Genomic DNA, 72,089 nt, shown 5'->3' with positions numbered 1-72,089 from the left:
TCTACATATGTCCCAAGACTGGGGGCAATTGAGAGAATTTATTTGTATTGTTCTAAGGATGCACATTCTGTATGGAAAATGAGTCACACATGGACCTTTCCATTCATCTTAGCTGATTAGTTTGCCATTTAGAAGAGTCCTTTGCTGTCACTGGTGCCTGGATGCTGTTATTCCTGGTCCTCAGAGCTACTGAGAGGGAAGCTTGGACCTAAGTGAGCACAGGATACTGCTTCCCAGGAAAAGTTCTTAGAGAAAGAAGAAGGAATGCTTTTACTACTCTGCACACAGTTGAATATTTTCTATAGTCTCTTGGAGCAAAAATTATTTCAATTTGAGAGCAACTTCAGTTTTCACAATGAGAGGGCCAGAAAAAGGATGCCCTTTATGGCAGAAGGGAGAATATCCACAAAAGGAGGGGGAAATGGAACAACCCAATTCTCATTGGCCTGGAATCATGGAGAATAGAGTTCTCCTTCCAGTTTCTGCAGAAAGTGGACACGCGTAGAGAAGGGGCAGGAAATGGTAGCTGAGATGTTTGACTGAAGGAGTGGCCCCTGTTCTTCTCTCCTCCATGCACCTACCCCTTTGCCACTGTTCAATTCTCATATTTTGTCTTTGAGCTCTACTTTCTTTGGCCAATATCCCTCAGGGAACATCAGTATGGCACATCTGCTTTTCCTCTTGTGCCTCTGCTCCTGCCACAAGAGGCACAAGTCTGACTGGACCGCTGGTCCAAGAAGGATGAGAGACATGTGGAGAAGAGTCACCCAGACCTGAGAATACCCTGATCCACTCCAGGGGTGGCAGCCCACTGCAGAGCTGCTCAGCCCAGCCCAGCCTAGACTAACTGTGCCCCAGCTGACATAAGTCTTACCTATAAGAAGGAATGATTTTTGTTCTAAGACAATGGATTTGGTTGTGAGTGTGTATGTGTGTGTTTGTGTAGCATTATTCTGGTGATAATTAACTTATACAGCTTTAAGTCATAATTCCCTTCATTCATGTTTCCACTTGGGGTCAAGGGAGACATATATTTACACTCTATGGAGCCTAAGGGAGGAATTAGAGATAATTTTCTTTTGTCAAGGCAATAAAATAACATACAAAACTCTGAAAAGCAGTAACAATGACATATTATCTGAAAATCATGATTCTCTTCCCTCACGCTAGAGTGATTTGAGTTGTTTTCTTTGCTTTAGAAATGGATTGGAATGAATCCCAACCGCCTCAAATACCTCTCTGGGAATCGTTGGCTATCTGTGGGAGTGAAGGCCAGGCCAAAATGAGTGGCTGCGATTAACCAAAAGCTCCTGGACAGACAGAGAGCTTCAGTTTCTGTTTTTCTTGTAAAATTCCCGACATTGGATCATGAGATCTCCAAGGGCAGGACGGTGCCATCTTTGTATACGGGGCATCCAGCATAGGCTTAGGCATACACCAGAACCCATCTCCTCCTTGCTCTCATCTTTGGGTTCTCTTTCTCTTTAAAGATTTTATTTAATTAATTATTAATTAAATAATTGAAAGCACAAGTTGGGGGGGCAGAGGGAGAGGAAGAAAGAGAATCTCAAGTAGAAGAGCCCGAGGCGGGGCTTGATCCCATGACCCCGAGTTCATGACCTGGGCCAAAATCAAGAGTTGAACCCCTAACTGACTGAGCCACCCAGGCACCGCAGCTTCTGTTTCTTTTTAAAGATATTCCTTTCCCTACATTGAGATGCCACCTTACCCAGTTAGCATGGCTACTGTAACAACACAAAACAACCCCCAGAAAATCAATAATGTTGGTGAGGATGTGGGGAAACTGGAACACAGGTGCACTGTTGGCAGGAATGTAAAATGGTGCATCCGAGGTGGAGAACAGTCTGGATTTGAACATGAGGTCTTGAGGAGATATTTGCACACTGATGCTCATATTAGCATTATGCACAGTAGATAAAATGTGAACACAACCCTAATGTCCACTGATTGCCGAATGGATAAACAAACGTGGTCTCTCCCTACAGTGGAATATTTTCTAGCCTTAAAAAGGAAGGACAATCTGACATGGAAGAAACTTGAGGACATTATGTTCAGTGAAATGAGCGAGTCACAAAAAAGACAAATACTGTAGATTCCACCTCTGTGAGGTGTCTAGAGAAGTCATGTTTATAAAAACAAAAAGGAAAATGGCAGTTGCCAGGGGCTGGAGGGGGAGGGGGAGATGAGTTTCCATTTAATGGGGGTAGAGCTTCAGTTTTTCAAGATGAAAAGAGTTCTGGGGATGGGTTGCACCATAATGTCCATGTACTTACCAGCAATGAATTGTGCACCTAAAATGGTTACGATGGTATATTTTCTGTTAGATATATTTTGCCACAATTAAAAAAGAGTGTTTCTTTCCAATGTGTAGGATCTTATCTTCACAACTGTGGGTGAATGAAAGCCTGGTCTGAAGGTATCGCCTGGCCAATTTTTCCTGACCATTTTTAAAACTATTGACAGAAGTGCAAGGGCCCTTGTTCCATCTATGCTCCAAATTAATTGTAGATGCATTGACATATGCCTGCATGGGGAACGACTGCATTCTGATGACTTGAAGATTCCTCAACTGTTTCATTTTTGGCAGCTGAATAAAGAATGACATAGCGTGAATGAATATTTTATAAAGGAGATGTGGCAGCGGCAGAACATGGATAGCTGCTTGACTTTTACTGTAGCAAACAGTGTAATGTCAGGCTCTGTCACCTTGTTTTAGCTGACAAGTTCAGGGCTGATGAGGTGAATGGGTCTGATTGTCTAACAGAGAAAGAAGAGTTTTTATTACAGTCTGAAGGTATTTGATCCAGTAAGGTTCCAGTAAGGTGAGCTAGGAATTATAAGATTTGATTAAAGAGCAATTAAGAAATGGCTGTCCTAACTCATCCTTTAAAAGGGAAGTGAATCAGATTTCACTGCATTAGCTCAAATTGTAGGTTACAGATTCTGACTGGGGGAAATCACTCTCGTTCAATAAAAGGGAAATAATTGTTTGGAGCTGATGTCAATTCTATTGTTTGGAGGACTTGTGTTTTAAAAAAGTGGTTTAAAAATTTTCCTGATTCAGCACTGATGGGAAAATATAATGAGTCCCAGAAGTTTCTTCAGATACATCATGGATGAATCGTTTGCATTATCAAATGAGTTAGCATTATAGGTAATGATGTTACATCAGAGTGCAAATAACCAGGTCCAACTCTAGTCTCCCCTAATTATCTTCACCTGTTGAATCGACTTGGGTAAGTAGCTGACAGGCTCTTAGATCCTGAGAGGATCTAAGTTCTAAGTTGAGTCCATAGACTGGCAACACTCATTAAAAATACAGAATCTCAGCTCATGCCAGACCTACTGGATCAGAATTTGTATTTTAACAAGCTCTTTGGGTGAATGCATATTAAATTTGGGGGATTGTTATTCTAGACCCATGATCACCAAACTTCAATCTTATGCCTACCACTTTCATGACCTCTTGTATAACCAGGTACTATTATTAGATTGACATTCTTTTTAATCAACTGATCTTTTAAACCTCAATATAATTATTAAAAACTAAATAAGAATATCATTTGCTATATGTAGAAGGTGATGGCACATAAATTTACAATGAAATAAAACAATAGCATTGCATTTCTACAGGTCATCTGACACAATTGTGAAGATTAAATGTGTTAATAAATGTCAAGCACTGGGAATAATGCCTGGCATATAATAACGTGCTATGTAAATTTTAACTATATTATTACTATTCAAAATTAAATAATTATTAATAATAAGCCTTTTTTTAATAAAAAGGGAGATTATTTGGCATTAGAAAAGAGTTAAAATTAGCATTACAGAAATTGAAAGCGAAATTAAAAGGGACCAAATTTCTCATTATTTGATTTAATTTTAAATAATACTGTGTCTATGTATCATCTAAAACATGTCAGGGTCACCAGTGCTATATTTACCTTGCATTCTGAGAAACACTCGTTTAAATCCTAATAGACATGGCTGTAAGATGGGATAATACTCCAGGGACTCTCTATTTTAGTTGTGTCAAGATGACATTATGTTGCTTGAATAGTCCATAATTAATATAATCAATTTCCTATAGTCAAACATTTAGTGAAACAGAGTTTCACTGTTGTAAGTAATGTTTGGATGAACCATTTTCCATTTTCCTTTGGCAGAGATGAGTGGGTGTTGATGTGATTATGGGGATATTGTATTTAATATTACAGAGAATGACCTATTAATGTGTTTCTAAAATAAAACTTTGTATAATTTGATCCAGACATTTCATTTCTAAGAATTTATCTTCAAAGATAGCATTGTCTATCCTGGCAAAATTTTTACATATAAGTGTTCATCTTAGATTACTTAGGGCAGTAAATGTTTAAAAAAATTTCAAATGTCACAAAAAACTCTAGTATATGGTTTGTTCTGTTTTGTGAGGCAATGGACACTATGAATAGCATCAGACCATTTCTTTTATTAAATATGTTCTTTTCTCACAATTAACAGATTAAAAGAAATCAATCAAATATATGATTGAGACGTCTCTATAAATATCTAAGGTAGCAGTCTGAGGAAAATTGATTAAAACAATTTCTTGGTAGAAATAAAGAAACATCAGTTGTAAGAGGTAAATTACCTTATAAAATGTGTTTTATATTCTTGATATAATTAGAGAAGAGTATCTGGGCTTCAACATATAATAAATAAAATATAAGAATTAAAAAAAATTTCAAATGTCTAGCAATAGAGGAATTAATAAATAGTAGTATATGGAGACCAGGCAGCCACTCATAATCAGATTAATCAGAATAATGCTAAACTCATGGAAAATTTATCATGGAATATGGTTAAATTAAAATCTTGCTTATTCAACAGTGTTTAGAGTATATTCTATAATATGTAAAGGTAGTAAAACTATAGCACAAGAACTCACCAAAATGCCAACAATGATTATCTAAGAGTAACCGGATTATGAGTTATTTCATTTTAATTTTTGTGCATTTTTTTGAGTACTGATAATACACAAAGCTTGAATTTTAAATCAGGAAAGCAATATTATCTATTTACCTACTAAAAGATAATAGAAAGTTGGGAAGTCTATGTTTGAAACTGAATCTTATTTATTTAGTAGGGAGAGACAAAAAAATATATGTATATACAGATCTTCCTCGACTTGATGGGGTTATGGTGCAATGCATCCATCATAAATGGAAAATACGGTAAATTGGAAAATACCTTTAATACACCTAACCTACTGAACATCACAGCTTAGCCTCACCTCCCTTAAACATACTGAGAACACTTCCATTAGTCTACAGTTGGACAAAATCATCTAATACAAGCTGACTCTATAATTCAGTGCTGAATATCTCATGTAATATATCAAATACTGTACTGGAAGTGAGAGACAGAATGGTTGTCAGTGTACTGGTTATCTGACCCTTGTGATCACATGGCTGCCTGGGATCACGAGAGAGGATCAGACCACATATTCACAATTCAAAACTGAGCCTTGGTGGCTCAGTCGGTTAAGCATCTGTCTTCGGCTCAGGTCATGATCCCAGGGTCCTGGGATTGAGTCCCGCATCCGGCTCCCTGCTCAGTGGGGAGTCTGCTTCTCCCTCTCCCTCTGTACTCTCTCTCTCTCTCACTCTCTCTCATATTAATAAATAAAAATTTAAAAAAAGCCCAAAAAACCAAAATTCAAGGTATGGTTTCTACTGAATGCATATGGCTTTTACACCATGGTAAAGGAGAAAAACCCTAAGTCAAACCAGTGCCCTTAGTTCCCTAAATCGGGAACTGTCTATAATATGATTTGGGGCCTGTCATTGGTTTTGTGTGAAATTCCTACCAACAATACTAGCGACAATAACTCTGCTGAGGAATGCTGAGGTTTGAATGCATAGTATATGTGAATGTATGTTTCCAACGGTAAAAAAATTACCCCATAGTCACGATGATACTAATATGACCACTTCTTACAACTTCAACTACTGCTAGCCTCCCCAGACCACCAGCCACTCTTCCCTCTACTCTTGGCAGTGACCTCCTAAAAGGTCTTCCTGATTCTACCCTTGGTCTTTCTAAATGTAGGACCATTAGTCATCCTTCTAAATATAAGTCCTGACTCGACCCTGGGTCCTCATTAGTAATCTTTCTAAATGTAAGTCATAACAAGTCACGACTTCATTCAAACCCTCCCTGGCTTCCCATTCACACACGAGGCAATGCTGACTCTTCAAGGCTCTTATAACTTGGCCTCCAACATTCATTCTGACCTAGTCCCTGACCATTTTTCCCTTCTGCCCACTGTACTGTAGTCACCCCAGCCTCTTTGCCTTCCCTGGGAGGTACAAGACACATGCCTGCCTCAGGATGTTCACCCTTGCTTCCCTTCCGCCTAAAACACTCTAGCCCCAGATATCAACTTGACTTGCTCCTTGATTTCACCAAGGTCTCTGACCCAAACAACCCTATGCAAAATAGTATCCCTCCTCACCTCTGGCAATCTCTACCCCTCTGCTTTTTATTTTTCTTTCCAGCATTAGCCATTGATATTTATGTTCTGTACTCTCACTCTCTGTATGTTTATTTATTTTTATCTATACCCACTATAATACAATCTCCATGAGAAAGATTTGTCTTTTTCACAGCGAAATACCCAGCATCTAGAACAGTCCTGACACTAATTAGGCACTTGATAAATAATTGTTAAATGGATGATAAAAAATGCTAGTTTAATTGTTTTAGTTAGCTACTGCTGTATAACAAACCATCCCAAAACTTAGTGGCTTAAATCAAAGACAACTTTCTTTGCTCAAGCCTCTGCCACTGGGCAGGCCTCAGAAGGGAGCACTTGTCGGTGTCACTTGGTTCCAGCTGGGTCAGCTCAAAGGCTAGGGCAGAACTAACAAATTATTTAATCCCAGCCTAATCAAGTAGCTTCTACCCAGCCTTTAGTCAAAGAGTAAACAGTTTCAAGAGTCAGGCTTCTGCTCAGTGTGAGAAAAATCAAAAGCTAAAGCAGTCTGAGGATAAATAGAAGTCTAGGTAGGAAGGAAATGAAGGGAATTCCACTGATTCTTTTTAAACATGTGCTGAGCTTTAAACATGGCACAAATACTATGGGAAATCCCAACACTGGAAAATATGTCCATTACCTTCCCCTCCGTTGTCAAGCTTGAGCTCCTATGAACATCAGCACATCTTACTCCTTCCCCAGACTTTGCAGCTAACCATGTGGATGATTTTTGTGTTTGAAGTCCTAATATTCTCATCACATACAAGTGTGGTTGAGAACCTAATTAGTCGGCAAGAAAGACACACACCCAAGTTCAATTAAATTACACAGCCCTGCAAAAAACAATTACTTATTTTTTAATAGGTACAGTAATATGTCTGGAAATGGTATTAATTGAAGTAGAAAGTTGAAGTGAGAGACAAAGGTAGAATAGTCTGTGTGTTGTTTCATGATCAATGACCAAGTTACTGAATGTGCTTGTATGAATCGAGGATCTCATCAACCATTTGTAACGCCGCATGCTGCATTAATAATTGAGAAGCACAAATAAATGTGAGCAGAGACGATTTATTATTGTGGCTCTCAGTCTTTATAAAGTTAAAACTTTGCACAGAGTCTTATTTTTTCAATACCTTGAGAGAGGTCATAGTGACAGAAAGAGCATTCTATGTTCAGCAATGCTTTTCAAATTTGTATATTTAATAATTACACAAGCATCTTTGTATAGCAGATTGGTGAAGAACTCGGGGCTGAGAAAGGTGCAGTTTTGCTTGATAGTATCTATGTGACCAGGTGTAAGGTATTAACCTCTCCGAGCCTTTCCATGCTCCTTGTTTTCAAGTTGGGGAGAGAAGTGTGTAAGCCGGAGGCACCTGGGTGGCTCAGTCGGTTAAGTGTCTGCCTTGGGCTTGGGTCACGATCCTGGGGTCCTGGGATCGAGCCGCATGTCATCCGGCTCCCTGCTCAAGGGGGAGCCTGCCTCCCCCTCTTCTCCCCACTTGTGCTATTTGTAGCTATCTCTGTCTCTCTCCCTTAAATAAATAAATGAAATCTCTCTTAAAACAAAACACAACAAAAAAAGAAAATTGTCAGCCTCCCAGGAATGTTATGAGGGTTCCATAATTTGATGTATTTAAAGCTCTTAGGACATAATTGTTGTTTGGCAAGTGTTAGCGATGACCCATTTGTTATGACTATTAAGTGGTTGTCTATGATGTACATATATCAAAGACCTCTTTCAAATACTCTGCAGACCTTAGGACTTCTTAGCCTATATGTCAGGTAACACTGATCTGTCCATTTATTCCTCCTGTCACTTAAATTGTTCCTATTATTATTTTTTAAAGATTTTATTTATTTGAGAGAGAGAGAGAGAGAGCACAAGCTGGGGAGGGGGAGGGACAGAGGGAGAAGCAGACTCCCCACTGAGCAGGGAGCCCAAGGGGATGATGCAGGGACTCAGTTCAGGACTCTGAGATCATGACCTGAGCCAAAGGCAGACCCTTAACCAACAGAGCCACCCAGGCATCACCTTCCTATTATTTAAGAAAATTTGAAGAACTTCATCTTCTAATATCTGCTCTGGACAAACTGGTCACTTCCTAAAATTAGCATAAGAGCAAGGCATTAATAAGATAAATAAAACACAATATATTATATATAATCTTAAAGCATAAGTAGTAGGTGATCATCCTAAAATGATATGCAAGTGCTTGGACAAATTAAATAAAACTGGGAGATTTGCAATGTTAAAGCAGTAAATAAATTAACCATTTTCTTTCCTTTTTTTTTTTTAATTTTTTTATTGTTATGTTAATCACCATATATTACATCATTAGTTTTTGGTGCAGTGTTCCATGATTCATTGTTTGTTCATAACACCCAGTGCTCCATGCAGAACGTGCCCTCCTCAATACCCATCACCAGGCTAACCCATCCCCCCACCCCCCTCCCCTCTAGAACCCTCAGTTTGTTTTTCAGAGTCCATCATCTCTCATGGTTCGTCTCCCCCTCTGACATACTCCCCTTTTCTTCCTCTCCTGTTATCTTCTTTTTCTTTTTTCTTAAAATATGTTGCGTTATTTGTTTCAGAAGTACAGATCTGTGATTCAACAGTCTTGCACAATTCACAGCGCTCACCGTAGCACATACCCTCCCCAATGTCTATCACCCAGCCACCCCCATCCCTCCCACCCCCAACCACTCCAGTAACACTCAGTTTCTTTCCTGAGATTAAGAATTCCTCATATCAGTGAGGTCATATGATACATGTCTTTCTCTGATTGACTTATTTCACTCAGCATAACACCCTCCAGTTCCATCCACGTCGTTGCAAATGGCAAGATCTCATTCCTTTTGATGGCTGCATAATATTCCATTGTGTATATATACCACCTCTTCTTTATCCATTCATCTGTCGATGGGCATCTTGGTTCTTTCCACAGTTTGGCTATGGTGGACATTGCTGCTATAAACATTGGGGTACACGTACCCCTTCGGGTCCCTACATTTGTATCTTTGTGGTAAATACCCAGTAGTGCAATTGCTGGATCGAACGGTAGCTCTAATTTCAACTGTTTGAGGAACCTCCATACTGTTTTCCAGAGGGGTTGCACCAGCTTGCATTCCCACCAACAGTGTAGGAGGGTTCCCCTTTCTCCACATCCCCGCCAACATCTGTCGTTCCCTGACTTGTTAATTTTAGCCATTCTGACGGGTGTGAGGTGGTATCTCATGGAGGTTTTGATTTGGATTTCCCTGATGCCAAGCGATGTTGAGCACTTTTTCATGTGCCTGTTGGCCATTTGGATGTCTTCTTTGGAGAAATGTCTGTTCATGTCTTCTGCCCATTTCTTGATTGGATTATTTGTTCTTTGGGTGTTGAGTTTGATAAGTTCTTTATAGATTTTGGATATTAGCCCTTTATCTGATATGTCATTTGCAAATATTTTCTCCCATTCTGTCGGTTGTCTTTTGGTTTTGTGGACTGTTTCTTTTGCTGTGCAGAAGCTTTTTATCTTGATGAAATCCCAATAGTTCATTTTTGCCCTGGCTTCCCGTGCCTTTGGCGATGTTTCTAGGAAGAAGTTGCTGCGGCTAAGGTCGAAAAGGTTGCTACCTGTGTTCTCCTTTAGGATTTGGATGGACTCCTGTCTCACGTTTAGGTCTTTCAACCATTTGGAGTCGATTTTTGTGTGTGGTGTAAGGAAATGGTCCAGTTTCATTCTTCTGCATGTGGCTGTCCAATTTTCCCAACACCATTTGTTGAAGAGACTGTCTTTTTGCCATTGGACATTCTTTCCTGCTTTGTCAAAAATAAGTTGACCATAGAGTTGAGGGTCCATTTCTGGGCTCTCGATTCTGTTCCATTGATCTATGTGTCTGTTTTTGTGCCAGTACCATACTGTCTTGATGATGACAGCTTTGTAATAGAGCTGGAAGTCCGGAATTGTGATGCCGCCAGCTTTGCTTTTCTTTTTCAGTATTCCTCTGGCTATTCTGGGTCTCTTCTGGTTCCATACAAATTTTAGGATTATTTGTTCCATTTCTGTGAAAAAAGTGGATGGTATTTTGATGGGGATTGCATTGAATGTGTAGATTGCTCTAGGTAGCATTGACATCTTCACAATGTTGATTCTCCCAATCCATGAGCATGGAACGTTTTTCCATTTCTTTGTGTCTTCTTCAATTTCTTTCCTGAGTATTTTATAGTTTTCTGAGTACAGATCCTTTGCCTCTTTGGTTAGATTTATTCCTAGGTATCTAATGGTTTTGGGTGCAATTGTAAATGGGATCGACTCCTTGATTTGTCTCTCTTCTGTCTTGTTGTTGGTGTATAGGAATGCCACTGATTTCTGTGCATTGATTTTATAGCCTGCTACTTTACTGAATTCCTGTATGAGTTCTAGCAGTTTTGGGGTGGAGTCTTTTGGGTTTTCCACATACAGTATCATATCATCTGCAAAGAGTGAGAGTTTAACTTCCTCTTTGCCGATTTGGATGCCTTTGATTTCTTTTTGTTGTCTGATTGCTGTGGCTAGGACTTCTAATACTATATTGAATAGCAGTGGTGAGAGTGGACATCCCTGCCGCGTTCCTGACCTTAGGGGAAAAGCTCTCAGCCTTTCCCCATTGAGAATGATATTCGCTGTAGGTTTTTCATAGATGGCTTTTTTTGATATTGAGGTATGTACCCTCTATCCCTATACTCTGAAGAGTTTTGATCAAGAAAGGATGTTGTACTTTGTCAAATGCTTTTTCTGCATCTATTGAGAGGATCATATGATTCTTGTTCTTTCTTTTGTTAATGTATTGTATCACGTTGATTGATTTGCGGATGTTGAACCAGCCTTGCAGCCCAGGAATAAATCCCACTTGGTCGTGGTGAATAATCCTTTTAATGTACTGTTGGATCCTATTGGCTAGTATTTTGGTGAGAATTTTTGCATCCATGTTCATCAAGGATATTGGTCTGTAATTCTCTTTTTTGATGGGGTCTTTGTCTGGTTTTGGGATCAAGGTAATGCTGGCCTCATAAAATGAGTTTGGAAGTTTCCCTTCCATTTCTATTTTTTGGAACAGTCTCAGGAGAATAGGTATTAATTCTTCTTGAAATGTCTGATAGAATTCCCCTGGGAAGCCATCTGGCCCTGGGCTTTTGTTTCTTGGGAGATTTTTGATGACTGTTTCAATTTCCTTAGTGGTTATAGGTCTGTTCAGGTTTTCTATTTCTTCCTGGTTCAATTTTGGTAGTTGATACATCTCTAGGAATGCACCCATTTCTTCCAGGTTATCTAATTTGCTGGCATAGAGTTGCTCATAATATGTTCTTATAATTGTTTGTATGTCTTTGGTGTTGCTTGTGATCTCTCCTCTTTCATTCATGATTTTGTTGATTTGGGTCATTTCTCTTTTCTTTTTGATCAGTCTGGCCAGGGGTTTATCAATCTTGTTAATTCTTTCAAAGAACCAGCTCCTAGTTTCGTTGATCTGTTCTACTGTTCTTTTGGTTTCTAGTTCATTGATTTCTGCTCTGATCTTTATGATTTCTCTTCTCCTGCTAGGTTTAGGCTTTCTTTGCTGTTCTTTCTCCAGCTCCTTTAGGTGTAGGGTTAGGTTGTGTATTTGAGACCTTTCTTGTTTCTTGAGAAAGGCTTGTATTGCTATATACTTTCCTCTCAGGACTGCCTTTGCTGTATCCCAAAGATTTTGAACAGTTGTGTTTTCATTTTCATTGGTTTCCATGAATTTTTTTAATTCTTCTTTAATTTCTTGGTTGACCCATTCATTCTTTAGTAGGATGCTCTTTAGCCTCCATGTATTTGAGTTCTTTCCGACTTTCCTCTTGTGATTGAGTTCTAGTTTCAAAGCATTGTGGTCTGAAAATATGCAGGGAATGATCCCAATCTTTTGGTACCGATTGAGACCTGATTTGTGACCTAGGATGTGATCAATTCTGGAGAATGTTCCATGGGCACTAGAGAAGAATGTGTATTCCGTTGCTTTGGGATGGAATGTTCTGAATATGTCTGTGAAGTCCATTTGGTCCAGTGTGTCATTTAAAGTCTTTATTTCCTTGTTGATCTTTTGCTTAGATGATCTGTCCATTTCAGTCAGGGGGGTGTTAAAGTCCCCCACTATTATTGTATTGTTGTCAATGTGTTTCTTTGCTTTTGTTATTAATTGCCTTATATAATTGGCTGCTCCCATGTTCGGGGCATAGATATTTACAATTGTTAGATCTTCTTGTTGGATAGACCCTTTCAGTAGGATATAGTGTCCTTCCTCATCTCTTATTACAGTCTTTGTTTTAAAATCTAGTTTGTCTGATATAAGGATTGCCACCCCAGCTTTCTTTTGGTGTCCATTAGCATGGTAAATGGTCTTCCACCCCCTCACTTTCAATCTGGAGGTGTCTTTGGGTGTAAAATGAGTCTCTTGCAGACAGCATATCGATGGGTCTTGTTTTTTAATCCAATCTGATAGCCTGTGTCTTTTGATTGGGGCATTTAGCCCATTTACATTCAGGGTAACTATTGAAAGGTATGAATTTAGTGCCATTGTATTACCTGTAAGGTGACTGTTAACTGTCTGTTGTCTGTGTTCGTTTCTGCTCTTTGCTGCTTTTAGGTTCTCTCTTTGCTTAGAGGACCCCTCTCAATATTTCTTGGAGGGCTGGTTTCGTGTTTGCAAATTCCTTTAGTTTTTGTTTGTTCTGGAAGTTTTTTTATCTCTCCTTCTATTTTCAATGATAGCCTAGCTGGATATAGTATTCTTGGCTGCATATTTTTCTCGTTTAGTGTTCTGAAGATATCTTGCCAGTCCTTTCTGGCCTGCCAGGTCTCTGTGGATAGGTCTGTTGCCAATCTAATGTTTCTACCATTTAGGTTACATATCTCTTCTCCCGAGCTGCTTTCAGGATTTTCTCTTTGTCTCTGAGACTCGTAAGTTTTACTATTAGATGTCGGGGTGTTGACCTATTTTTATTGATTTTGAGAGGGGTTCTCTGTGCCTCCTGGATTTTAATGCCTGTTTCCTTCCTCACATTAGGGAAGTTCTCTGCTATAATTTGCTCCAATATACCTTCTGCCCCTCTCTCTCTCTCTTCTTCTTCTGGGATCCCAATTATTCTAATGTTGTTTCGTCTTATCGTATCACTTATCTCTCGAATTCTGCCCTCGTGATCCTGTAGTTGTTTCTCCCTCTTTTTCTCAGCCTCTTTATTTTCCATCATTTGGTCTTCTATATCGCTGATTCTCTCTTCTGCCTCATTTATCCTAGCATTTAGTGCCCCCATTTTTGATTGCACCTCATCAATAGCCTTTTTGATTTCGATTTGGTTAGATTTTAGTTCTTTTATTTCTCCAGAAAGGGTTTCTCTAATAACTTCCACGCTTTTTTCAAGCCCAGCTAGTATCTTTAAAGTCATGATTCTGAACTCTAGGTCCGACATCGTACTAATGTCCGTATTGAGTAGGTCCCTGGCTGACGGTACTACCTCTTGTTCTTTTTGCTGAGGTGATTTCTTTCGTCTTGTCATTTTGTCCAGAGGAGAATAGATGAATGAGAGAACAAAAGGCTAACAGGTTTACAACGTCCCCAGCAAATATACTGTATACAAATCAGAAAAGACCTGAAACCAGGGGAAAAGAAAGGGAAAGAAAGAAAAAAGAAAGAGAAAAAGAAAAAAAAAAGAAAAAAAAGATAAAAACAAAAACAAAACAATTCAAAAAAGGCAGAATATGATCAAATATGATCAGGCTAGTGCATAGATCAGTGCCACACACTAGATTTTGGGCGTATTTTGGTCTGTTAGAAAAAGTGCCTCCTAAAATTTTAAAGGAAGAAAGACGTATATGTACAAAATAAGGGTTGATACAATGAAGGGATGGAAGATGACTGTAAAGATGAAAATTATAAAAGATTTTATAAAAGGACTTGGTAAGATAAGTTGTTTGAAAAAAGAAAGAAGATTTAAGGGAAAAAAAAAAAGGAAAAAGGGAGAGAATGTGATCAGGCAGGAGACTAGAACAAAGCCATACACTAGTGGTTTAGGGTATATTTTGATCTGTTAGAAGAAACTGTACCTCAAAATTTTAAAGAGAGAACAACTTATATATATATGCCAAAAACAAGGATAACTACTATGAAGGGATAAAATATGACTCTAAAAATGGAAAAAAAATAAAAAATGTTTTTTTTTTTTTAAAAAGGGATTTATAAGATGTTGGTTGAAAAAGGGAAAAAGAAAAATAAAAAAAGTCAACAAAAATTAACTTTGATGAAATAATGAATCATGGTAAAAAAAAAAAAAAAAAAAGAAGCCATGAATCTATGTGCAGTATTCCCCTAGCGCTGGAGTTCTCCTATTCTCCTTGATCGATCAACTTGGTCTTGGCTTGCTGGCTGTTTGTGCTGATCATCTGGGGGAGGGGCCTGTTGCTGTGGTTTCCAAATGTCTTTGCCAGAGGCGGAATTGCCCCACCCTTGTCGGTCCGGGCTAAGGAAGCTGCTCCAGTTTGCTCTCAGGAGCTTTTGTTCCCTGCAAGCTCTCGGTACAGCTTTGGAGGACCAGGGCGAAAATGGCGGCCTCCCAGTCTCCGCCCGGAGGAGCCGAGAACTCGGGGCCCCACTCCTCAGTGCGCCCCCAGAGAAAAGCAGTCACTCCCGTGTCCCCGGTCTCCGGCCGCACTCCGTGCTCACCCGGCCTGTGATCGAGCGTTGCTATCTCTGGCACCCGACCCCGCTCGGAGTCTCCAAACCCAGCGGATCCCTGCAGTGTGTTCCCGCACCGCTCCTCCCCGGGAAAGAAGGGGAGTCTCCCCGGATCTGCTGCTTGCTGGGTCCCTGCTGGAGGAGCAGTGGCCCGACTGGGCCGCAGATCACAGTTTGTGGCAACCCCGAGCTGAGAGCCCGCGACTCTGCTCCGTCTCTGCAGCCGGCTTCCCTGCTCTGATACCTGGGAGCTCTGCCGTACTCAGGCACCCCCGGTCTCTCTGTGACCCCAAGGGTCCTGAGACCACACTGTCCCGGGAGGATTCCACCCCCCGCTTAGCCACTGCAGCGACGTCCCTCCGCCGAGCCAACTTTTAAAAGGTCCGATTTTGTGCTCCGCGGCTCTAGCACTTGCCAGAAGCGGCCGGCGGAGGCCCCTCCCCCGCCGTCTATCCTCCCGAATATCGCCTCGGATTCACTTCTCCGCACGCCCTACCTTCCAGTAAGTGGTCGCTTCTCTGTTCAGAGAGTTGTTGCTACTCTCCTGTTCGATCTCCTGTTGAGTTCGTAGGTGTTCAGAATGGTTTGATCCCTATTCAGCTGAATTCCTGAGACCAGATGAAATCCAGGTCTCCTACTCCTCCGCCATCTTGCTCCGCCCCCCTAAATTAACCATTTTCAATTCCATTTGTTAAACTAACAAAACTCTTTGCCAGTCAATCAGCCAATCGTTTCTTTATGAAGAAACCAAGGTTAAATACATACCTCATCAGCAAGTTCCCACCCCACCCTGTATGTGCCATGTAAGACTATTTTGAATGGTTGAAGTTGAGTCTCATAATCAGTTTATAAAGTATGTCTAGGGAAGTCAACTTTGAACATTCACTGGCATTTTGATAAATCAGTCTTACTAGATTATTCATATTCCCCAAGAGTTAGATAATATAAATTAGCCATTTTGCAGCTATATAAAAAAGCATCTTTAATAACTTATTCAAAATTTGCAAAATATATGTATAAATACATACAAAAATTTTAAAATTCTTCTTAAGGATACAGCTTAAGGTGACCAGGGGCAAAATCAGTAAGCCCCATGTTTGAACTTGGGTTTTCAATCTTGGCACTACTGACATTTGGGCTGGATTATTCTCTGCTACAGGGGCTGTATTGTAGGATGTTTAGCAGCATTCCTGGCCTCGTCCTTCTAGGTGCCAGTAGAACCTATTCCTCCGTTGTGAGAATTAAAAGTGTCTCCAGACATTGTCAAGAGTCCCCTGGTGAGGAGGGAAAAAAATCATCCCGGTTGAAAAACACTGTTTTAAACTAACCATCCCAATAATTTTTGAAAGAAAATGACAGCCCTACTGATTCATATGATTTGATACATTACTGAAGAACAGCAAACTCTTGTCGAACTCATGACTCTTTCTACTTTATTCCTGAATCTCACCACCCCATTCTCTTTCTCCTCATTCCTGACTTACACTAGGAATTTTTTAATTTAAAATTTTCCCTGAATTGAAAAGTTAACGGTAATAGCATAGTTTATTTCGCAAGCTATGTCCCCTGCTGAATAATGGGTGAATAAAATTTATTGATTTTCAATAAAATTCATAAATGTATAAAGTGCCCAGCATTTGAGAAAATGTTATAAAAATCTAGATCCCAACTGCAATACAATGAACAAGTAATAAGGTTTGAGTTGTAGGATAAAAGGGGAAGTAAAATATGTTGCTAGAATTTGTATTAACTATGTGGTCTGCAAAGCTTGTTGAAGCTGAATAGAAAAATGTAATAAGGATGGTGAAAATTCCACTAGCTGAGTAATAAAAATAATTGTAGGGAGCAATGGCTCCTGCCTCTTCCTGTCTAAGCCTCTTTTCTCTCGGGACCTACATACGTTGGCTCACATGCTTAATATGGTCTGTGTCTTTGACATTGACATACTTCAAGGAATATATGATAGAGCACTAGTACTTTCGGCTTGGAGTCGGAAACCCAGAAAAACAATAAATGTTTATGGAAGGTGGTAAAATTTTAGGGCTCCATTCACAACAAATGTTAAACACATGAAGTCTGCCTGAAAGCACAGGCATTGTTGGAATTCTGCATTGTCAGAATCGCTCAGCACAGAATAGACTCCAGTCTTGGCTCTTGCTTGAAGGACAGACTTAGGTTGAAAGGAGGATTCTTTTGTTTTTTTCTCACTTGACAACAAACAGCCCCATTGCCTGGTGGTTGTTGCTGTTGGGAAGAACCTGGTGAGTTTAAATTTTTAAATGCACTTCCTAATTTTTTCTTCTTTGAGAAATTCTATTCGGGGGCCTCCAAGATTTTCTGGCTCTTGGGACAGCTTTTACAGTTCTGTCTCAAGTCCTGAGTCCTCCCTCCAGAGCCCAGACTTTCACATTCAACTGCATTTTATGGCACATCCATGAAGATACTTAGGAGGCATCTTTTGCGAGCTTAGCATGTTCAAGGTTGGACCAAACCTGTTGTCTTTTTAGCATCTCCACTTCTCAGTGAATGCCCACTTCGTTGGTCAAGTCAGACTCCCTGGACTCATCCTTGATTCTGCTCTGTTCCCTAATCCTCCTCCTCAAACTGTTAGCACTACCATCTCTTCTTCCAAAATATGGCTTGTATCCGCCTGCTTCTCTGCATCTTTACTGCCATCTCCCTTGTTCAGGCAACCCTCATGTCCCCAGTGATGATGGCTGGCCTACATGTTTCCAGCCCTGTCCATTGTATCTCCAGCATCCAGCAATCAGAAACATAAAAAACATTAAAAAAGAGAATCCAAAAAGAAATCAAAGTCAGATCACATCATTCCCCTGTTCAAAAGGAAAAACCAAACTCATAGGAAAAAAGATCAGATTTGTAGTCACCAGAGGCAGGGGAAGGAAGAGGAGGAAGTGGATGAAGGTCCAAAAGGTATAGACTTAGTTGTAAGGTAAGTCACTACTAGGGATGTAATGTACAACGTGATGAGGCTACAGGTAACACGTTGTTGCATGTTGGAAAGTGGTCAGAGTAGGTCCCAAAAGTTCCCATCCCAAGGAAAAACATTTTTTTCCATTTTCTTCTTTTTTGTTTTTTGTATTTATATGGGATAATGGATGTTAACTAAATTATGGTAGTAATTATTTCACAACACAGATGGTCTCAACTTAGAGACGATGTTTCGACTTAATTTTTTGACTTTGCAATGATGTGAAAGCCAAACACATTCAGTAGAAGTTATACTTGGGCTTTGAATTTGGATCTCTTCCCAGCTAGCAGTATGGAGTCCAATCTTCTCCTATGGTGCTGGGCAGCAGAATCTTCCAGTCAGCCATACGATCATGAGATGAAACAACCTGGATGCTGACCACCATTCTGTCCCCATACAACCATTCTTTCACTTTTAGTGTAGTATTTGATAAATTACATGAGACAGGCAACACTTGGTTATAAAGTAGGCTTTATGTTGGATGATTTTGCCCAACTGTAGGCTAACAGAAGTGTTCTCAGCACATTTAAGACAGACTAGGCTGAGCTGTGATGTTTGGTTGGTTAAGTGTATTAAATGTGTTTTCGAATTAAGAAATTTTCAGCTTACGATGGATTTATTTGGACCTAACCCCACTGTTAAATAGGTAAGTCGAATAATTATGCTGTGTACCTTAAACTTACATAGTGCTGTATGTCAGTTATACCTCAATAAAGCTGGAGAAGAAAGCTAATTAATTTTAGGCTATTGTAATGGAATCCTGATGGGTAAGGGCTGGGGATAGATTCTTTCAATATATTTCACAATTGTCAGGCCCTTGTTAAAGTTTAAGTATTCTATTTTGTCCTCCAAACAATGAAGAAAGGAGAAAAATAAAATTGGTTGAAGTGATAGAAAATAGGTCATTTGGAAAGGAGTTGTAAAAACAAAACAAAACAAAAAAAACCCCAAGTTTTTCTAGCCTGAAAAAGAAAAAGTTAAAGGAAGGAAGGAAACAATAAGAAACACAAAACTCCTAAAACCCCTGCTCTGATCTAATTGGACATAATAATCATGCCCTTGCTTGTCCCTCAAAACTCAGCTCCTAACGGTCTCCACATTCAATCTATCCTTACTTCAGAGTTATTCTTTTTGCTTCTCAAATATTTGGGGATTTGCTGCCACCCCAGGGATTTGGCTGTTGCCATTCCTCTTGCCTGGAATAATCTTCCCCAAGATGAGGGCATTACCAGCTCTGTCCCACTGTTCAAGTTCCATCTTAAATGGTCTCTTCTGAGAGGCCTTCCCTTCCCTCCCTCTATAAGGCAGTGCTCTGTGTCCCTCAAACACTGTCTATCATTCTATACTACTTATTAATTGTATTTGGAAAAATTTCACTGAAATAATCTAATGCATCCATTGGTTTGCCTGGTTAGAGTCTTTGCTCCCAGCAAGAATGTGAGCTTGTGAGCATGAGAACATTGGCTTCTTCACTCTGTGTCCCCAGCATGTCACATGGTTGACATGTGAGTAGTCTTCTTTGATTCTTGCCCCAATACGCTATTTGGTATTAGTTACTTCTTCCTAACATTTGCACAGAAACATGTGTTAAGGGAGAAGTGATGTTAATAATAGTAACTGTCAGTTATTAAGTGTGTGGTCCTAGGATAGATGATCTGAGGTACCCAACTGAAAAAAAGCAATAAGTGATATGAACCTGAAGGAGAACATTGCTAAGGAAAATATAATGTTGAAAACAGTTGCTGGAATGAATAGTCTGATAATTTGTAAATTACTGAAGACTGAAGACCAAAGGTCATTAGAACCATGTCACCTGACAAATTCCGTCAGTGACTGAGAAAGCACCCACATTGTAGGAGTAGCCCACAGGAGAATATTTTTCTGGGAGTTTATGGTCACATAAGAGGGTAGTAGGAGCAATCCCTAAACATAGACTTGGTGAGAGCGACAAGGCCAGCCATCCTCAAGGGATGGTTGGAGTCCTCGAAACAGAACTCTTTTGAAGAATCCAAGCCACTCTGGAATTCGATATGATGATGTAGAAAAATGCCCAGTGGTAACCAGGAGGCTTGGCTTCCCATTCTGGCAATTGCCATTGAAAAGACTTATGTGGAATATATCTACATATAGAATAGAAAATATTTAAAAATCTCAGCGGGAGCCTTGACTTGTAAGATAAGACCTTGCATGTAGTAAGCTTTGTGAAGGTAGAGACTATCTGTCCTCTGAATTCCTGAAACTTCTCATAGTGCCTATGGCATGGTACATGCTCCATAAATATTCACTAAAGGGACGGAAGCAAACAAGCTAGTATGGGATTCCATTATACTTTGATATAGTTTATTTTTCTCAGAAATCAGATGCCATCTCATACGGAAGGCTCCTTCCCTCAAGGGGTTTTATTAATTCTTGCTCTGTAATTCTATAACACCCTGTGCCTCTCTCTAACATTGTATTAATCCTGGGTCCTCACCCATCTGTTCCTACCACCAGCCTGTGACATCAACAAAGGCAAAAATTCTGCTTGGTTGACTGATGTGTATATTGTCTGACACAGACTGGGGTTCAAGGGATGTCTGATTAACAAATAAATAATTGGTCTGTATTTTGTAGTATTATTAATCTCTGTAAATTCCAGGATCTAGCTCAGTGCTTGGTACGTAATAGGTACTTAGAATTATTATTATTAATTATCATTATTATTATTTTAATGAAAGGATGGGTCAGAATTCTCCAGTCTTTATAATTAATATGAATGCTGAAATAGTTGAAGATAGAACTCTGGAGTCTGGAAATCTGGAATCTTTCACAACCAAGACTACACTAAGACCTTTAGAAATCCTAAACACTGAAAATATTGTGCCTTTTAAAACTAAAGTAAAACTTACATGAATAGTGAAATCTAAACAGCTTATTTTTAGGATGCCAGATTGTGTAGTCCATCAAAGATGAGCTTCTCCTTCTTCCTCTTTTGGGTGCCTTTGTATACTTCCAGTTGTCTATTTTGCGATTCACCTTACATTGGCAGTGACCTGCCCAAGGTCACACAGCTAGTTAGTAGGAGAAGTCAGCACAAGTCAATGATCTTCTTGCCTCGTCATGATGCTCTGCTCCTACTTCTCACCAACAGGTGTTTCTGGACATGCGTTTGGAATAACAGTTAATGCTATTAATCCCAGTGCCACCTTCTCAGAAGGTTGGATTCAATCAAACGAAGCCAGACTTGAAGAGACTGGTCGACTAGTCTGGACAGGACACCCTGAATTCTTATGGTACAGCAAAAAGTCCTTCCTGTTCCCCCCTGTGGAGTCAGCCAGGTGTTGCTGCTGTCTGAAGGTTAGTTCAGTGGCTGGAAAGAACAACCTCAGGGGAAAAAATAAACTCAAAAAGGGGAAGTGTGCTCACTTGTGCATCTAAAAAAAGCTGAGAAGGCTTCATCTCCAAAGGATACATAGACTTAGAGCTGAGTGAGCTTTCAAAGGAAGCCTGGAGTTATGTAACAGGGAGGTAAGAGAGTAATTAAAGCCCTCTGTGAAAGGTAACAGGGCAGGGGTAGGAAGGTAACAGAACATTCTATCTGCCTTATAACAATGTATTTCCTCCAGGAAACTTGGTGCCAAGTCAGGCCTTAATCTGGCAGTTTTGGAATAAAGACAGCAGCTGAAGTGTATAATTTTGGCTTCTGAATCTTTAAATCAGAATTTCTCAACCTCAGCATTCTTGACATCTGAGGCAGGATGATTCTCTGTTAGGGGGTGCTATCCTACACATTGCAGGATGTTTAGTAGCATCCCTGGTTTTTACCCACTGGATTCCAGTAGCATCCTCCTCACCCCAGTCATGAAAACCAAAAATGTGTCCAGATATTGCCAAATGTTTCCAGGGGATGGGGAGGAAGAAATTCCCAACCCCCCAGCCCCCCAGTTGAGAATCGCTGCTGTACATTAACTGATTTTATTCACAGTAAGTGAAATACTTGGAAAACTCCAACAATTGCCTATCATTACTTAATAAATACGTCAAGGTTGGCTCTGGAAGAGATTGTCTCCCTTTTCCTATATGTGCAAGGACACGGGGAGAATGGGAGGAAACTGGCTTCAGTGGGATTTTGAATCTTACAAAGGAAACAATTCCATTTAGTATGCAAAAAAAAAAAGGAAAAAATTTGAATACTGACAACCTCCATCAATTACACTGTTATAGTGTAACTGACCTATTAACTTCCAAGGGAGATAATAACCAGGAGGTAAATTTAGTTTGTTGTGGAAAACTCTCAAAGACATGGTTAACCACTGTCGTCTATCCAAATGACCATATCTTTCTTTGCCTATAAAGTGCAAAGTAGACATTTTCTTACTACCTTTTAATGTTTATGCTGTATCTGAGCCAAATTTTCTCCATTTGGAAAATGACACTAGTATTTGTGGAAACAACCTAGCTGTCCCTTGATTGGAAAGTGGAGAAATAAGTTGTAGTCTGTTCATAGAATACTTTTCTGTAGATAAAACGAATGAACAAGATCTACATGTATCAACCTGAGTAACTCTCAAAAGCATAATGTTGTGCAACAGAAGGCAAACTGCAAAAAGATACTTTACAGGGATACTATTATGTAAATTTTACAAACACACAAAACAAAATTGGATATTGTTTGTGGATATATACATATGTAGTAAAAGTAAAAAAAAGTGCATGGGAATGGTAAACACAAAAGAGAAGATTTTCTTGTTTTTAGAGAGAGAGGTGAAGGGGAAGTTATGAAGAAATGGATCTATTAGTGTATGTATATATATATATATATGCTTATTGAGAGACAGAGAGAGAGGCTGCCCTTAGAGCACATGTTTACATATATAAAATCTAGATGGTATTTACATGGATATGTGTTAATTATTTTCCATTTATTATTTTTTTGTTAACTTCCATGTAAAAATAGTAATACTGGGAACAACCAGACATCCACATGCAAAAAAAAATTAATCTAGACACAAACCTTACGTGCATCACAAAAATGAACTCAAAGCAAATCACAGACCTAAATATAAAACACAAAACTTTATAGTTTTATAACTCCTACAAGATAATGTAGGAAAAAATTTAGATGACCTTGGGTTTTGGTAATGACTTTTTAGATACAACACAAAAGTCACCATCCATGAAAGAATTGATGAGCTGGATTTCATTAAAATTAAAACTTTTGCTCTGAGAAAGACACTGTCAAGAGAATAAAAAGTTGAGGCACAGACTGGGAGAAAATATTTGCAAAAGATATATCTGATAAAAGAACCAAATCTCAACAATAAGAAAAACAACCTGGTTAAAAAAGGAGCCAAAGACCTTGATGGACACCTCACCAAAGAAGATATACAGATGGTAAGTAAACATATGAAAAGATGCTCCCTATCATATGTCAATCAGAGATGTGCAAATTAAAACAAGGAGGCACTACCACACACCTATTAGAATGGCCAAAATCCAGAACATTGAATACACCAAATGTTGATGAGAATGTGGAGCCACAGGAACTCTCATTCATTGCTGGTGGGAATGCAGAATGGTGCAACTACTTTGGAAGACAGTTTGCTATCAGAAGATACAAGAATCCTGGAGCAGAGATGAAACCTGTTTATTACTAACAAGAACAGCTGTACAATGTATCAGGAAGTCTCACTTTTCTATTCTGTCTTACTGCCTTGGCTGGAATTTCCAGAACAGTTTTGTATAATAGTGGTTCCTTGGCTTGCTTCTAATTTTAGTGATAATGCCCAAATGTTTTGGCATTGAGTCTGATGTTGGTTTTTTTTTTCTTTTCTATTTTTTTAAAGATTTTATTTATTTATTTGAGAGAGAGAGAGAATGAGAGATAGCACGAGAGGGAAAAGGGTCAGAGGGAGAAGCAGACTCCCTGCTGAGCAGGGAGCCCAATGTTGGACTCGATCCCGGGACTCCAGGATCATGACCTGAGCTGAAGGCTGTTGCTTAACCAACTAAGCTACCCAGGCGCCCTCTTTTTTTTTTTTTTTTAAGATTTTATTTATTTGACAGAGAGATAGAGAGCACAAGTAGGCAGAGCAGCAGGCAGAGGGAGAGGGAGAAGCAGGCTTTCCATGGAGCAGGGAGCCTGATGCCAGGCTCGATCCCAGAACCCTGGGATCATGACCTGAGCTGAAGGCAGACGCCCAACCAACTGAGCCACCCAGGAGCCCCTAATGTTGTTTTTCTTGTTAAGAAAGTATTTATTCCTACTTAAAGATCATAATGATGTTAAATTTTACCAAATATCTTTTACTTATCAGATTTAATTTTATGTTTCTCCCCCACACCACTTCCTTCCTAAGAATGTGCTGAAATGGTCAAAACAGTACCTCTAGTTTTTCCTAGTTAGTGGGTATCCCTTCTTGAATTCTGGTTCTCTCCATAATTTTCCTGACAGAAAATCCTTATAGTTTCTCACCCATTGACAGCATCTTTGAAATCTCCAGCTATAAAAATGGTTTCCCCACATCTTAATGTGCCTTTTTAGGCATTTCAATCAATTACTTTAAATGATATAAAATAGAAGCTTCTTAACATTCTTGAAATCAATCTTTCATGGCATAAAATGCTTCTTATGTAGTGATGGACTGAATTGACTAATATTTTATTTTTGTCAATATTAACATATGAGATTGATATCTTGTGTCATCTCATGTAAAACTTTGTTAAGCTTTGATTTCAAAGTTATGCTTCATAAAATTAATTAGAAATATTTTTGTTCTTTTGCTCTGCTCTAGAGCAGATTGTACAACATTGGGAATTTGAGTAAATTAGTCACAAAGCCCCCTAGAGATGGATTCATTTAATGACTGTTTTATCACCCATTGTTTTCCTTTTTTTTTACTATATATATATATTAAAGATTTTATTTATTTATTTGACAGAGAGAGAGAGACAGTGAGAGAGGGAACACAAGCAGGGGGAGTGGGAGAGGGAGAAGCATACCGAGAAGGGAGCCCAATGCAGGGCTGAGCCGAAGGCAGACTGAGCCACCCAGGCACCCCTGTTTTTTTTTTTTTTTTTTTACTGTATTTTTACCCCCTTGGATAAATTTCAGAAATTTGTATTTTCTGAGAATATCATCATTTAACTAAGAGTTTCCAATTCAGTAATATACAGGGAAGGTCAACAAAATTTTGTATAACAGGCCAGATTCTGTATATGTTTTCCTATTTCTTATTTTTACACTTTTAGAAATAAATGACAATTTCAGTTTTTATTTTTATGTATTTAGTAATTAAATTATTTAGATACTCTTCTATGCTTGAATGGTCCTAATGCCAGTCCTAATTTTTTCCATGTATTCCTTATTCTTCGTTGACTGCAATAGATGTTTCAGTATTTTTTTTTTTAAGAAAGAAAACATGAGTGGTATAACCTTTCTTTTGCTGAACTGAGAATCCTTTATTGCCTTCACAAATGTGTAATGTATAGTTTCTCTAGACAATTCTTGCATGATATTAATTGCTATCCTAATTGTCTGAAATTTACTCCATTGTCCTCTGCTTATGGTGACTGGCAAAAAACCCCTCACACACAATGCATGCTTTTTGAAGTTGATGGTCATGAGTCTTTTCTGAAGGCTAGGCCCATTTCTGCTTAAGGCTCAGCATTTTCTCGATATCCAGGAGGTGCATTCAAACATATTTGTTGAAGTCATGTCAAACAAATGAGTCCAGAGAAAATAAACACATAAATACCATTGATATTAATCTACATTAATTGGTGGGTCAGCCTTTCATCCATCCAGAGCAATGGGAAGGAAATCCGTTCTGAACTCCCTTCCTCATTGCCGGGCCCAATTTCTCTGGTTTTGATGAATTTACCTGCTGGGACTCCTTGTCCTCAAATTCTTCAGCCATGTATTTTGCATAATCACCTAACAAGTCTAGGCCACTGAGGTCTCTGGTTCTGCTTCCTGCTGGCTTACAGGTAAACCCCCTGTGTATTGTATCAGTCACTTATTGCTGTGTAACAAACACCCATAAAATATCAACAGCATACAACAAACAGTATTTATTTAGCTTTTGAACATACGCATTGGTTGATCTAGGCTGCAGTCTGGCTAAGGAGAGTTGGCTTTGCTCCACATGCCAGGACTAGAAGGTTACTCTAGGTGTGTTCTGTCCCTGGTGAAGGCAGAGATATGAGAAGCAAAAGGAATCACAGGAGTCCAGTAAGGTCTAATTTGAGAATTGCACATTAGCACTACTGCCTCGTCCTGTTGGCCAAACATAGTTGCATGGCCACACTCCAAGCCAGGAAGCAAGGTGATTTATTCTGTCCACGAAGGGATGGGCATGGGAGGGAGGCAGCAATGTTCCATGGCACAGGTGTGGGTATGGAGAGAGGTGAGGAATTGGAACGCCCAAAGGTATCAGTTACCTTTTTTCCCCATTACAGTGGTGGCACCAGGTATCACCCTGACATTGACACCCCATCTACTTTCTACAGTTGTAGTTTCAAGGAGGCATTCATAGAACATGCCCTGATTTTGGGTCCAGCCCTTCTTTCTCCAAGTTAGGTGATATTAACAGGCTTGCGCCCTATTCTCTACGCTTTCACCCTGAAGATATTTCTTAGAGTTGGTGGAGTAATGTAGGTGGAGTTTGCCTGCTGTGTCTAGTTCTTTCTATAATTTTACTGGGAAAAACTCAAAATTCCTTACCTGCTGGTGGTCTCCCTCTGAAGCCCCCAGTTGCAAAAGTGGTTTCCCCACATTTTAATGTGCCTTTACGCATTTCAGTGGAGGGATGGGGGAGATCTGAGTAATTGTTTTCATCAGTCTTATTCAGAAATCCCTAAATTGCCTCCTCTTTTGCAGCTGTTAGTTTTCTAGCACAATTGTGAGCTGATCTCCTCATTTCTTGGTTTCTTCCTTCCTGTCCCTTATCCTCAAAGCCTCTGCCCTTCACTTGGTTTGGGTAGAACAAGCTTTGGTCTATATCACTTCCCCTATTCTTTTCCTGGGGACCCTGATTTGCCTTTGAACTCCTTTGATCACACAAAATTTTCTAACTGGGCATTTGCAGATATTCTCTTTCTCAATCTATCTGTGGGGTGCCTGTGGACATTAAAATAGGACTTCTAAAGACACATATCTGAAAGGAAAAATGTTCTTTTGCCAAGGAATAATAAATCACTAACTCTATCATCCATCACGTTCAATTTCAGGGCAAATTTTAGAGGAGGAATTTTCGAAAGTAAGGGGGAAAAATCTTCAAGGGGAGGAAAAGAATAAAATAAAGTCCAACCATTATAACCTTTCTTTTTGTCTCTATTTATGTTTTGGCCTGTCTCTGCAATTTGACCTTATAAGAGAAAGGAAGGAAAGAGTAGAAGGAAAATGTGGACATTGATTCTGTGAAAAGAAAAAGTACCTTCTGGCTTCCTGTGAGCAGTGACATACAATCCACAGCACATTCTTCCTGCTATGGTCTGCCTTTTCCTCCTGAAGTGTAGGCTGAGGAAGTGGGCCCCTGGTTAGCCTGCCTTAAATGCTGACTTGATGCTAAGAGTGTCAGCAATAATTGTCAAAGTGCAGCTTTGTAAGGGAACTTCATGTCTTCAGAAACAGTATCTGCTGAGAAACAAAATAGGGCCTTTGGAGAGACAAAGAGAATGATGTTCAAGTCTGTGTTCATAAAAAGTCAGGAGAAGGTAGCAGTGAATAAAAGGAGAAGTGACAAAGTTCAGTGGGGATCCACTGCATAGGGAAATTGCCTCTTAATGCTGTTTGGGAAAAACATAATTGTTTTACACTCGGTAGAGAGCTTTGGAAAATAGCATGATCAAGAAAACATAGATTTTTATTTGAAGTCAGAGCATCTCCACCTTCAAAGGAAAGAGGTGCCAAAATGGAGTTCTAGTGTCTAACTTGAAAGCTATTTCGTTTTATGTTTTTAGTTAAAATGATCCCTAATTGTAACTAGTTCTCAATCCGAATGTCTGATCAATTTTCCAGTCTCAATGTATTCACAACCTCTGTTGACAATGTTACACCGTCACTTGGATGACCAGACTCCATCCTGGTAGGTATCCTAAAGCACCTGTCCCTGCAACTCCTTCTCATCTTTCTTCCCAATGTCTGTATCTGATTTGCTGCAGTCCCCCTCCCCCCACTCCCCCAGGGCTCTCACCACTCTGTGTGTGTAGCTATCGCTGCCATGTGGATCACACCACACTTCACCCTCACCTACCTTGCAACCACACAGCTCTTTGCATCACACTGGCACATAATATGATTTTCTTACATAATTATTTTATGTAACCCCCTCTTCTCTCATTTTTCTTATACAAGTTCTTCCATGCATCCCCTCCTGAAGGGAAGGCTGACTTTTTGAAATTGAATTGCTCAAAATGGAAGCCATCTTTGCCGATAAAACATTTTATTCAATATACAGTTGACTTTCGAACAACACAGGGGTTAGGGATGCTGAAACCCCACATAATCGAAAATCCACACAAAACCTTTGATTCCTCCCAAACTTAACTATTAATCGCCTATTGTTGACCAGAAGCCTTATTTACTGATAACATAAGCAATTGATTAAACCATATTTTGCATGTTCATGTCTTATATACTGTACTCCTACAACAAAGCAAGCTAGAGAAAGGCAAATGTTATTAAGAAAATCATAAGGAAGAGAAAATGCATTTACAGTACTGTATTTATAAAAAAAATCCACATTAAGTGGACCGCACAATTCAAATGTATGTTGTTCAAGGGTCAACTGCAGTGTAATTACCACCTCCACTGTCACTAAGCCTTATAGTTGGACTTTTTTTTTTCTTCCAAATCTGAGATACAATTAGAGTTGGCTTCTCATTTGGAGTCAGCCTTTGGGATCTTCGTGTTGCCCCTGTGACTATTGCCTTAACATGTACCCTTGTCAGGTTCTCATCTACTGATAAATCTTATCAAAACTTACTATTCAGTGCCCCACTTTCTAAGGCTATAGCAGAGTACTTACTTTTAAATTCCCTTACAAGCCATGACGATTTATAATGGGAAAAGCTGAGGACCTGGGTTAACATCTGAGCTTTATCACATCCTATCTGCATGTCCTTGAGAAAATCTCTTTACCTTTCTGCAAATGGAGATGATAAAAACCCACTTGAGGTTGTATAAATTAGGATTCTTGGCATATAGACATCACTCCAAAGGATTGGTTTTAAAATAGGAACATGGTCTTTAAAGAATTGTGTCTTGCCTTTCATGGGAAATTTTTGCATTGTGAAGAGAGATTTAAAAAAGAGAAGGAGTCTTAACCCACTGGTGAAATTTCACCCAAGTTGACAAACCAACCAGTCATGTTGATGGGCATTTAGAATGGGGACTTGTAACTAAAACTTTCAAATCATATTATTTCAATAGCAAGCTTTCCTAGTACAATGAGAGACTAGCGGTGGTGTTTGCAGATATTAAAACTCACCCAAGAGGTTTGCGTGACAGCACTTCACTCTGTTTTATTCAGATGATTGGATCTGGTTCCAATCCAGATTCATGGCCATTCCCATTAGGCCGCGTTTACCAGAATATTCATGTTCTCTTTGTGCCAAAGTCTCACACTCATGTGATGGTTCTAAGTCTTGTCCATCTCATCTTCTTGGACTTATACACAGAGTCACAATGAGTATCTGATTAATGTACTCAGGTTTTTGAGCCCGGCAGATCTGCACTGAGACCCTTGTTCTGCCAAGGGTTTACCTGGCACAGGTTTACCTGTTATGTTGAGCTTAACTGTTCCAAACTTTCCTGTCCTGTCTTCAGTGCAGAGGACAAATGACTCCCCTCCTTGGGTTGCTATGAGGGGTAAATAGGTTAATGTATCAATCACTTAGCACCTAAGATGTCCTCACTGAAAGGAAGCAAAAACTCCCTTAGCTGTTATTTTATTTTATTTTGTATTTTATATTATGTATTTTATTTTTTACTTTATTTGATTTTTTTTTATTTTTTTTTATTTATTTTTTTTAAACTTTTTTATTTATTTATTCATGAGAGACAGAGAGAGAGAGAGAGAGGCAGAGGGAGAAGCAGGCTCCCAAGGAGCAGGGAGCCCGATGCGGGACTCGATCCCAGGACCCTGGGATCATGACCTGAGCCGAAGGCAGATGCTTAACCATCTGAGCCACCCAGGCGCCCCACTTTATTTGATTTTATTGTATTATTTGATTTGATTTGATTTTGGTGTTGAATTTCTTTAAGGCAACTTTCACTTAAAAGTGAGCATTTCTGAAGTAAAAGGATATTTAAATCAGCAATTCTTTTCTTTCCACTATGACCACAGGTCATCACGCTTACTGTTTAGTCAGTACTTTGTCATCAAGTTTTAACAGTAATATTAGCCTCATCTTTCCAATGCTCAAGAAATTAGAGGTAATTCATACTGACAGCGTATCTGCCATATGACTGAAAATGAAGATCTGCAAAAATATTGATCAACCCGAGGCTCAGGATGGGGAAGTTGAGGGCAGAAGACATACGGAGGCAATGGAGAGGAACAAGGTATCCTCTGGAGCTTAATTCCTTCTAATGAATATTTCTTCTACAGATCTGATGTGGTTTCCTAGTCTCAGAAACATGAGACTCCCATGACTATGCTGATGCTCATTTTTACTGTCTGCATTAATCATATTAACTGGCTAATTGCTGAGTACTGAGTCCATAGACCTAGAAGCCTCGGTCATCTGATCCATGAAATAAGCTGCACCCATAATTCAGCTAATAAAATCACAGAAGTGAAAAGAAAATTGTTTTATTAATTTGTCTCTGTGAATTCCAAATCTTGGCTTCAGTTTACATCCTATTGAGCAGTGCTTTTCAAGTGCAAGTACGCATCCTCTGGGGGTTGTGCTCTGGGAAAATGGGAAGCCAAAGGATAAACATGGCATATTTAATTACTTAATTCTTTCATTCACTCAACAAACATTTATCAAGTATTTACTCTGTGCCAGGTACTGCCTCAGCCCAAGGGATTCAGCAATGGAGAAATGAGTCATTGTTCCAGTTCTCTTGGTACTTATGGAATAGTTATATGAAACAGACATTAAAGTGATAGTCACACCAATCTAGGTGCAGCATGAATTTTTACTTAAAGATTTGGTAGAAAAGTCGGTTGAGTGGGAATAAACTCAAGTAAATATTTTCACATGACATTAAGGAAAGCCTGTTTTTTCTATTATACAAAAGCCAACATGCAAATTACATTTTCCCAGCTTTATTGAAGTACAGTTGACAAACAAAAATGTATATATTTAAGGTGTACATGTAGTTACTTTTTTAAAAAAGATTTTATTTATTTGAGAGAGAGAGAGCACACAGGGAGAGGGAGAAGCAAACTCCCCACTGAGCAGAGAGCCCGATGTGGGACTCAATCCCAGGACCCAGGGATATGACCTGAGCTGAAGGCAGACGCCTAACTGGCTGAGCCACCCAGGCACCCCCATGTAGTCACTTTTTAATATAAAACATAAAGCTTAAAGGATATGTCATTGCTTTAGGCTAATTTCCACACACTTGAAGATACGAGTTTGTTCTTTTCCATTGTTAGAGGCTTATTAGTAGGAATGTTTAAAAGTATGGAAATAGACGAAGCTTGACAATGAGAAGATTACTTAAGTTAACATTGATCACACCTTCAGGGGGCTTTTTCTTGTGACACTGACCTGGGCCACCTCTATGTGTAAGGACAGGAAAAGGGCCACGATGATGCCTTGGCTCATTGCCTCCTGTTTGAATATCTCACTCGGCAGGTGTTGTTTCTTCCAGGATGCAGGCATTTTAACTTTTCCCAGAATACCCTGGGGCTCTTTTTCCCCCCCTTCTATTCTTGGTTCTTCCAAAACATGCATAGGGATCAAATTTGGTGCTGCCCAGACTGTTTCTGCAATAAAATTGAAAAAATTTAACACCTGCCAGAATTATTTTTGATGGAGGAGCACACGAAAGTACTGTGGTAGGGCTTATTTTTTTCACCAGCTCATAAGCTGAATGGCGTTCTGCAATCTCATTTTTACTGATGTATAAAAACAAATGCTGTACATGATGAAATTTATTGTTAAGTCAGCTATGAAGGATTAGTTTGTTTCTAGGCCTATTCTATCTCTTCAAATAAGAACAAAAATATCGTCAACGGGTAGCTTCCTTAGGTCAGCATGCCAATCCCTTTTACCTTCCTGGGGGTGTTGTAATAGCAAAACATATCAGAGTTGACACCTCTGGAGAAATATAGAGAGACATGAAGGAGAAGAAAAAGGAAGGAATAGATTTAATATTTATTCTTTCTGGATATTATGTATACCAATGATAGCACTACCACAATATTACCTCTAAATTCTCTGGAGTCAGGGGTAAATAGAAATGGAATTGTTCTGGGGCACATGGATGGCTCAGTCAGTTAAGCATCTGACTCTTGATTTTGGCTCAGGTCCTGATCTCAGAGTACTGGGATCAAACCCTGCATCAGGCTCCCTGCTCAGCTGGGAGTCTGCTTGAGATCCTCTCCCTCTCCCTCTGCCTCTCCCCCAACTTGCACACGGGCTCTCTCTCTAATAAATAAATCTTTAAAAAGAAATGGAATTGTTCTTTTTCTCTCTCCTTTAAATATTTATACCAAGTGACAAAATTATCAACCTATCCCTAACATTAAAGAGTTACATATATGCATAAAAAATAGATCAAGTATGGAATTTCCTTGAATAACACTTTTCAATTTCATTTTATAAAAAAATTCATTTTATTGAATTAAACATTATTTTATATATTTGAACCCAAGTCAGTGGATATTATATTATTATATGAATGATCAACTATGTTTTCATGGTAAAATATTAAACTTCAAAAAATTAAATTTAAATGATGATTTTAATGTCGATAGGATAATATTTGTTGTTTCTTGTCTTGTCAATTTTTGCCATTCTAACTGGTGTAAGGTGGTATCCCAGTGTGGTTTTGATTTGAATTTCCCTGATGGCTAATGATGATGAACATTTTTTCATGTGTCTATTAGCCATTTGTATGTCTTCTTTGGAGAAGTGTCTGTTCATGTCTTCTGCCCATTTTTTGAAAATGTTGGAGAGGTTGTAGAGAAAGGGGAACTCTCTTACACTATTGGTGGGAATACAAGGTGGTACAGCCACTTTGGAAACAGTGTAGAGTTTCCTCAAAAAGTTAAAAATTGAGCTACCCTATGACCCAGCAATTGCACTCCTGGGTATTTACCCTAAAGACACAGATGTAGTGAAAAGAAGGGACATATGCACCCCAATGTTCATAGCAGCAATGTCCGCAATAGCCAAACTGTGGAAAGAGCCGAGATGTCCTTCAACAGATGAATGGATAAAGAAGATGTGGTCCATATATACAATGGAATATTACTCAGCCTTCAGAAAGGATGAATACCCAACTTTTACATCAACATGGACAGAACTGGAGGAGATGATGCTAAGTGAAATAAGTCAAGTAGAGAAAGCCAATTATCATATGGTTTCACTTATTTGTGGAACATAAGGAATAGCGAGGAGGACACTAGGAGAAGGAAGGGAAAAGTGAAGGCGGGGAAATCAGAGGGAGAGATGAACCATGAGAGACTATGGACTCTGAGAAACCAACTGAGGGTTCTAGAGGGGAGGGGGTGGGGGGATGGGTTAGCCTGGTGATGGGTATTAAGGAGGGCACATACTGCATGGAGCACTGGGTGTTATATGCAAACAATGAATAATGGAACACTACATCAAAAACTAATGATGTACTGTATGGTGACTAACATAACATAATAAAAAATATTGATAGGTTAATATTTTAGTGGACATTGTATGCCTGATCTTTTTTTTTAAGTATAAAGTCTTGGACTATGACTATGTCATCTCTTTCTCTTAAAAAATCTTATATTATTATCCCCAGTTTACATAAAAGAATATGGAAGCCCATCCCATAATTTTCTCCAAGTTCTCTTAGCTAGTATACCCCTGGCATTCCAGTGACTTGAGTCAATACAGTCCTTGTTTGATTAAGTCAGTGGGATCTGGTTTCTGTCACTCACAGCTTTAAGTGTCCCTTTTAATACATGCCCTTATGGAGATTAAATTCTGGTAGATGAGATGCAAATAAATAAGAATAATACATGAAAAAAAGGGATAAAGATTCCAAATGGCACAGGTAGGTTGTGTGTGTGGTGAGGATTCATATCATTTGTGTTGATTAGGAATACCTTCTTGAACCACTGGGTTTGAATTACATGTAGCTTTTAATTTAATTTAATTTATTTATTTGAGAAAGAGAGAGAGCACAGGGGAAGGAGCACAGGGAGAGAATATCCCAGCAGACTCCCCACTGAGCACGGAGCCCAAAGTGGGGCTTCATCCTATGACCCATGAGATCATGACCTGAGCCGAAATCAAGAGCTGGATGCCCAACAGACTGACCACCCAGGCTCCCCTATTATAGAAATTTAAAAGTTGACTTCAAAAACTATATTGAAAGGTATATCATTGGAGTTAATTTAAACACAACACTTTAAACATATACACTTTTAAAGTAATTTAAGGTGCTAGATTATATATTATGGGGTTTCCAAGAGATGGATGCTGTGTTGAAGGATTATTTTTCCTCTAGTCTATTGCAATCAGATTTCTTCCCTCAAGTACCCAGTTACTTAAGTTGTCCTTACAAAACAGTAAGTGCACCTGTTTAAACATAGAAGTTCTGCAAATAGTACATTACCATTCATTTTGCTAACATTGGTGTGTCCCTAATGTTCTGTGCTTTGCAGCTCCTAAAAAATGATTCTGGCTGTGACTTTCAAATAGAAAACAAGGGAGAAAACATTGGCCAGCTCCTGGAGAAACTGATTAGACTGCCGCATCGGATAATTAATACACTTAACACACTTTATTCAGATTATCTGTCTATAACCATCAAATTGAAGAGGCCCTTGTCAAAAGCTTCCCTTTTAGACTTTATGTGGTCCTGAAAACAAGTCCAGGCAAATTAAAACATAAAGAAGAATTTGCACGCAAAAGCGCAAAATAAGCCAACAAACAAAGCATAAATAAAACATGTCTCCAAGGCAATATACCTATCAGAAATGCACCAAAAATGGTAAGTCAGTTTTTTTAAATTTTGGGACTCTATAAATTCATAGCGTTGATCCTAACCCTTGAGGTCAGCCAAACTCATCATGATAATATAGATGAGTTACCAGCTGGGATTTATAAGATCTATCCTGGGATGGGCAGACAGAGGTGACAAGACAAGGAGCCTTGGGCCAGGCTTCACATACCTTACAGGCCCTAACGTGGGGGTACAAATGAGATTATGTACTCAGTTACAGAAACACTGGCAAAACTGCAAGAAGATACAGCACTAAATTTTAAACTTGATTTTGGACAAACCCAGTGCGCCAGAAATTACTGTTTGGTTTTTTTCTTTTAACCAGAAACTTTCTGTCTCATGCATAGTATACTTACATTGCATTGGGAAGATTTTGTTAAGATAGGATTGATTATACCTTCTGGGGGCTTTTCCTTGTGACCCTGTCCCGGGCCACCTCTATGTGTAAGAACAGAAAGAGGGCCATGATGGTGACTTGGCTCTGACTTTCTATTCGACTTCCTATTTGAAAGTCATGGCCAGAATCATTTTTAGGAGCTGCAAAGCACAGAACATTAGGGACACACCAATGTTAGCAAAATGAATGGTAATGTACTATTTGCAGAACTTCTATGTTTAAACAGGTGCATTTATTATTTTGCAAGGACAACTTAAGTAACTGGGCATTGGAGGGAAGAAATCTGATTGCAGTAGACTAGAGGAAAAACAATCCTCCAACATGGAATCCATGGAAACTTGTCACTTAAAAGTGAATATCAAATGACATCACATTTTTTCTACTTCTGATGGGGAATTTATTACAATCTAAAATACTGCAATATTAAAAGATAAAAGTGGCCAAGACCTTTATCACTCTCAGAGATGCCCTGGTATTTGAGAGCATTTCTGGAAGAACTGACCTTTGCTCATCTCCCTGACTCTCCCTTGCCCAGAGTTCTCAATTCTTGGCTTTGTAACTTCTGGATTAACTCCCTATTCTGGCTCACAACTGACCTGGGATTTAATATGCTTTCTTTGTTACTGAACCTTTGTTTTCCTTCTACTTTCTTGTATTTTTTCCACCACTCCAGCTCTTGATATTATCTAACATAGGAATTTCCCACTCCACAACTGGAACCCTTCTAAACTCTCTTTTTGCCCCTAAAACTTGGGCAACCTTACTTTTCCAGGAAGGAGCATCACCTACCATACTCATCATTATGGTGCAGATTTAAATATACCTCACCAAAAGTATATAAACTGACTTCTGTGTGCTATATATTGTCTCAAGACACTCTAATTAATGTGTTTTTGTTCTTTTGCAGGATCAAGTGAGACATCATGTCGATCAGTTTCATATGATAAAAGTCAACATTAACAAAACACAGTGCTTTTATTTATTGAAGAATTAAAATTGGCTGTGAAGTTGGAAAAGTCTACTGGGCCCTCTAGGACCATAAGAGAGGGGATTTATCCAGCCCTGAGCTCCTTATGATGTTTGAAGAAAGATAAAACTTGCTTCCCATTTGTTCCTTATCATAGAACCTTACACTGTTTCTAGGAACAACTTTATATGTATAAATAATTGTTTGCATAGAAGAAATTAAAACATGGAAGAATGTGGGGGCGGAGCAAGATGGCAGAGGAGTAGGAGACCTGGATTTCGTCTGGCCTCAGGAATTCAGCTGAATAGGGATCAAACCATTCTGAACACCTACGAACTCAACAGGAGATCGAAGAAAAGAAAAGCAACAACTCTCTGAACAGAAAAGCGACCACTTTCTGGAAGGTAGGATGTGCGGAGAAGTGAATCCGAGGCGATATTCTGGAGGATAGACGGTGGGGGAGGGGGCCTCCGTCGGCCGGGGTCCTCTAAGCAAAAAGAGAGCCTAAAAGCAGCATAGATCAGAAAGGAACACAGACAATATACAGTAACAGTCACCTTGCAGACAATACAATGGCACTAAATTCATATCTTACAATAGTTACCCTGAATGTAAATGGCCTCAATGCCCCAATCAAAAGATATGGGCTATCAGATTGGATTAAAAAACAAGACCCATCGATATGCTGTCTGCAAGAGACTCATTTTAGACCCAAAGACACCCCCACATTGAAAGTGAGGGGGTGGAAAACAATTTACCATGCTAATGGACACCAAAAGAAGGCTGGGGTGGCAATCCTTATATCAGACAAACTAGATTTTAAAACAAAGACTGTACTAAGAGATGAAGAAGGACACTATATCCTACTTAAAGGGTCTATCCAACAACAAGATCTAACAATTGTAAATATCTATGCCCTGAACATGGGAGCAGCCAATTATATAAGGCAATTAATAACAAAAGCAAAGAAACACACTGACAACAATATAAAAAGGTGGGGGACATTAACACCCCCTTGACTGAAATGGACAGGTCATCTAAGCAAAAGATCAACAAGGAAATAAAGACTTTAAATGACACACTGGACCAAATGGACTTCACAGACATATTCAGAACATTCCATCCCAAAGCAACGGAATACACATTCTTCTCTAGTGCCCATGGAACATTCTCCAGAATTGATCACATCCTAGGTCACAAATCAGGTCTCAACCGGTACCAAAAGATTGGGATTATTCCCTGTATATATTCAGACCACAATGCTTTGAAACTAGAACTCAATCACAAGAGGAAAGTCAGAAAGAACTCAAATACATGGAGGCTAAAGAGCATCCTACTAAAGAATGAATGGGTCAACCAGGAAATTAAAGAAGAATTAAAAAAATTCATGGAAACCAATGAAAATGAAAACACAACTGTTCAAAATATTTGGGATACAGCAAAGGCAGTCTTGAGAGGGAAGTATATAGCAATACAAGCATTTCTCAAGAAAAAAGAAAGGTCTCAAATACACAACCTAACCCTACACCTAAAGGAGCTAGAGAAAAAACAGCAAATAAAGACTAAACACAGCAGGAGAAGAGAAATCATAAAGATCAGAGCAGAAATCAATGAACTAGAAACCAAAAGAACAGTAGAACAGATCAATGAAACTAGGAGCTGGTTCTTTGAAGGAATTAACAAGATTGATAAACCCCTGGTGAGACATATCAAAAAGAAAAGAGAAATGACCCATTTCAACAAAATCATAAATGAAAGAGGAGAGATCACAACCAACACCAAAGAAATAAAAACAATTATAAGAACATTATGAGCAACTCTATGCCAGCAAATTAGATAACCTGGAAGAAATGGATGCATTTCTAGAGATGTATCAACTACCAAACCTGAACCAGGAAGAAATAGAAAACCTGAACAGACCTATAACCACTAAGGAAATTGAAGCAGTCATCAAAAATCTCCCAACAAACAAAAGCCCAGGGCCAGATGGCTTCCCAGAGGATTCTACCATCATTTAAAGAAGAATCAATACCTATTTTCCTGAAACTGTTCCAAAAAATAGAAATGGAAGGAAAACTTCCAAACTCATTTTATGAGGCCACCATTACCTTGATCCCAAAACCAGACAAAGACCCCATCAAAAAGGAGAATTACAGACCAATATCCTTGATGAACATGGATGCAAAAATTCTCACCAAAATACTAGCCAAAAGGATCCAACAGTACATTAAAAGGATTATTCACCAAGACCAAGTGGGATTTATCCCTGGCCTGCAAGGTTGGTTCAACATCCGCAAATCAATCAACGTGATACAATACATTAACAAAAGAAAGAACAAGAGTCATATTATCCTCTCAATAGATGCAGAAAAAGCATTTGACAAAGGACAGCATTCTTTCTTGATCAAAGCTCTTCAGAGTATAGGGATAGAGGGTACATACCTCAATATCATAAAAGCCATCTATGAAAAGCCTACAGCCAATATCATTCTCAATGGGGAAAAGCTGAGAGCTTTTCCCCTAAGGTCAGGAATGCGGCAAGGATGTCTACTATCACCACTGCTATTCAACGTAGTATTAGAAGTCCTAGCCACAGCAATCAGACAACAAAAAGAAATCCAAGGCATCCAAATCGGCAAAGAGGAAGTCAAACTCTCTCGCTTTGCAGATGATATGATACTTTATGTGGAAAACCCAAAAGACTCCACCCCAAAACTGCTAGAACTCATACAGGAATTCAGTCAAGTAGCAGGCTATAAAATCAATGCACAGAAATCAGTGGCATTCCTATACACCAACAGCAAGAGAGAAGAGAGACAAATCAAGGAGTCGATCCCATTTACAATTGCACCCAAAACCATAAGATACCTAGGAATAAATCTAACCAAAGAGGCAAAGGATCTGTACTCAGAAAACTATAAAATGTTCATGAAAGAAATTGAAGAAGACACCAAGAAATGGAAAAACATTCCATGCTCATGGATTGGAAGAACAAACATTGTGAAGATGTCAGTGTTACCTAGAGCAATCTACACATTCAATGCAATCCCCATCATAATACCATCCACTTTTTTCAAAGAAATGGAACAAAAAATCCTAAAATTTGTATGGAACCAGAAGAGACCCCGAATAGCCAGAGGAATATTGAAGAAGAAAAGCAAAGCCAGCGGCATCACCATTCCGGACTTCCAGCTCTATTACAAAGCTGTCATCATCAAGACAGTATGGTACTGGCACAAAAACAGACACATCAATCAATGGAACAGAATAGAGAGCCCAGAAATGGACGCTCAACTCTATGGTCAACTCATCTTTGACAAAGCAGGAAAGAATGTCCAATGACAAAAAGACAGTCTCTTCAACAAATGGTGTTGGGAAAATTGGACAGCCACATGCAGAAGAATGAAACTGGACCATTTCCTTACACCACCCACAAAAACAGACTCCAAATGGTTGAAAGACCTAAACGTGAGACAGGAGTCCATCCAAATCCTAAAGGAGAACACAGGTAGCAACCTCTTCGACCTCAGCCGCAGCAACTTCTTCCCAGAAACATCGCCAAAGGTAAGGGAAGCAAGGGCAAAAATGAACTCTTGGGACTTCATCAAGAGAAAAAGCTTTTGCACAGCAAAAGAAACAGTCCACAAAACCAAAAGACAACGGACAAAATGGGAGAAAATAATTGCAAATGACATATCAGATAAAGGGCTACTATCCAAAATCTATAAAGAACTTATCAAACTCAACACCCAAAGAACAAATAATCCAATCAAGAAATGGGCAGAAGACATGAGCAGACATTTTTCCAAAGAAGACATCCAAATGGCCAACAGACACATGAAAAAGTGCTCCACAGCGCTCAGCATCAGGGAAATCCAAATCAAAACCTCCATGAGATACCACCTCACACCCGTCAGAATGGCTAAAATTAACAAGTCAGGAAATGACAGATGTTGGCGGGGATGCGGAGAAAGGGGAACCCTCCTACACTGTTGGTGGGAATGCAAGCTGGTGCAACCACTCTGGAAAACAGTATGGAGGTTCCTCAAACAGTTGAAAATAGAGCTACCATACGATCCAGCAATTGCACTCCTGGGTATTTACCACAGAGATACAAATGTAGGGACCCAAAGGGGTACGTGCGCCCCAATGTTTATAGCAGCAATGTCCACAATAGCCAAACTGTGGAAAGAGCCAAGATGTCCATCGACAGATGAATGGATAAAGAAGATGTGGTATATATACACAATGGAATATTATGCAGCCATCAAAAGGAATGAGATCTTGCCATTTGCAATGATGTGGATGGAACTGGAGGGCATTATGCTGAGTGAAATAAGTCATTCAGAGAAAGACATATATCATATGATCTCACTGATATGAGGAATTCTTAATCTCAGGAAACAAACTGAGGGTTGCTGGAGTGGTGGGCGGTGGGAGGGATGGGGTGGCTGGGTGATAGACATTGGGGAGGGTATGTGCTATGGTGAGTGCTATGAATTGTGCAAGACTGTTGAATCACAGATCTGTACTTCTGAAACAAATAATGCAATATATGTTAAGAGGAAAAAAAGAAGAAGATAGCAGGAGGGGAAGAATGAAGGGGAATGAGTCGGAGGGGGAGACGAACCATGAGAGACGATGGACTCTGAAAAACAAACTGAGGGTTCTAGAGGGGAGGGGGGTGGGAGGACGGGTTAGCCTGGTGATGGGTATTAAAGAGGGCACGTTCTGCATGGAGCACTGGGTGTTATGCACAAACAATGAATCATGGAACACTACATCAAAAGCTAATGATGTAATGTATGGTGATTAACATAAGAATAAAAAAATTAAAATAAAAAAATGGAAGAATTTGCATGAAACAAAATAACACACAAAAATACAAATAAAATTTGACTCCAGGCAATGCTATCTACCAAAGACTCACTGGAGATGTAAAACCAGTCTTTTCCGATAAATGTTGTGAGTATAAGCCACTAATATTGTAGGGCTGTTCGTAATGAAGTGTTATCACTGAAGAAGTTGATCAACACATAAATTCAAAAAAGGAGAGAAATCGAGTAAGAGGATTTCATGTAAGTGGCTCGAGGAAGAAAAGCAGAGGGTAGAGATGTCAGAAATCAGAGGAGAGAGCATTTCCAGAAGGAATTTGAGGGCTCTTTTAAATGTTCTTTGCTTTTGAGTAAAGAAGGGCTCATGTTGAATGAAAGGAGGAGGGAACACCTACTTAGAAGCCGGAGCAGCTCTATTATCCCTGAGGATCATCTGGACAGCCAGAGAGTAAAATATCATGCAATTATGTAATCCAAAATAAGTTCTAACCATATATATCAACTTAGAAGAATTCACATGCTATACAGGGAATGGAGAAAAGCCAGTTGCAGAGAAACACATATCGTCTTCTATTTTCAGTGATTTTTTGGGTAAAGAACCCATCACATTAAAATCACCCTAGATGGGTGTATATATTTTTGCATAAGCCTCTATGGGCCATGGAGAAAGATCCAAAAGAACACACACCAGGCTGCTAACGTCACTGGCCTTTGTTGGATGAGGTGGGAAGGGAAGGGGAAGAAGCATGGTAGGAGAAAGAAATTGGTGGAAATTCCGTAAGGAACAGAAGGAAAGATGAACACATAGAAATCTGAAGTAGAATACAGGATTGTATGGCCAGCCACCATTTTGGTCTTGGATGGTGTTTGTAGTTTGGCTTGTTTGGCTGTGAATATGATTTTTACAATGAGTGCAAAAACCCAAGGAAGGGGAAGAGAAGAGTGCCCAAAGGTGGAGCAGGTTTAAGAAGAATTGCTCCTGGACAGAGCAGCAAGATGGCTGCTGGGACTTTGCTGGAGGCAGCTTTAGAGCAGGAGGGAAAGCAGATGCTGGATTCACAGGGTTAATGTGCAGTTGGGAGGTGAGCACGTGAAGGTAGCATGCTTTCTAGAAGTCTGTGAAAATGAGAGGAGATAGGCAAGGAATGGGAGGGAAACCAGGGCAGGGGAAGGTAAAATTGTGTTGCTCATGTTTTGTTGGCCTCTTGCCCCTGACTTGCATTGTGTTCTTCTCTGCTCACTCTCTGCCCTAGCCCTGTGCCCCCTGGGATCCAGCACTGATTAACCAAATGGGGGGCCCCAGCAAAAACTCAGGGAACCAAAGAAGAAAGAAGCTGGGTAATTTTTTCCCTTCCGCCCCGTCTCTGTCTCTTCAGTTTGGGTGTGGATTTCATTCTGCGGCTACAAATCCCGCCCAGTGTTACCTCTTCCATTCTGTCAGTGCTTGCCAGTTTTCAGGAACTCCCACCCGCCTTTTGTGTCTCCTTACTCACTGTCATTAATCCCTGCAGGCTTCACAATCCTTACGGGCTCTTTGAATTTACTGAGTCTGCCATTGTTTCCCACTAGACTTCTGAGTAATGATACACAAATATTCTTTTCTTTTTTTTTTTAATTACAGAAAAGAGGAAATACTAGGCCTGGCTCCTTAGGATTGGATATAGAGCTGGGTAGAGGATTAGTTCATGCTCTCTCTGTGACATCAGACCACATACATAAGTGTTTACGGAGCTACTCTGTGGAATGCCAAGATATTCAGAACCCAAAACGATGTAATAAATCAGGGGTGTAAATGGGTATGGAAAGAGAACAGTTGTCCATCCTCATGGATAACATGAAAATGGGCCAGCCATGCATAACTGGGCTTCCTGTCGGAGGAACAAGGCTCTGGATGGCATCCCATAAGTCATCTTGGCTGTTCATACACCATAAACATTCTTGCCAAACTTGCCTTCCATAGGCAGAGAAAATACACCACTAGCATCATGAGGGATCTAGGCCAAGTATCAAAATGCACAGTGATGACATTATGGATCTGAATCTGGGGGGAGCTCCTGCTTGGACATGGTTTTTTTTTTCAGGGAAATGACAAGATCTTCTTCCTTGAGAATTACTACAGTGAAACAGGAGTTATGAGATGGTGAGAATTTACTGGTAGTGAAATGGAGAAGGTGTGACAAAGCTCACCATAGTTTGTTTTATTTATCTATTTTATTTATTTATTTATTTATTTATTTATGTTTCCTATTTTATATTTTATTTATTTGAGAGAGAGAGAGAGAAAGAGAGAGAGACCGTGCATTTGCACACATGTGTGTATCAGGGGAAGGGCAGAGGGAGAGAATCTCAAGCAGACTCCCCACTGAGCATGGAGCTAGCCCTGGGGTTTCATCTCATGACCCCGAGATCATGACCTGAGCCAAAATCAAGAGTCGGTTAGTCACCCAACTGAGCCGTCCAGGTGCCCCAGTAAAGTTCCCTATATTCAATTATGTGATGCCTGGTCATGAGCCTGTCTACTGAACGTAAAGTGTCATGCTCTTTATAGCCCCTCTATGCTTTTTTTTTTTCTAAAGATTTTATTTTATTTGAGAGAGAGAGAGAGAGCGCGTGAGCACATGAGCAGTGGGGAGAGGCAGAGGAAGAATCAGACTCTCCGCTGAGCAGGGAGCCTGAATCCGGGCTTGATTCCAGGACCCCAGGATCATGATCCCAGCAGAAGGCAGCCGCTTAACGGGCTGAGTCACCCAGGCGCCCCACCCCTCTACGCGTCGATACTGACACCCACATGGATATGTACACATGCACTTACACATCTATTTGAATACGTATTGAGCGTCTATTGCATGGGAAGTACTCGGCTTCGTCTACTGGTGCCGTCGGGGTGCGCATGGATGCTGGCGCATAGTCACTGTCTACTAAACCCTAGTGTTCTCTCTCCTGCCTTTGCATTTACCCAGGGGAAGACCATGGGGAGCACGCTGTGCTCCTATGAAGTCAACTTTCCTCCCTGTCATCCCACCTTTCTCCAGCTGTGAAGTCAGGAACAGAAAGTAAAATGCTATCTTTTCTCATCCTGCTGCTGCAACCTCATTAGTCAGGGCCTGGTTTATTTTCTGTCACCTGTTATTGACAATGATGGGTGAGCCATCGAACACTTACTCCAACAGAGATAGGCTCTGAACTCAGAATCGTACATGTGTTATGCCATTAGCTGATTTCAGGCACAATTTGGGAGGTAGGATGATGAACCAGCCATGTAATTATGATTATATGCTTCATTAATTCCAAATGTCATTTACCCTGTGTTGTCTAATATATAAAATAAGTTAAACTGACTTCCTTCCACACTCCCCAGCCCCACTCCCCTCCCCCAGTGTGCATAAACTCCTCGATGGAAATGTTTAATATGGATTTTTTTATCCAGTATAGCTCCCAGTGACTGACAGTCCCCAAATGTCAGATCTTTGCTGAGAAAAGCATGTCTGAGGATCTCTGAAGGCTAATTAATGCTTCAGTCACACTGTGCTCTGAGAGAAGGCACGGAACGACTTAATAAGAGATGAAGAGAGCTCCGAAAATTACTGTAATGGAAGAAAGAGAACTCTTTTCAAAATTCCCTTCCCTAAAATAAAATAAAATGAAATCCAGACTCGGAAACTAGAACATTTCACAGCTTGGAAGAGGAGAGTGATGCACAACACATGATCTCTTGACTATCAGTGACGTCACAGACCAGGGGATGCGAACAGTGCATCCCTCCTTAGCACCTGTTGCATGGGAACACCGTGTACCATTCCCCCGAAGTCTCACCTGAAAGGGCTTCTCCTAAATATGAGCGAGTATCATCAAGCTCAGTCATTACTTGAAAATGATGAAAGATCTCAGAAAGGCCCAAAGGGAAATCAACCAAGGCACTGCATTCAACTTCTAAAGCATTCTATGGAAGGGAAATCAGGAGTAACAGCAAGATGCCAAACTAAGCATGGAACTGATCTCTGTCTCGGTGTAGACGCTGTTTGTAGACACCTTCTGTGGAGACATGGAGGTCACAACAGGTGTTGCTACACATCTAACTCTGTTCCTATGTCCAGGCGGTCAAAGTCCGAGCATATCCTTTGTTATTCTGAAAGAACCTCTTTTAGTTAACCCAAGAAAAGAAGGTTCTATTCTTTTGAATGTTTTCAGTAAGGGGGCCTGGGGTGCCAGGACCGAAGGAAGGGACCACAGACACCACTGGGAGGGCCGCATTTGATGAGCTCAAGCCATCCTTTTACAGTGTGTCATCCAAGGCAAACGATGCAGACAGATGAGGCAGAGCCATGAACGCCCTGTGTCCAACAGCTTTACTCTCTCTGCAAACCTGCCCTGGGAACCAGGGGAGTTGTATCAGGGAACATATTTCTGGGCCCACGATCTGGAAGGGAGCAATTCTTGGGTCATAGTCTTAAAACATATCATAAATAAACCATTTTCTTGTGAGTTTTGTTTCCATGGTGGTTATAAACTTTGTGTCCACTGTTGAGTATGTTTCTTCTCCTGTCCCTAACATCACAGGGATGTACTCTAAAAAGCAGTTCCCACCAACCTGATGTGAAATAAACAATTTTGCTTCAGGTTTTCCTCACCAAAACCTTCCTCAACTCCTCCCCATGCCCTGCTATTGTTCCATATTTGTAGTATCCTTGTCTTTTGTACAAAATCAGCTGTCACCACTGTATTCCCAATGCTAAAGCTTCCTCACATACAAAGTGCCTGAAATAATATTTGTTGAATGAATGGATGGATGCATGCATGAAGCATTTGGAATCATAATTATTTGCTTCAATGTTTTCTTGTCCTTTCAATTATATATTTTTAAGTTTGGGAGACATGTCTTATTTTTCTTGTCTTTCCAAAACAATGAAAGTTAATATTAATTCTTAAAGTTTTGTGTTTGCTCTTTCCGTATTGAGGATATTACCCCTTGTCAATAAACAAAGGATCCTGTTTACCATTTACTGTTTTTCCACTTGAATGCTTTCATCCTACATTAATATTGAAACTTCTGCTTCCTTTAGTTCTACAATCAACTGGTGTTTCTTGGCCTATCATTTTATTCAGAACCTTTTTAAATCATTTAGTTTCTCTCTTGTGAATATCTTGTAGTATACTTTTTTAGCAAATAAATTCTATCTTAATAGCATTCATTTTATTTATTATTGTAACGTATATGTCATTAGTTTTGTGCCTTCTTATGATCACCTTTTCTGCAACTCAAAAGACCTGAGTCCTTGATGTTGACTGTTTACAGTAGACTTATTAAATTGTATTAATGGCATCATATTAGACTTTTACATACATGTATAAGTATATGCATGTGTGTGTGTTCTTCAACCTTTATTTCTGTCATTAGTTAACAACAGTGCTGTGATATTCTGAATTTAGAACAACACTTTTAGCCAACAGGTTATTTTTTCTATTGCATACTTCTCTTTTTTAGCACAGATTATCTATTTTTTGCTAGTATATACCTTCTCATTCAAGAGTCATTTTTTTAAAGATTTTATGTATTTATTTGAGAGAGAGAGACAGAGCATGAGTGGGGGAGTGGGGAGACAGAGGGAGAGGGTGAAGCAGGCTCCCAGCTGAGCAGGGAGCCTGATACAGAGCTTGATCCCAGGACCCTGAGATCATGACCTGAGCCAAAGGCAGACACTTAATGACTGAGCCACTCAGGTGCCCCTCAAGAGTAATTTTTGATATATGCCTTTAATCTGATGTCTAGATTTATAAACTTAAGTAGTAGCAGTACTATGCTTGATTGGTTTAAGTGTTTGCCTCTAATACTTTTATATGAAGATTTCCCTGTTCTCAAGCTCTTAATTCTGCTTTATTCTTCAATGAATGAAGTGTATATTCATGTATCATTGTTTTTTTTTTTTTTTTTTTGTCCTCCAAGAATGCTATACTTTCTGAGCCCTGGATTACCTGAAAATTGCCTTGAGCAGCTACAGCAGGGCATTAATTTTTGGATGAACCATATATCCTCTCTAAACGGTGCAGCTGGCCTTTTGTTGTATGACTCAGAATGTTGTAGATAATTCTGAAGCCGGCCTGCTTTGTCTCACCTTATTAGGGAACTTTCTGTTTTCTTCACTAGGATCCTTGGGTGCTATTTACTTCCTCCACATAATTTAAAAATCACAACCCTAGGTACCTGGTTGCAGTTCCCTTCTCTCTGATTTTCCTGAGAATGCAGTGCACTCTTTCAGTTTTCCCTTTTATATTTTCCTACAATCTGAGAGATTACTGTTGTTGTCACGATAAGTAGATGTAATAGTTTTCCATACTTCCTGTTAGTTCTGTTCTGGCCTTTTCTTTGGAACCCTGAGCACAGATCTCTTAAATCTTCATTCCCTACCTCTGAATCGATTTCACGTTAGTGACTCCTTTTTCTATATTCTTAGAAAACTTTTCACATTTATCCTTTATGTCAAAGATGTGTTTTGCTGCAGAGAGAACTCTCTTCCTCAGTGTCTGCAATGTGGATTAGAATTCTGCTTCTCCATTTTAAATTTCCTTGAACCGTTCCCTAATTTCATCCATCCTTTCTGATATAAATCAACGGCTCCATGCCTTTTTTACCTCATGACTTCCTGCTTCTGTTTCAGAGAATGTCTTGCATTTTATTGAGGACAATAAACACATTCATGCAAATTTCTGCTAGTTCCTGCATAAATAATTTCCAGAGGTGTAGTATTTATGATACTTCAGTGTCATTTTTCCTTTCTAGAGTTTTTTAGATTTTTTTTGCTAGACAACACTGTTTTCCTCTTTGCTCATATTTGAGTGAGCTGAGGTCTCTCCGAGTTGGGGATGGTCTTTGACCTAGCTCTTGAGGGACATCAGAAGGGTCCTATCCAGCTCTTTTAGAGGTCAAGAGAGACCCAGACCACTTCATTTTTCAGATGTCCAGTATATTTAAAAATGAAAAAAAAAATCTACACAATATACACATGTTGTGGTATATTTAAAGTGTTTCAATTTGACAAATCACTACTTTGTAAAATGTACACGCAGGAAAGTAACTGCATGTATAACCTCACTTAGAAAAATAAATATATTTTTTGTGAATTTTATGTAAATGTCTTTCTTCACATCCTTCAGCGAGAGTTACTCAGTCAAGTCTTTTTTCCAGATCTTGAATTAATGTATCAATAACATTAACCAAATATATTTAACTTGACATATTCATTTTAACCTAATATATTTATTTTAATCTAATTATTCATTTTTAGTGTTTATGACTGTATCTTGTTGTGCTCTTTGAGGCACAAAAACATCACCTCTCTTTCCTGTTCAAGTTCTGAACCAATTGTGAGAGGACACAAAATCGTCAGCAAGTTGGAGAGCCAGACGTGACTTGTATTACTGAAAACATCTAGGTTGAAGACCATAACTGTGTGAGAGCCAATCATGCAATCCATACAGCCCACCAACTTGTCTGCCTTCCACCTCTAACTCTCTGGTGGAGAATAAGTGGGAAAGGATTGCGACCCCTGACTCAAGGTCTTGTTAGATTAGCTCCAGCCAATCAAAATCAGAGACCTCCCCCCACCCTTGCCATCCATCAACTAAATTATTGCCCTGTCCTCTATGGGAAGAAGAACAAATAGGAAACCAGGAAGGTTTCACAAATAGGGCAATGGGGGAAAATGATCTTCCCTGAATATAAAATCTTCCTCTACCTACACTGCTTAAATCTGATTGAATGAAGTTTTTGAAAACTAAAGAGAATAAAACATCTACCATCTCTAGCAAGCTGTGACTACAGAGCTTCCTGTTCTCAACACAGTCTTTTGGGGAGATTGTTCCCCTAGGGCAATGGCTCCTCTGTCTGCCCCACCCCTGTGGTCTTTCTGATCTGTTGTCTCCTATGAGCCACTATCTCTAAGCAGGTATAGAAGGGGAGCAGGGCCAGAGAATTGCCTCATCTTCTGTTTTTATGAAACTAAGGCCGGGTTCCAGAACTTAAATGCAAGGCAGAATGTCTAGTCCCCTCCTTCCCCATGCACAGGACCTGTCACCACAGCTGAATTTTCTCTCAGGGCCTGGCAATCGGTTCTTCTGGTGATAATGACCATTTGTTGTTGTGATGCCAGTTTTCTTCTTTTTCTATCTTTTCAAAGAGATTTTACTGGAATGATGTTGACTCAGGTAAATCTGACGCCAACTTAAATAGAGTAACTTCCAATTCTGTTTCTTTCAAAACATACAGAACATGGAGTTTAGAGGGATGCAGCCTTTATTTCCCCGGGGGTGGGGGAGGCTTACCTCCGAAACACCACACCCAAGTGAATCAACAATGACACCTTGGTAAAAATAAATAAATAAATAAATAAATAAATAAAAATAAAAGTGTTCTGTTTGTGGGCAGACACATTTTGTCACATTTTCTTTCCTTTTCTTTTCCCCCTGATTTTCAGAAATTGAAGGTATTGGAATTAAGCAGTTTCCTTTCACTCAGAAGAAAAAGATAATGAATAATGGGTGGTAGATGGGGAAATAGTATTTGCTCAATGGAAGAGAGTCCTCATACTTGGTTTATATGACTGGGCTTTGCTGAGGAGGAAAGCTAAGGGGTGGGATCAGAGCACATGGCTGTCATGAACAGTCCAGACCCCAGTGGCATGGATGTCATTTTTCATCAGCTAATTGGAGAGAGCTACGCATGCTTTATAAGGTATGTTCCCACTGACAGCTTAAAAAGAATGACTGAGTGATGAAAAGGAGTGACAATTTGCACTTTGTCCAGTGAGCACAGCTGGCTCTGATGCCATCACACTGGAAACCAAAGACAGATTTGAACATACACGATCCATTTTATTATGGGAAATGTGGACTCTTCACCCTTAAGGCTCTCTCTCATTTTATTATTAGCATAATTGTCATTAACACTTCCAAGGCAGTGCTTCTGAAACTCTAATGTGAACACAAATCACCTGGAAATCTTGTGAAAATGAGGATTCTGCATTTTGGAGCAGGGCCTGAGACTTTGCATTTGCAACAAATTTCCAAGGGAGGCCAACCCTCCTGATCCACAGACCATACTTTGAATGTCAAGGAGGTAACATATATCTCTGTGCACACACACACTTCACACACATGTAAAGATGCTTTTTAGGAGGCCATAGACAAACCGGATGGTTGGTAACATTCCTCTTCAACTAAAAGAAGCAGGTTTTTTTTTTTTTTTTATGTGTTGCTTTCAGTATTTTAAGCAATTAACACTACATGTATATATATTTGAGAGAACACTACATGTATATATAAAAGTCATCAATCCCTTCATGTTAAATATTGGCCTTAAAAATGTCAAAGACTGGGACACCTGGGTGGCTCAGATGGTTAAGTGTCTGCCTTCGGATCAGGTCATGATCCCGGGGTCCTGGGATTGAGTCCCGCACAGGGATCCCTTGTAGGGAGCCTGCTTCTCCCTCTCCCTCTGCTGCTCTCCCTGCTTGTGCTCTCTCGCTCTCTCGCTCTCTCTCTGTCAAATAAATAAATAAAATCTTTAAAAAAAATGGTAAAGGCAGGAAATAGTTACCGACATGTAAAACTCTGTAGGAGGCCAGTGTGAGAAATGATTAGCTTGTGCATTGTCGGTAATGTCCCAAACCAACTGGGCATTGAAGATTCCATGATATTCAAACTCCCATCAATCACCCCTAAATTCTAGCTTTAGGTCTCTCTTAAAGGAGGAGAGAGAACTTGAATAACACACTTAAGAAAAGAGGACTCTGGTGTAAGCTCAGGCATCTTCCCTGTTATAAATGAAACAAATCAGGCATATTTATGGCGTGCCTGAAAAATGAGTCACATCTGGACTTGCTTTATTCTTCACACCAATAAATCTATAGGTGGCCCTCCATCTTCTTTCTTACTCGTAAATTGCCTCCCTCCACAGCCTCTATCCCCAGGATCAAGTTAAATGGGGATGCTCACTTCTGTGAGGGAAGTGAATTGGGGAACTTCCCCAGGGAAAGTGATATCGAGTGGTATTGATAAGAAAAGGCACTACTCATCAGCAATCTCCCCTGATGTCTGTCCCTGGAAGGCAACGGGATTAAGAAGAGGCAAGAGAAGCCAAGCTGGCAGAAAACCTGTTTCTCTAGATGCTTCCACAGTCATGTAATTTCAACTTTGATTGGTATCTGATTTGATTGGAGCCTTTTGGGGTTTGTATGGAATCACATGGGAACTTACCCATGGATTTAGTAAGTAGGAAAAGGTCTCTAAAATTAGATACAAAGTCTATTTCAGAAAGTATATAAAGAATGGTACAAGATTCCAAGGATGCGTGGTTTTGCTTCCCGCCCTGAGTTTTATTATAAATGGCCCAAAGAAAGTAGCTGAGGGACCGAATGGAACCTCTCTGTCCTTCTGCGGCCCCCATCGATTCTCCAGGTATGTGAATCATGGCAGTTTATACCTCCCTCCGCTGTTACAGGCCTGGGATGCACTCAGGTGTGTTCAGTTTTCATTCAACATTTCTGTGATGCAGGTACGCTTGACCCGACTTGTTTCTCATATACCATGTATATGAGAAACATGAGAGGAGGCACAAGCACTGAGGGATAGAAGTCACATCATCAGTTAATAGAAAAGGCAGGGACCCATTCCCAGGCACCCTGACTGGAGTGTAGGCTTCTTTTCACCTCTGAATAAGACTTCCTTCCATTATAGTGACACTATCAGGCCAGACCAAAGTAAATAGAAGATTTATCATTTCTGAAATACATCATGCCTAAGAAAATAGACTCAGCTGAAGGAAACAAAGCATGCATTCCCAGACACAGAAGTCGTGAAAGGACTCAAGTCAGGGCACGTAAAAATAAATAAGGAAAAAAGTTTCCTTCTAAAACAAAGCTAATCTTCTATAGAAAAAAAAGATTAAAATTGATGGGAAAAATTGCTAAGCGCCATGGGCCAGAGGAAATGAAGTAATTATTTAGCAGAGACTGGTTGATGTGAGTGGAGGATGGGGACACAGGTAGGTGCTAGTCTTTCCCTGTAGTACTTACCACCTTGCTTTCTGCACCTGGCAATTACTCACCTGTCAAAGAAATTAGGCTGAATCCTACTGAGAACCTAACTACCTAAGGAACTTCTTGTGGATTCCAAACCCAAAATTCATTCTTAAATCCTTATGACTCACCTGGTCTAACTCTTCCTGAGCTAATGCATTGTCTAAAATACTACTTAATTTGTATTTCATTTTATGGCCTCAGTGTGTATGAATCTGGATGCTTCTCAGCCTATTCCAATATAAAAGCATGTGAATTAATTGTGTATGCTCAATAATTTTTTAAATAAACAAAAAACCAGAGCATTAGAAATTGCTCTCAAATGAATATCCTATAAAGACTGTAAAAAATGTAAAGCCCTGAAATATTTTTAGCTCCCACAATTAATTACAGTGGTGTCTGAATGAGTCATTGATATAGATCTTTTTAAAAAAGATTTTATTTATTTATTTGAGGCAGGGGGAGGGGCAGAAAGAATCCTAAGCAGACTGAGGGCAGAGCCCGACTCAGGGCTTGATCCCACAACCCTGAGATCACAACCTGAGCTGAAACGAAGAGTCGGTAGCTCAACCATCTGGTCCACCCAGGTGCCCCCATAGATGCTGGTCTTAAAGGTCTCAGTTACTTTCTGATATATTCAGTAATGTAGCTTTTAGGACAACAGTATGAACATGAAACAGGGGGCCAAATCCTTGGGATACCCAAAAGCTTTAAATAGACATCTTGCCACATGTGTTACAAAAAAGTTCAGTGCTGGAGGCCTTTTGAAATAATCTATTTGGGAGCACTTGTAACCATGAGAATATTTTTGACAGATCCATGACAGCCGGTGTGTGCCAAATACTCAACTTTCATTGACAAGTCTTATCCAAACTGCCTTAAACAAAAGAGAGATTAAGTAGGTTATATAACTAAAATGATCAGAGCTCTTAAGCTTCAGGCACAACTTAATCAGACATAAAATTATGTCATTTCTCTCTCTTTCTTTGTCTCCTTTTTTTTCACTTACACTCCTACATGTTGGTTCCAAGCTTAGTTAGATGCTTTTCTCAAGGTTGCATGGTGGCTGCAGCAGCTGCAACCTTTGCATCTTCTGTTCCCATCCAGAGGGAAAGGGTGTCTGCTCTGGTGTCTGCCCTCTCAGAAGTCTCAGCAAATTCTCATGGCATCTCCAAAACTCTTAGAGGTCACATAATCATCTCTAAGCCAATCCATGTGGCCAGAGGAATTGGTCTCAGATTAGCCAAGACTGAGGAACATGACACATTTGAGACTGCGAGTACAGTCAGCTTCATGGGAACAACATGACCCCAGTAGAGGATGGGTAGACCTTCAAGAAAATTCAGGACTGCTGCCTCAAGATAACTTGAGTCTGAGGGAATTCATGTGTGGAGCTTCTATGCGCCACCTTGCTCCCAATTATAACCTGAATTGGAGGCTAACAGGGGGTACAGCACAGTCTAGAGAGACTGACTCTTGTGACAGGATTTGGAGCTGCATCTGAAGATTTAATAATCTACTCTTACACATTAGTTTCATGTTTTCTTTTGCTCAAGCCAGTCTGAATTGTGTTCTTTGTCATGCATCATAAAGGAGCTACGTAAATCAGATGGAACCACATGATGCTAAGACACTGGACAGAATTTCAAATCTTCTAAGTTGTACTTTTCCAAAAATTGCTACCATTAGACATTTGGTTTAATAAATCACTAAATTTTTCTCTTATTGGCCTTAGAGAAAAATATTTCCTGATATCGTGGCAAAATATCATAACTGTGTATGTGCATACATGTACATATCTGCATGCATGCGTGTGTGTGTGTGTGTGTGTGTGTGTGTGTTCTGTGCATGCATTTTTCTTGGGAGAGTGTCCAGAGTTTTCAACAGAATCTTAGAGGGAGTTAATGATGACAAAACCCAGTGCAAGTGTTTTTCTTTAACCTTGGTGTTACCATTCAAGCTATCTCTCAAATCATAAAAGCAACAGATCCCTTTCTCTCTGATCCAGTGTATCAGCAACTCTGAGCTTTGCTTTAATTCTTGGTACTGCCTGTATCCTGAATGCTCTTCTTTCTCTCCTTACACAGCTACTCCCTATCCTCCCAACACATACACACCAAATTTTAGTTTCCAATTATCTAAACTTAAAGCCTATTTATTCTTCAAGGCTCAGCTTACATGGTACCTCCTCTACAAAGTCCCTCTCCTTCTTTTTTAAAAAAAAATTTTTTTTGTGTAAAGATTTTATTTTATTTATTTGTCAGAGAGAGAGAGAGAAAGAGTGCACACAAGCAGGGCGAGCAGCAGGCAGAGGGAGAAGCAGGCTCCCTGCTGAGCAGGGAGCCGGATGTGTGACTCGATCCCAGGATCCCAGGATCATGACTTGAGCCAAAGGCAGATGCTCAACCAACTGAGCCACCCAGGCATCCCAGTCCCTCTCCTTCTACCAGGTATCCAGATCACCTGGGAGCATAAATCTCTTAGTTCTTGATTCTGCAAAAAATTGTGGGATTAACTAACCCATTATTTCCCACAGAATGCCTATGGTTGGTGGAATATGAGATGACATCTTAGGGACTCTACGGAGTTGTTCTTATTATAGTAGTTATATATTTATTTTAATCTGTTAGAAAAATACTTATCTACAGCTAGTATTACCTATGGTCTCTAGAAAGTATTTCTTAGGATAAGGCTAAATTTCAAACCTGATTTGACTGAAAGTCAATCAAAAATAAGAGGTGATTTAGCACTTGAGTATGACAAAATTTTTGAAGGTGATACACCGATGGCTTGTTTTAATGGATAAAGAACAGGTGCCCGAAAGGTTTAAGTGATGCTGTCATCAAGCTTTCAAATTTATTAGTGGTAAAGCCAGTTCTAGAATTGGAATCTACTGATGTTTGTCTAATATTTATCTGTCCTGTAGATCTCCATCCTGTTATATCTTTCACCTCCTCTGTCCTCATAAGACTCTGGTCCATACAGGCAGTTCCCTAACAATAAACTTTACACTTTAATTAGTGCTTGCTAAGTTTGTTATTTGCATTGCTTTACAAAGATCTCATAGCAACTTCAATGATTCCATGAAGTGAGCATGATAATAATGCTTATTCTACACTCTTGGTGCTCCAAGTCTGCCCCCTAGATTAATAGCATCACCATCACCTGCAAGTTAGTGAGATATGCAGAACCTCTAGGCCTGTGCCACCTCTACGGGGTTTGAAACTGCATTTTCCCAAGATCCCTGGGATGTGCATTTGTATACTGAAGTTTAACAAGCATGGACGGATGCATTTTGCAGAAATTGAGGTTTAAAGAGTTACATAGTAAGGGGCATATTTTTTCCTAGCCTTATTGAGATATAATTGACAAATGAAACTTTGCATATATCTAAGGCATACAACGTGAGAATTTCACATGAAATGATCATTAAAATAAAGCTAAGTAACATATATGTTGCCTTACATTGGTAAAATTTCCTTTTCTTTTCTTCTTTCTTTTTGTGGGAACACTTAAGATCTGCCCTTCATAAGAGGCTTCTGGATGGGCCCCAAAGGATCTAGCTGAGAATGTGACACATGTGGCAAATGAATGAGGGATATTTTTTTTTTAATTAATTAAAAAAATTTAAAAATCAGTATCTAAGATTGGGTGATTAAGCCACTCATCCATTGGCTCCCATTTCCCTAAATACCTTTTATATGAGAAAAAATAAGGAAGGAACTAGAGGTTTAAAGTCTTCTGTCTCTGTCAAGCTCAGTGTAGATTCCAGAGTGGACTGGGGCCATGATGATCAAACTCTGAGTCCACAGGGCTCAGTCCTGATTTGCCAGAACAATATTGTGTTACATTGTAAACATGAGCTCTTCTGTGAGAGGTGTATTAATTGATTTATTTGGATAGCCTTGTGGGTTGGACTAATTGAGTAATTAAGAATTTGATTGCTAATTACATGCACTGGGGAATAAGTACAGGCAGAAGCCTGAGGTGAGAAAGTGAGAAATTTTGTTATAGTCAACCAGGAGCTGCTCAAGAGAACTGGGTCTCTCTTGCTGTGAAATTGTTTAACTCCTGCCACAGAGGATGTACGAATAATTGTCTCTTTGGAAATCATTCTTTCTTTGGCAAACTCCGGCTGCTATTGATAATTTGAGTTAATTACTCTTATTTTTTGGATTAAAAAATGTGTTTCCTTGTCTTTATACATATGGAATTATCTATGAAAATTTAAAGTTAAGTAGAAGTGTTTAAATTGACCACAAATATTAATGTTTGATAATAATAGCAAACATTGATCTTGCTTGTATGATGTACTAAGTGCTAAGTACTATACATGTGTCAGTAACTCATGCAATCTTCACAACAACCTAATGAGACAGATAACTTTTAACATGACTAGTTAAAAGGGAAACATATCAAGATATATGGACTATCAAACTGTTTGTTCAAGACTACACAGATATTAAATGGTGGAGATAAAATTGTAAATCATGTCGTCTGAAACAACCCATACTGTCCGCATATTAAAGCTATTGCTCTACTATTTTCTGCTCTCCACTGTTTCTGATAAGAAATGAGTGGATACATAAATCATTGTTGCTTTGTATGCAATGTATCACTTTTCTCTGGCTACTTTCAAGATATTCTTTTTATCTTTGGTTTTCATCAGATTAACCATGATGTGCCTAAATGTGGTTTTATTTGTATTAATCCATCTTTGTATTTGCTGAGGTTCTTGAATTTATGAATTAATATCTCTCACCAAATTTGAGAAATATCTGATCTTTCTTTCTTTTTCTTTTTTCCATTGTCTCTCTTCTTCTTCTGAGATTCCAATTATACATACATCAGACCTCTTGATACTGTCCTGCAGGTTTCTGAGACTTTTAATATTCTTTTCACTTTTTCCCTCTCTTTATTATTCAGATTGGATAATTTCTGTTGATCTATTCTAAAGTTCAATGGCTCTTTACTTTGTTACCTCCTTTATGTGACTAATCCCATACAGTGAAAATGTAAATTTCCAATGTCATATCTTAAACCTTAGAATTTTTATTTGTTTTATTTCGAAATAATTTCCCTGTATCTACTGAGAGTTCCAATCTTTTCATTTATTTCACATATAATTTTCTTTATGTTTTCAGCCTAGTTATAAGAGCTGTTTAAAATATTTGTCTGCTAATTCCAATATCTGGGCCAACTCAGGATTAGTCTTCATTGATTTTCTTTCCTCTTGAGAGTAAGTTTTATTTTCCTGTATCTTGGAATAATAAATAATTTCAATTATATCCTCATATTGTGAATAATATGCTATAGAAATGTTAGATTCTGTTATGCTCCTCTGAAGAGTACTGATTTTTTTTTTAAAGCAGGAGTTAATTTGGTTGAACTCAAATTACAAAATTCTGTCCCTCCTGCGTTAGGTGGAATATTTCACTTCAGTCCTTCTAGACTTCGGCGGGCCTCTGGACTTTGCTACATGCACGAATGGTAATGGGGTCAGTCAGTGATTTGGGCAGAGTTGATAGACAGAATCTGGTGCTTCCTCTCTCTGCCCTTTTTTTTTTTTTCTGGGTATTTCCCCTATTTCACTTTTCCACAGCTATGGTTACCTCATAGCCTAGACTCTAACTATTCTTGCCAGCAAAACTATGGGTTTTATCTCATAGTTTGAACTGCCCCACATAGCACAGACTGAGCATGCCATCAGGATAAAGGCCATTTAAAAACGAGAAACTCACACAGTCCTACTCCTTTTCCGCATGTATTGACTTCCCTCTCATTCCAGCCTGCTTTGGTTTACTCTCCAGGATCCTTAATGTGTTGTTTTTCTATTTACCCAGAACAGATAGTTGTTGTCTGAGAGCGAGCTGTACTGGAAGGAGATTCTTGGGTAGAGTAGAAGATCCTACAACCCACACACTCAACCACTGTTCCTCTATCATATGCAGTTGAGACCCAAGAGGATTAATCCAAGTGTTAGTACTGAAAATGAGGTTTCTTAAAACACTGCCACTGATCTTTCTATTATCTCCGATTAGAAGGTAGAGTGGATGCATTTTATTAATTCTATAAACTTATCAATTTTATTGCTTTCTTAGCTCCAAAACTTATAGGGGATATAACAGAAAAAAGGGATATAGGGATATATAAACTTACATTTATATAAAACTTTACAATAATGCTAGATATTAATCTCATTTTGTGTCTTAGAACTCTGTCAGGCTTTGTGTTTATGCCCATTTTATACATGAGTACCAAATGGCCCAAAGTGGCTGAATCTTTGGCTTGTTCAAGACATACAAAAGCCAAGTCTTTCAACAACTCTAACTGACATATGCTAGGATGACCCTGCAAAATCCTTTTTTCCTCGAATCCACATTTTTGGGTAATTTTCTCCCCTTGAATATAGGTGAAACCAATGACTTATTTCTAACTAGTACATTGTGGCAAAGGTAATGAACTATCATTCTTTTGATTGGATTGCATTATATGCAGAAAGTAATAGGATATTATTCCCTTGATTAGAATACATTATGTAAGACTCCACTTTATCAGAATGGAGCAAAAGATTCTCTTTGCTGGCTTGATTAAGTGAGCAGTCAAGTTGAGGAAACCCACATGGCAAGAAGTTGTGGATAGACTCTTGGAACTGCAAATCTAGGGTGGTCCTTGGCTGATGGCCAGCAAAAAAATGGAGACCATTTTCCTACAGCCACAGTGCAATGAATTCTGCCAACAACCCAAGGAAGCTTGGAAGTGGGTCATTCCTTGGTCAAGACTCCAATGAAGCAACATCACTGGCTGAGACCTGGGTCATAGTGCAGTGAGATCCTAGAGCAGAGGACCCAGCCAAACTGCACCTGAACTACTGAGGCACAAAAATTATGAGAGGATAAGTGATTGTTATTTGAAGCCACTAATTTTGTGGTAATTTGTTACACAGTATAAAAAAAACTTAAACAGCTACCGAGTCAATTTTCCTTCTACCATACCACTGTAGACTTATCAACAGAAGCATGTGTAGCTTTGTTAAGGACTCAAGCCTTCTCCATAGGAAACAAAGAAGGACCACCCCATCTTGCAGTATTGGCAAAAATGTCTACTGATTATGGATGTTCGGTGAAAGCAGAGATACACAAGGGCTAGAGCACTACAATAAGATATGGAAAAAAGGCATTTTATCCAGTACAGCCTCATTAATCACAGCTGACTGTTTACAAATCATTGTAAAACACTTTGTATTCATAAATAGTTTGGCCTTTCTTTGTTCCTTGCCCCACTCAGGAAACAAATAAACAAACAAAAAAACAACTCAGTGTGGATTCTCCCCACATTTGCAATACTCTGACTTAAATACAGAATTGTGGCATTTCCAAATATATTCTGTGGCATACGGTGGAGGGAGGGCATGCCAAGGTTGTAGCAGTCATCCTCCAGAACAAAACAAAGAGTGGTCCACTAAGACCTCAGTGTTCAAAGCATTGCCTGCAAAACAGCTGCTTCGGCACATTTTGAAGCTTGTTGTAAATGCAAAATTGTGGGCTCCACTCACACTTGCTGAATCAGGACCTGCATGTTAGCATGTTCTGTTGGTGATTTGTGTGCACATTAAATTTTGAGAAACCCTGCTCTAACAGCCTATGCAATTCTCATCAGGGGAGATTTGCTGTATCTATTAAGATGCCGGGGCACCTTAACAGAAGTTGAAAAATCAGCCCTAAGTTGGCTGTCAGGAGGGCAGGGACTCTGGTTAAAGTTGATCATTTCTGTTGAGCCGCTTCTTCCACGGGCATCTCTCCATAGTGTGTTCCAGGGGGAGAGAGAGGACCAAAAATGAATCAGTATCCGGAGCAATCAAGAGGAAGCCAGTCTGTATAAAATAGAGCATCTCTGCATGGATAAGGCTTTGGTGGGTCAATGAGTGAATTTCTGAACCTCTCCTCTGACCCCAGCATCTGTAGGTTCTTAGTCCGGGGAAGCCTGTGATAAACAGATGCTCAGGACTCCCCTCAGACAAATTAAACCAGAATCTCTGAACACGGGTCCTGGGTATACACATTTTTCAAAGCTCCTCATATGGCTATTCAGGTTTAGGTACCATGATTGGGTATCAGGTACATCAGATGGGAATCTCTTACTCCTAGAGAGTAATGATGCACAACTACAGTCAACAGACTAAATCCAGCCTGATTCCTGTTTTTGTCAATAAAGTTTTATTGGAACACAGCAATGCTCATTTGTTCACATATTGCTTAAGTCTGCTTTTTTTGCTACAACAGCGTGGACTGCGGGTCTAAAACGTTTGCTATCTGGCCCTCAAAGAAAAAAAAATTTACAACTCTGTTTTAAAACAAGTTTATATAGTGAGTTAAGAAAGATTATCTGAAAAACTTCCATCCAACGGAAACTGAATTTTTTGCTTCCTTAGTCTTAACAGGGAGAGCACTGAGAATTTTAATGAGTTTTTGTGTGAGTTCACAAACTGAGGTATAACTTTTTTTGGCAGAAATTCTAGTGAATACACCCTTTCCTGTGAAGAAAAAAAAGTGGTGTTCTATCCCACAACTAATCACAAGCCCTTACCTACTTGTTCCAGACAAAGTATTTCCTTCCAGAAATAAGAATAGTTTTTTTTAAATAACATGCTTGGTTTCTGTTTTTTTTTTTTTTTTTTTTTTTAAGGCAAGAAGAAGAAGAACACATGTATGAAATGGTGCAGACGCTATTCATCTCTTGAAACCACAGGACCTCAGGAGAACACAGGCAAAAGCATCATCTAGTAAGTGGTTTTGAATAAGTGATCCCCAGACCAGCATCATAACATCACCTGAGAACTGTTGGAAATGCAAATTATCATGTCCTGCCTCAGACCTAATGAGTCAGAAATTCTGGGGATGAGACCCAAAAATCTGTTTTAACCAGGTTACTCTAATGCACATAAAGTTTGAGAACCACTGATCTAAAAATTAGCAGGTTTAATTACCTAATAATTATCCATAATTACATGTTTTAAATGACAAATCAGTATGCTTCTATATGAATCAACAGTCTTGGTTCAGTGATGAATGCATTTCATACAAAGTAATAATAATGATAATAATAATAAAAATCCTGCAAACTCTTCTAGAGTTAAGGTCTCTACTCTCACAGCCTAAGTCAGCTTTGGACTGGTTGGGGAGAAGGGGGGTTCAGTCAGAGTCCCCCAGGGCAGCCAAACCAGTGCTTTATAACTGGTTCTTATCTGAGTGGTACAGAGCTTTAAAGGGAGTGAGGGATTTAACTCATTGTTAAGTATTTTGATAGAACTCTGTTTGCACTATTTCTCCTTTGTGTCTCTGCCTTGGACTTCTTTTCCTCTGACCTCACCCTTGTCCTGGAACGGGGATCAGGGGGCACAGGAAGAAGCAGGAGAGGTCTCCCCTGAGGTCTCATCGAGGAGACCTAGTGTTGCCCTCTCCTCTCTGGGCTGTTCAGTGGTGCGGGGGCTGCCTCTTCCTCTAATGTGGATATAGGTATATCATACATATACCCATGGCCATCTCAGGACGCATCCCTCAACCTCTGGGCATCCAAACTTTCTGCTGATAATGCCTCATCCATCCAGGTAACACTTTTGGCTGGGATGGAAAACAACTCAAGGTCCTTCTCTTTCTCTGGGATGGTGCCCGTGTTGACCATAAAACATTCATGCATCTCCTGTTGCAATGACCTCAGGAACTGAAGGTCATCATCCTTGGCCGCTCCATCAGGCCAAATGACTAGCTGTGCACAGACATCGGCCTTTAGATTTCTCAGAGTTATGATAACTGTCCCTTTTGTCCCATTAGCTAAAAAAAACAAAAAACACACATACACACAAACAAAACAAAATAAAACCTGAAGCATCCCCCTGCCCCCAACTAAGACTGGAGTGAGCAAGAGTATTTCTGTGCCTCCCCAGTTGGAGCGGGAAGGCTTGCAGCACTCTTACGGCTCTCCCCCAACTCTGCCTCCCCTCCCCACTCATCTCTCAGCAGCTCAGCCTTTCCTTTCAGCTGGGGGAGGGAGGCGCCCAGTGCAGGTCACAAAAGTGGTTCCTTTCTACTGCCTTTGGAGGTTTGGCTTAAGCATATCACTTGAGAATATAAAAGTAGTTTCCATGTTGTCTCATTGCTTCAGCCAAACTGGAGATAGGAAGAATCCCATTTTACCATACTCTCAATGAAAAAGTGGTACTTATTTTCCTGTGCTGTGCAAATCAAGTTCTTTTTGTTTTCTATTGACTCTCTCTTCCCATAACTCTCCCTGGGGTCTATCTGTCAATATTCATCTGTTCTATCAAAGTGGTTTTCTTTGTAAAGACAGTACCTTCCTTAAGAGAAATCTGGGGGCCAGCTGTATGAGTTCAACCAAGCTCAACTGCTGTCCCCTTTTCCCTCCTTGAGCACCAAGTAACATTGGATAATTTACTAACCTTCTCCAAGCTTCTCTTTCCCTTAAAGCAAATACCGATAATGACCTTTTGGGGATATTTTGAGAATTAATCATAAAGGTTATAAATAATTAATTATAAGGCCTGGCACAATGACAGCTTTTGCTATTTTTAGGAAGAGAATTTTTCTATTATACCTCCACCTTGACGGTCTCTCAACTTCTCCCCTATTGACACTGGGGGCTAGAAAATTTTGTGTTGGGGGTTGCCTGTGCACCATAGGATGTTTAATAGCATCCCCGTCCTCTACCCGCTAGAGGCCAATAGCACCTCTCCTCACTCAGCTGTGACAATGCAGAGTGTCTTCAGACTCTGCTGAATGTCCCTGATTGGCGGTGGGGTGGGGAGGGGGTCATTCCTAAACGAGAACCATTGCCCTAAGGAGAGAATCTAATAATTCTCTATGGGTATGTATGCATGTGCATGTGTGCGTGAGTGTGTGTGTGTGTGTGTGTGTGTGTGCGTGTGCGCGTGTGGTTGTCCAGAAGGGCACCGTCTTAGTTGCAGTTTTTAAGTTCCCTTCAATAAATGTAATAGGATTCATGCTTTGCCGTCCCTATTTTTATTCTACATTTTCTTTTATGAAAGGCTAGATGGCCTCACTTAGTTTCTTTTTTTTTCCAGATTTTATTTATTTATTTGACAGAGAGAGACAGCGAGAGCAGGAACACAAGCAGGGGGAGTGGGAGAGGGAGAAGCAGGCTTCCCGCAGAGCAGGGAGCCCGATGTGGGACTCGATCCCAGGACCCCGGGATCACGACCTGAGCCGAAGGCAGACGCTTAACGCCTGAGCCACCCAGGCGCCCCCTCACTTAGTTTCTTAAGCTCAGACAGTGGGGACACTGGTCATCTGCCTGTCCTTCATGAAAGAGCATAGATTGCAAGTTGGACTCGCTGCCCATTTCTGACTCGTGCTCTTGATTTTCGACATTAGCAAGCAACTGATCTGGTCAGAAAGTCTTCAGGGTGATTTTATTTTATTTTATTTTTTGTTTTTTTTTAAATTTAATTTAATTTTATTATGTTATGTTAGTCACCATACATTACATCATTAGTTTTTGATGCGGTGATCCACGATTCATTGTTTTCATATAACTCCCAGTGCTCCACGCAGTACGTGCCCTCCTTAATACCCATCACGGGGCTAACCCATCCCCCCACACCCTCCCCTCTAAACCCTCAGTTTGTTTCTCAGAGTCCATCGTCTCTCATGGTTCGTCTCCCCCTCCGATCCCCCCACCCCCATTTTTCCCTTCCTTCTCCTAACGTCCTCCACGCTCTTCCTTATGTTCCACAAATAAGTGAAACCATATGATAATTGACTTTCTCTGCTTGACTTACTTCACTTAGCATCATCTCCTCCAGTCCCACCCATGGGTATTTACCCCAAAGACACAGATATAATGAAAAGAAGGGCCATATGCACCCCAATGTTCATAGCAGCAATGTTTAGGGTGGTTTTAAATAAAACTTTATTGATTCAAGATTGCTTCCCACCCATCCATACATCCATTATCTAAAAGCCATTTCAAATGAGAAGATAATTGGACAGGCCTCAAATTCTACAGCCCAAGACATATGGTGGTGACTCTAAAGTGCTCCCCAGTTCTAGAATTCTAAGGTTTTATAATTCTGGAATCCATACCCCTAACCACAATCTCCCTACCCTTCCTTCTCTCTCATACTAGCTTCCTATGTGCCACATCCTGCACCCCAAGAAATTAAAAATATTCCAAAATAGCCTCTGAGTCGAAGAAGTAAAAAATTATCCAGAAGGCAGGGACTTGCTTCAGTTGAATGGCAGGGTCTTTTTACTTTGACGACATCACCACATGTTTTAATTTGTAATTACTTTTCTTCATACGCATGTCTACATTTTATATATTCCCTTGAGTCATTCTCTGGACAGGAAGATCCTCAACTGGAATTTGTCCTCCTGCCTTCCAGGGTTGGAACCACCTGTCTTTCCCTCTCCCTCCCCGTCCCTCTCCCCCTCTCCTCCTCACCTCCTCGTTCCCTTCTCCTGTCCCATCTCTCTCTGCCCAAGCAGGTCTTCCTAGGATCCCTCCCAACTTCTGCCCTTGTTCCCTATGGCAGGACTGTGGCCACTGCTGCCACATGAAACACAGTGCTACAGATGTTAGAGCTAATGAGGTTTAGGGCACCAATTTGTCTTTCTCCCCCCGCCCCCCGCCCCGGTGTTGTCACTACTGCCCTCCAATTCTCCACCCTTCACAATTAGGGACGGAGAGGATGAGCAGCTGCTTTTCCTGCTGCTCTGAATAATTCATGCCAGTTTAGCTTCAGCTTGGTAATATCATTGGCCTTGTTTAATACCAAGGGGAAGGAAGGGCCTCTTGAGATTTTCCAAAGCACAGATTTAAAATAAATAACATTTTTTAAGCCTCCAGAGTCTTCAGACTTTTTTCCCTCCAAAATAAATAAAATACAACAACAAATTAACCTGACCATGGAACTGTAGCTCTTTTCAAAACTCTTCCAGAAGATGAAATTAATTGGGTACATGACTTACATTTTGTTTGGGAACTATGTCATCCCGTCAATACTGGGCAGGGAGCACTTGCTATGGTGTAGGCACTCTGCCGGGCGCAGGAGGGGTGGATGAAGACACACACAGTCCACCCTCAGGGAGCTTACACGCCAGAGGAGGAAACCAACATAACCACAAGAATGACTGAATCACCATTTACGTCCTCTGCTAGAACAGTGGCAGATGACATTAACTTATTCTATAATTGCTTATGTTTATTTATTTTTTAAAAGATTTTATTTATTTATTTGACAGAGAGAGGCACAGCGAGAGAAGGAACACAAGCAGGGGGAGTGGGAGAGGGAGAAGCAGGCCTCCCGCGGAGCAGGGAGCCTGATGTGGGGCTCGATCCCAGGACCCCGGGATCATGACCTGAGCCGAAGGCAGACACTTAACGACTGAGCCACCCAGGTACCCCTACAATTGCTTATGTTTAAGGACTGTGCACCAGAGACTGCTAGATGGTGACAACAGAACAAGGAGTGAGTGAGTACAAAGGCTGCCTTTATAGAGATCCAGTCAAGTGCAGAAGTCAGACATGAACCAAATATTCACATGCACATAAAACCACAACCTGAGAAGCAGTGAGCTTCCCAGCACGAGTTGTTTCCAGGACTTCACAGAGAGCCATTTATCCATCCATCCATCCATCTATCCATCCATCCATCCATCCATCCATCCATCCATTCATTTAGGTGCAATTTACTCATTTCCTTCTCTGAGCTAGGCACTTAGATTTCAGTGTCAGCTCAGTTAGACGTGTTTCTTGTTCTCATGGAACCGCAGTCTTGTGAAGGAGTGGATCATGAAAGAAGCAAAGACATAAATGCTTCCATATTTAAAATTGTGATACGTTCTGGGTCAAGGTTACAAATAAAAAAATATGGGAGGCCTTTACATGAATTATCTTCCTTAGTGCTGGTAACTGCCCTTTCTATAAGATTAATCTCTCTACTCATGCAGTCAGAGGGATGTCTTAAAGACACCAGACTGATGGAGTCACATTCAGGCGCGACCCCCCCCCCCCCCGCCATGGCTTTCCATTGCTTTAGGGTGACATGCAATCCTTAACCATTTAGGAGGCCCAGAGTGAGTTGCCCTTGTCCTGCAGATGGAATGGCAGGGTGAGGAAGAGACTGTTGGCCAACACAGAAGGCCAACACTGAATGCAAAGACCTCTTTTTTTACATTCAATTAACGCCTTGATCTATATAATTCTGTGCCTGTAAAAAGAACGCATTCAGCTCTAAAAAGCCTGCAAAGCCTAATTGTAGTTTACTGTGACTTAATGTATTTTTTTTCACGTTTGCGTCCTTTGCTCAGATTTTCTCATTTTTATCTCTGCTTTAACCACATGGTTCTTAAACAGCTGCCAGATGTTAACACTGCAGCTTCGGCCAGATTTCATGCTACGTAGCATCATGTCTGCATATAAAGGAGCCCAGAAACTAGGATTTCATTTCCTGCCAAGGATCCCTAGAAATATTGATCCCAAAGTTTGGCATCTAAGGCACCTGCTTGGTTAATGAGTGGTGCAGTTCCATGCTGCAAAAGTCAAAACAGAACAGCATGCTTTCAGAATGAAAACTGACACATTTTATCTAGATGAGAAAAAAATAAGGTTGGCTATATTCGGGCCACTTACCAGTCCTGAGTGTGACCTCTGAGGCTCAGCTATAGAAGGAACATGTGTCTGGAGCTAGGCGGAAAATTTCGCCCATGATATATATTTCTATTCCATGTTTTTCTCCTAATATTCAGTTATAGTGTTTCATATGTTTGTTTCACATCATTAGTCTTTTTTTTATAAGATTTTATTTATTTATTTGACAGAGAGAGACACAGCGAGAGCAGGAACACAAGCAGGGGGAGTGGGAGAGGGTGAAGCAGGCTTCCCGCAGAGCAGGGAGCCCGATGTGGGGCTCAAACCCAGGACCCTGGGATCATGACCCGAGCCGAAGGCAGATGCTTAACTGACTGAGCCACTCAGGTGCCCCTCACATTATTAATCTTAAAGTGGTTGATATGAAACATGACAATTAAGTTTGGGACCTATGACCTCAAGCGAAGCCCAGTTTGAGTTCGTTATGTCATCGCTGCTGCCAAAATGATTCTGAGTTTTTACAGTGCTTTCAGCATCCCTTAAATTAAGCTTTTGAACCTATGATTGCTTAAATACCCGTATTAGCTAGAAATAGGTTTTTAAAAGACTTACTTTATATTTTTAAAAATATAACTTCTTTTTTTCTTTGAGAGAGAGAAAGAGAGAGAGAACCTGCACGTGCATGGGGTGGGGAGGGACAGGAGAGGGAGAGAGAGAATTTTAAAAGAGGCTCCACGCCCAGCACAAAGCCAGATGCAGGGCTCTACCTCACAAGCCTGAGATCATGACCTGAGCTGAAATCAAGAGTCGGAGGCTTAACCCACTGAGTCACCCAGGCGCCCCTACACATATAAACTTCAGTTCTTTAGTTGTAATCTCATTTAAATAGCAAAGGCTGAAGAAACCCTCCAGGTAATACATGGATGTTAATTATAATCTTATATCTGTCTTCAGCGGAGATATCATACCAAATGTTTCTTTCTAAGCAAACCAACTTAAAAACATATTTTTAAATCTATTCATCAAGTACCTGCTGAGGACCTATTATAAATTATGCTTTTTTTCATTCTTTTGGTTTTTGAGTAGAGAAAAAAAAAAACCCACATTTTTTTTTCTAAAGGTGATCATGGTATATTGGGAGAAAAATTTAAGCAGAGAATTAAAATCTGATATGATTACTTTTGTTCTGCATTTTTTTTCTAGAAAGAAAGCCTCTTTATTATTAAAATCCACGTAAGGGAAAAAAACCCACAAAACTTTGGTAAGATGGCATTCCAAAGCCTTTAACTCCTAACTTGGTTTTTTTCTCCATTAAACCAATTGTTTTCTAATACTCATTTTGGACAATCCTGCTCTCATATTGAGGGGAGTAGAGTGTTGGAATTAAGAATATAGACACAGAGATTCCTGCCTGGCCACAACTCCATTTCTGCCCCAGTACAGCTATGACTTTGGACAAGTTACTTAGACAGTTTGTGTCTAGTTTTTCCACCTGTAAAGTGAGAAAATCATAGTAGCTGGTATCATACAGTTACTGTGAGGGCTCAATGAACCACTAATTGGGAAGTGCTTAGGGCAATGCTTTGCCTATCAGAAACATTCAGTAAGGGTTATGCATCCTAATTACGGACAATACCATCTCATGGCATGACACATTGTTTTTGCATGCACTTGATATTGTTTCAGATTTTAGACAGTATTTTTACGTTCCTTATCCAATTTGCCACTAAAACTAGGATGGGGAAGAGACTGTTGGTTATGACAGACAAGGAGCCCACAAGTGGGAATTTGAGGACATCTCAGCTTTGTTTCACAGAACACAGATCCTTGTTCTTCCTCCTGGGCTGGGCTGTCAGTCTAGGTGGGCTCGATCTTTGTGGGTCACCTGGCCTCTCTTCAGTCCTTGCACAGCAACTAGACTGTACAATGAGTCTCGGAGAAGTAACAAACCCACCTCATAGGAAGTAAGTTGGAGAAGCCATTTCTATCCACATATCCAGAGGAACCCGTCTCTGAAGTAACTGGATAATACTTGCAACTCTACCAAGCTAGAGTGAAATGTGATATGTCTCACCTGGGTCACCCTCAGGTAATTCTCACTGATAAGGGTAATTATATTTTTTGTAAATTAGCAGCCCCCAAACCTGGAGGAATGGAGCCTACAAGAAGGCTGGCCAGCAGGCTGCACTCTGAGATATGAATGATATCTGAACACTCTGCCTCAGTCTGAGTTGTCAGTTCCTCATCTGCACTGAGTGCTAATAAATATGCATTTGAATGAATTAATCATAGCATTGCTTTAGGACTTGAATTCATTGATTTAACTGAATGTTGTATGTTAAAATGCCTGGTAGAGAGGCACGAAAAATGTCCATTTCTCCCTTTCTTTGCAAATAAAAATAATAGCACCACACCATTTCAATCAGAGGTGCATTCTCTATATTCAACAGGAAGGGATGGCTATTCATTGAGTGACTAAACCTCTTTGCCCATCCAATTTATGACCTAGATAAATGGTTATATTGGAGTACATATGGAAGGTCAGTAACTTCACAGCCGTTAATATTATTTGAATTGGGTAAGTAGCTAAATATCCAAACTAAAGTCCACAGGACTCCTACCTGCTGTTTTTTTTTTTTTTTTTGCAGGAATGTAACCATGGTGCAGCCAGAAGATTTTCAAGGGAATCCAAATATGTAGACGATTATTGGTCTCCAGATTATTATATATTGGCCATAAAATAAATTTAAACTAACACACCAGGCTTCTAGTTCTTGCCAAAATGGAACAATAGGGGCTGTATTTACTGTCCCCCTTAAAAAAGTCCCCCAAACAGACATAATACTTAAAATCATGTTTTTCAAATCACTGAATGCAAGTCATGAAGGACCATAATTCCTGAGAAATGAGAAGCACAGAAGAAAATCCATAAAAGAAAAAAGTGATAACTTTGACTTCATCAAAATTTAAAACTTCTGCTCATCGAGCCAGACTGCGCGGCCGGACGCCGGCGCCATGGAGGAGTACGCTCGGGAGCCTTGCTCATGGCGAATTGGGGATGATTGCGGAGGAGCCTTCACTATGGGAGTCATCGCTGGTGGAGTCTTCCAGGCCATCAAGGGCTTCCGCAACGCCCCTGTCGGAATTCGGCACCGACTGAGAGGTTGTGCCAACGCTGTGAGGATCCGAGTCCCCCAGATTGGAAGTAGCTTCGCGGTGTGGGGGGGCCTGTTCTCCACCATCGACTGCAGCCTGGTGTGCCTGCAGGGCAAAGAAGATCCCTGGAACTCCATCACCAGCCGAGCATTGACTGGGGCTGTGCTGGCGGCCCGCAGTGGCCCATTGGCCATGGTGGGCTCAGTAATGATGGGGGGTATTCTCTTGGCCCTCATAGAGGGTGTTGGCATCCTCCTTACTCGCTACACTGCCCAGCAGTTCCGCAATGCACCCCCGTTCCTGGAGGACCCCAGCCAGCTGCCCCCTAAGGAAGGTACCCCAGCCCCAGGCTATCCCAGCTATCAGCAGTACCACTGAGGAAGTGACTGCCTATCATCAACACCGTGGAGCCCCTCCTCCGTTCCCTCCCCGATGATCTACCTCGAAGGGAGGGCTGGCTCCCAGTTGGCCCTGGGACCCTCCAGAGAGGGCCTCTACTCTGCTCCCTTGTCCCAGGGTGGGGGGGTGGGGCACCCCAGCTGCCCTGATGGATGGGTCCCCTTCTCAGGGCACCCCAACCCCAAGTTCACATGTAACAAGTTCTCACCCCAGCCCCTTTTCCTGGCGCCCTGATGAGTATTTAAAGCCAGTTTTGAAAAACAAAAACAAAAACAAAAACAAAAACTTCTGCTCATCAAAAGACAATGGTAAAAGGACAAAAGTACTGAAAGAAAACATTTGCAAAGCACGTATCTGATAAAGTACTTGTGTCCAGAATATGTAAAGAACCCTCAAAACTCAATAGTAAGAAAACAAGTAACTTAAGACAAAATAGACATCCATTCCATCTGGATGGAAGATATACAGATGGCAAATTAGCACATCAAAAGAAGCTCCACATTATTAATCATTATGGAAATGCGAATGGACACTCCAGTGTCATACCAGTATAATTCATTAAAATGGCTTAAATCTGTAAGACTGGGAATACCAAGTGATGGGTAAGTATGTGAAAGAGTCAGAATGCTAATAAACTGATGATGGTTGGGAGTTAAGAGATTACAACCACTTCATAGACAGATTCTTAAAAACCTATTCATGCACCTACCAAAAAGAGATATTCTGTATGAATTTTTATAAAAAATCCAGAAAAATGCAAACTAATCTGTTTTTGTCCATCTGGGCTATTATATCGGAAATGGCATACACTGGGGAGTTTATAAACAATAGAAATTTATTTCTCACAGTTCTGGAGGCTGGGAAGGTCAAGATCAAGATCTGGTGTCTGGTGAAGAGTCTGCTTTCTAGTTCATAGACAGTTTTTTTTTTTTTTTTTTCCCGCTATGTCCTCACACAATGGAAGGGGTAAGGGGTCTCTCTGGGATCTCTTTTATAAGGGCACAAACTAATTCCATTCATGTGGGCTTCACCCTCATGACCTAATCACTTCCCAAAGTCCCCACCTCCTAATACCATTACACTAGGGACATAGGCGTTTTTGGGGAGTGTAAACATTCAATCTATAGTGTAGCAGAAGGCAGATTGGGGTTGTATTGGGGTGGCAGTAGGGCCGAGAGGAGCAGGAGGGAGTGAATACAGTGGGGCACAATGATACACTTAGGGATGACGGATAGGTC

The 72,089-nt window shown here is 40.0% G+C and overlaps 1 protein-coding gene across 1 annotated transcript; it reads left to right on the top strand.

Moving 5' to 3' along the window:
* The first annotated feature begins 70,311 nt into the window (after positions 1–70,311).
* LOC113938236 (mitochondrial import inner membrane translocase subunit Tim17-B-like) lies at positions 70,312–70,830 on the top strand. The gene has a single exon (XM_035728984.1). The coding sequence runs from the start codon at positions 70,312–70,314 to the stop codon at positions 70,828–70,830; it is 519 nt and encodes a 172-aa protein (XP_035584877.1).
* The last annotated feature ends 1,259 nt before the right edge of the window (positions 70,831–72,089 follow it).

This window comes from Zalophus californianus, chromosome 8 (genome assembly GCF_009762305.2).
Source record: "Zalophus californianus isolate mZalCal1 chromosome 8, mZalCal1.pri.v2, whole genome shotgun sequence".
Classification (NCBI taxonomy): Eukaryota; Metazoa; Chordata; class Mammalia; order Carnivora; family Otariidae; genus Zalophus; species Zalophus californianus.
The sequence above is the reverse complement of the archived record's forward strand: the minus strand, read 5'-3'. Positions and strand labels throughout refer to the sequence as shown.

Excerpts from the sequence above, each read along its gene's own strand:
- LOC113938236 (XM_035728984.1), top strand. The coding sequence starts at position 70,312 with ATGGAGGAGTACGCTCGGGAGCCTTGCTCATGGCGAATTGGGGATGAT.